General features: G+C 45.0%; 2 protein-coding genes across 2 annotated transcripts; both read left to right on the top strand.

The window, feature by feature from the left end:
- Positions 1-17,639: 17,639 nt before the first annotated feature.
- On the top strand, positions 17,640-34,667 carry NCF4 (neutrophil cytosolic factor 4). The gene is made up of 10 exons (XM_044441298.1): positions 17,640-17,836; positions 20,135-20,219; positions 20,832-20,985; positions 24,051-24,121; positions 26,024-26,151; positions 26,284-26,341; positions 28,391-28,489; positions 29,051-29,181; positions 30,271-30,336; positions 32,904-34,667. The coding sequence occupies exons 1-10, from the start codon at positions 17,805-17,807 to the stop codon at positions 33,112-33,114; spliced, it is 1,035 nt and encodes a 344-aa protein (XP_044297233.1). The 5' UTR covers positions 17,640-17,804; the 3' UTR covers positions 33,115-34,667.
- Positions 34,668-41,146: 6,479 nt separating this feature from the next.
- On the top strand, positions 41,147-67,445 carry CSF2RB (colony stimulating factor 2 receptor subunit beta). The gene is made up of 15 exons (XM_044441264.1): positions 41,147-41,351; positions 42,441-42,605; positions 43,465-43,645; positions 45,724-45,847; positions 49,811-49,983; positions 50,983-51,137; positions 51,876-52,047; positions 53,801-53,942; positions 54,039-54,202; positions 56,463-56,605; positions 57,187-57,349; positions 58,639-58,729; positions 60,060-60,129; positions 63,786-63,874; positions 65,955-67,445. The coding sequence occupies exons 3-15, from the start codon at positions 43,585-43,587 to the stop codon at positions 67,033-67,035; spliced, it is 2,628 nt and encodes an 875-aa protein (XP_044297199.1). The 5' UTR covers positions 41,147-41,351; positions 42,441-42,605; positions 43,465-43,584; the 3' UTR covers positions 67,036-67,445.
- The last annotated feature ends 4,129 nt before the right edge of the window (positions 67,446-71,574 follow it).

Below are 71,574 nucleotides of genomic sequence, written 5' to 3'. Positions count from 1 at the left end.
ACCCCTGGCTCCAGCTGGCTCCGCTCACAACATGCCCACCATGTGCATGTCCAGCCTATCTTTGAACACCCTCACTGATGGGGCCTCAACCACCTCCCGTGGAAGCCCATTCCACACCCTCGGGGTCCTGACTGTCAGGAAGTGCTTCCTGGCATCTAAATGGAACCTTGGCTCCCTGAGCTTTGCTCTGTTGGAGCGCGTCCTGCCCTCCACTGCAGGGGAGAACAGGTCTCTACCCATCTCCATGTGACATCCCCTCACATACCTGTATGTCGCCAACATATCCCTTCTGAGTCTCTTTTTCTCCAGGCTGAAGAGACCCAGTTCCCTCAGTCTCGCCTCATCCCCCATCCCCTGAAAACCGGACACCATGAGCAATGTCCATATTTTACGAAGGATCAGGTTCTGTTGCTCCACATGGCCAGGGCAGTCACAGGTTTCCCCATACTGGAGGTACTCAAGATGCAGCTGGATAGGAATGTTTTAACTTGAGGTCCTGTATTGAGCAGGGCTAGAACCTGATGACAATTGGCCCTTCCCAACTCTACTATTCTATGATTCTATGCTTACTACACTTCATCTTTCTGTCTGCTGTGGAATTATTTGTCAGGCTACACGTTCTTCTTTACAGAGGGCAATACTCTCTTTGAGGATGTCCCTTCATTCAAGGACATTTCAGTTTAAAAATAAAGAGCCATAAGAAGGGTGAGTCAGCAGGGGTCTTAGTATCTGGACTGCAGGATGAGCATGCACACATATCAGCTGGTCACAATCTTCCCCGATACACTGGAAAGCATTGCACTTTTTAAAAATCATAGTAAATCTTTCTAAATTTGTGACGACAGATCTAAATTCATAGGAGAGACTGGCTGTCTTTTGATACAGAAATATTTGGCCAAGTCAGTGGGTGAGAGTGACAGACATCAGTGTGGTGTAGTGGTTAAGAGCATGGAACTGGGACTCAGGTGATCTGGATTCTAGTCCCTGCTTAGCCATGCAGACAGCTGGGCCAGTCACCAACTCTCAGCCCAACCTACCTCACAGGGTTGTTGTGAGGATAGGAATGAGAGCAGGAGGAGGAGAATGATGTAAGAGAAAAGAAACCATGCTTGTTTGGTTATCTGCCAGAAAAACCCTGGGTAGGGGAACGAACTATGGGTTTAAAAAACAAGGGAGATTTAGTGCTTCCTAGACAAAGCCCTGAAATGAGCAGAAATGCTTGTTTCTGGAAGGAGGCCCATTGAAGGAACTCTCTTAGGTCAGTTCCACCAGACTGCTTCCTTCCAGAAGCTATTGTTTTATATGTTTCGAATTGTCCTGGGAACACTCAAGCTGTGTTGTGCAAGGCAATGGTGGGAGTGTAAAAGAGTCGGTGGTGGCATAAGCACCCTGTTGGATTTTGCTCAGAGAGCAAAGCCTGAGGGAGTTCCGTAGGGAAAAAAGACGTGTTTAAATAAACCTCAATGGCTTGTTTATCAAGCCTTTATGAGGTGCAATGCTGAAACAGCCCTGACCGTTATGAGCAGCACATGTGAAAAACTATTGACTGCAATAATTGCCGGTGTTGTGCAAGTCTCGGATAAAGCTAAGAGTAGGTTCCATGCATTAAACAAAGCCTGAGTGTAATCTGTCATAAAAATGCATAGTCGTCGTCACATGGGCGAGAAGAAGTAGTGGTGGTGGTGGAGGAGGAGGAGGAAGGAACTGTTAGTGTAATTGGGGGCAGAGGGAACCCTGTGATCTGAGCTGGAGGAAATTGAGGGGAAAAACCCAGTTGGTGTAATTGCCAGTGCGGCGTTATTCATACCAGGCTAGACAAACCCATGTAATTATTGCAGCAGGGGCTTCCGTATCAGGATAAGCAAGCCCAGCGGAAGTCAGTTACTCTGCTTAACTCCTTGCTCGCTCTAGCCAAGGTGAGGATTGTAAGGATTTTAGACTGGATAAAAGTTCTCTCCTGGGAGCCATGCCTCCCATTTTGAAAGTGCCACTTGGACAGGGGGCTATGAAGAACTGAGAAACCAAATGCTGGCAATCTGCATGACTGAAAGACCCCTCTGACCTGTTCAAGTGGCTGAGAGCCAGAGGCACTGCTAGCTTTGGAGGGACCCCATGCAAGTTCCTCCCTGGAAGAGCAACATGCTTCTCCTGCAGAAGCCTCAAGTCCTGGTGGCACCTCCATGGAAGCTGAAGGAATTCCTCCCAGCAGCCTTGGGGAGCTGCTGCCAGTCAGCGTGGGCAAGAAAGAGCTAGACACACTTGGTGTAAAGCAGCCACATAGGGCACAACTCTATGCATGTTTAAAGAATGAGCCCCAGCAAGCCAGTAGCTGCAGCAACTAGTATCAGGGGCTGAGTGGTTGTGAATGGAAGGGGGTATCTGGCAGGATTATTAGGGGTCTTGGTGGGGCCAGGTACATCAGCAGGCCCCACATTGCTGATCTCTGCATTACTGGTCTGCCCCAATGAGGTAGCCTTGCAAACGAGGAGAGAGAATGTGCACCAGCAACTGTAGCAGCCCTTCTTGGTACTGTCAAGATGTATTGAAACTGGCTTGGGATGTTGGGAAATGTAGTCTTGACACATCTCAACCACATCAAGCTGGGGAAGACTGGACTAAAGCTTCTCTCTGTTTTCCTTCATGGCCTATTCAAGTTTATTTGCTCAGTAACCACAAATGGTTCAAGACAAGGCAAGCCATTCTTGTCCTCTATTTTTGCTCCTTGCGTGCTCTGCAGGGAGAGAAGGGAAGGGCTGGAATCCGAAGCAAGCTCTACATGAAACTGCCAAGTGCAGTCACCTGGGATCTGCACAGATGCATGAGCGCACAGATGACATGCAGCTCTACTTCTTTTTAATCCCATCAGGTGACACTGTGGATATACTAAACTGGTGTTTGGCTGTGACAAAGGACAGATGAGGACTAACAAGCTGAAATGAATTCCAGCAAGACGGATACTGTTAGGGGATGGCTTTGGTTGCACTCCTCTTAAAGGACAGCTTCATGGCCCGGGGGTCCTCTTGGAGCTGTCCTTGTCGAGGTTCAGGTGGCCTCAGTGGCAAGGCCACCTTGGCTGGTGGTCCAGCTACTGGACAGGGATATCCCAGTTTCAGTAATGTATGTTCTGTTGCTCCCTAAAGGAGAAAATCACTCAGATTCGTCACGAGCTGGACTCCACAAGTGATTCAGATCCTTTAGGGGAGATGCCAATGACTCCGTCTGGTCAGGTACTAATGGATGAATTTCAGTTATTGCGGCCCGATGATGTGGAGAAGGTGCTTGGACAAGTACGTCCTACCACCTGCTTACTCGACCCTTGCCCTTCGTGGCTGCTGACCAAAGCCAAACACGGGATTGGTTCCTAGATCCTGGAGGTTATTAATGTCTCTCTGAGGGACGGCCAGGTGCCCGCCCCTTTAAAGGAGGCACTAATCAGGCCTGTCCTAAAGAAGGTGTCCCTGGATCCTCAGATGGCCGCCAATTATAGACTGGTGGCCAACATCCCGTTTTTGGGCAAGGTGTTGGAAAAGGTGGTGGCGGGACAACTCCAAGCACTCTTGGATGAAACTGATTATCTGGACTCATTTCAGTCCAGCTTCAGACCCAGTACTGAATCTGCCTTGGTCGCCCTGTATGATGACCTGTGCAGGGAGAGAAACAGGGGGAGTGTGTCCCTGTTGGTTCTCCTGGACCTCTCAGCAGCTTTTGATACCATCGACCACGGTATCCTCCTGGATAGGCTGGCGGGACTGGGAGTAGGAGGCACTGATTGGCAGTGGTTCTGCTCCTACCTGGACAGCCAAATCCAGAAGGTGGTGCTGGGGGACTTTGACTCTGCGCCATGGCAGCTATGCCATGGAGTATCGCAGGGGTCCATTTTGTCCCCCTTGCTATTCAATATCTACACGAAACCGCTGGGAGAGGTCATCAGGAGGTTTGGGCTGCAGGATCATCAGTATGCTGATGACACCCAGCTCTATCTCTCTTTTTCAACCGATCCAGGTGAGGCAGTGGCTGTGCTGAACTGGTGCCTGGCCAAGGTAATGGGGTGGATGAGGGCCAATAAACTGAAACTCAATCCAGACAAGACGGAGGTCCTGTTGGTGGGTGATTCGAGCTCCTGGGTACGTGACTTGGGCCTTGTCCTGGATGGAGTTGCACTCCCTCTAAAGGACAGGGTCCACAGTTTGGGAGTGCTCCTCGACCCGGAGCTGTCTTTGGAAGCTCAAGTGACTGCGGTGGGAAGGAGCACTTTCCTTTAGCTAATCCATCAGCTGCGCCCCTACCTGGAGGAAGATTGCCTAGCAACAGTGACACATGCGTTGGCTACTCTCCGGTTGGATTTCTGTAATGCACTTTATGTGGGACTGCCCTTGAAGACAGTTCGGATACTTCAGATGGTGCAGAACAGAGCTGCCAGGATGCTGACAGGGACTGGGCGTTATTCTCATATAACCCCAGTCCTCTATCAGCTCCATTGGCTTCCCATTGAAGACCGGGCTCAATTCAAGGTGCTGGTTATTACCTATAAAGCCCTAAATGGCTTGGGATCTGGATACCTAAAGGAACACCTTCTTCCCTATTTGCCCTCCCATCCCCTGAGATTGGCAGCAGAGGCCCTCCTCTGGGAACCCTCTGTGAAAGATATTAGGAGGCAGAGCACCCGGAAGAGGGCCTTCTCTGTGGTGGCGCCCCATCTATGGAATGTGCTCCCCGGAGAGCTCCGCCTGGCGCCGTCATATGTTTTTTGGCACCCGGTTAAGACCTTTTTATTTCATCAATATTTTAATAAGCTTTAATATTGTATTTTTAATATTATATTTTTAACTGCAGCCAGAGTGGGTAGATTTGTTTATGTTGATATTTTGTTATAATTTATGTATACTGATATTTGTATTTTATTTATGTAAGCCATCCTGAGGCTTTTGCAATAGGATGGCATGTAAACATCACAAATAAATAAATAAATAAATAAATTGGATCGCTGCAATGCACCTGTGTGCCGCTGCCCTTGAAGACTGTTCAAAAGGAGCAGTTTGTGCAAAGCACAGTTGCCAGATTAATGACCCAGCCCAGACCAATTCTAGCCCGCTTGCTCCGGCTGCACAGTCACTTCTAAGCTCAGTTCAAGGCGCTGGGTTTAATCTATTATGCCTTACGTTACCTGGGAACACAAAACCTGATGCAGTGCCTCTCCCAGTCTCCATCTACCCAGACGCCACGCCCAGCACCTGAGGCCTTCCTTCGAGTGCCCTCTTTGATGGAGGCTCAGAGGGCAGGAACGCACAAGAGGGCCTTCTCAGGGTCAGCCACTGATTGTGGAAACATCTCCTCACTGAAGCTTGCCTGGCACTGATTCCATCATCCTGTTCATGAGGGTGTCCAAGTCAGGTGTTTTAACTGGCCTGTTATATATGAAATGCCTTAGCTCTTACTTTTTAAAATTTAAAATTTTGCATTTTGAAATAATTTGTAGTGATTTATTATATTAATCTTATATTTGAAAAGCTGTTGTAACTGCCAAGAAAGCTTCGGCTACCAGGTGATATAGAGCGAATAAATAAATATCCAGTTTAACTTGGCTACCCTTAGTACAAGCTTGCATCACTCTGAAAGCCAAAACATCCTCAACAAAATAAGGCAGGTGCGTGTCACAATGTGCCTAGCTAATCATAATGATTCATAGAGATGCCTCCTTTTCATAAGTAAGCTGACATTTTACTAGCGAATAAATGCAAGCATTTGCAAAAAATGAAAGAGGGACATCTCACATATGATGAGATAAACCTATCCGTAAAGGGAAGGAACATCTCTTGGTGGTTGGGGGGGCGGGGGGGACATGATCTGCAAGCAGATGCTCTCAGCTAATAGGAAGCTCAATCAGGTCACAGGCCGTCAGGGAAGACACACTGGAGGCCTTGAAGAGTCAGGATTGGTGCCAGGCTTAAGCAAGGTCTTGACACTGTGCTTAGGATGGGTGAGAATTTGGTTTCAGTTTGGTTTTGATAAGGATTTACCAAAATGAGCAAAATTCTCCAAATTTGAAGCAGGAAGAAATGAAAACTGACATATTTGTCCATCCAGGCCTAGATGCTTTGCTGTTAAGGTCTGCATCTGAATCCCAGTGTAATTTCAGCCAGATGAGTGCTTCTCTTCTTCAACAGTGACATCAGGATCCACCGTGGCCCTCTCTATATGGGGAATGAGCATACTTATTGAATTTAGCTGCTGCAGAAAGGCATGAATTTTGTTCTGATCAACATTAATCCAAATTCCCCAAATTCCTCCTCGAGATTCCCAAGACTGTTTTTTGAAAACCAAAAGTAAGAGGAAACAACACTGAGGAATTCCCTCTGTCCTACACAGTGCTGCTGATGGGCTGCCTGGGGACCAGCCCCATCAAACCACCGCTGCCCCCTGAGCAATGGGACAACGGGGCTCCTACCTGGCAGAGTTCCCAGCCCACACCGGCTGCTGCCATTTGGTCCTTATGGCAGGACTGTGACTGGTGGGTTCTCACCCCAATTACCCAGTAATGGCTCAGCTTTTGGGTGGGAGGAGAGAGTGGCCACTCAGCCCTGACAGGTGCCAGGTGACAGTCCTCTTTTATTTCCCAAAATGCAAGGCATTCCCAAAATGTTAGGTGAGGGCTCAGGGGTGCTGTAGGTAGGTATTAGTGTGGTGGAGGCCTTCAGTAGGGATTTTTCCCTTAAACAAGTACAAGCATATGCAAATTATATGAAAATTTGTGTGTGCGTTTTGCAAGGGGGTCCTCCTTCTTCTTTTTTGGGCAATGCATAAGCAGCCACCCTAAAAAAATACTTCAGGTGATAGACAGTAGACTATTACCAAGAATTTACAGTAGCACTGGGATTCAAAAACTCTTGCTTCTGCTAGTTGCCCTTCTGTGTTAGCATATATTCTAGCTATAACATATAGGCTATTCTGTTCTCTTTTCTCCCTCAAGCCAAAAGGGTCTCTCTCTGGATTTCCTGGTCAGGGAGTTGAATTGTGCAGAAACAAGGGAGATGGTTTCCCAGGGGTGGCCTCTCCCGCTGGCATTCCCTGGTTACAGAAATAGTTTCTGCAGTCTGCTCGGCAGTTTTGTTTTAATTCCTCTTGTGATGCTGTTTCATTGCTTTGCTCCATTGGATATGTTGGCATCACATGCTAAGCAAGAAGCCAGAGTGGGTTGGTCGTTCGCTAAACAAATCACAGTCTGGCCAATGGATTCACAATGAGTGGGTACACAATGGGTTGTTTTTCTGCTCCTTTCTCTCCCCATCCTCTAGATCAGTGGTCCCCAAACTTTTTGGGGGTGTTCTTTCCTTGTGCAACAAGCCTAGCACCCTCATGCCTCTTTCTTTGTAATTAGGTCTATTGTTCTACTGCAATTTTAAACCAATTACTGCTCCCTTGGATCTTTCCATTGCCCCCATGGGAATCACTGATCTAGATGGTGTCCCAGGGGACTTGGGGGCTGAAGCCACCTTGTCTCTTTTGTCCTGCCCATCACAAACCCTTAGGCTTTTCTCCTTTAAACTTCCATATATTACACTATTGTCTTTTCAGCAGGGCAACATATAAAGATCCATAGCTACATATTCCTCCAAATACAAATACTACAAATACAAAAAATTAAAAATGGGGAGAGTAGCCAGAGACTTTAAGAAAGTGGGACCTTTCTTTTGACATTTGGGCACTCTAAAAATATTGAAGATTTTGCTGCATAGGTGCAAAAAAAGTCACTGCCCCCTTCCCTGGGCAAAGCTCCATCCTGGCTTTGCTTTCCTTTGACAGCTTGCCTCTTGAGGGATGTCAAGGGAATGCAAAGCAGCAAAATAACCAGTTTGCAGGCTCTAGCTCCATGTTTGTGGTTAGTAACTGATGCAAATTATTTTTGCTTTCCCTGCCCAGCTTCTTCCCAAAGCCAGCATTTGTGTGATGCTTGATGAAGGAAGGAGGCAGGTCAGTATCAGCACCTAGTTTCTTTCAGAACAGACAGGCTCCAGCACCCTGGCAGGGGCTGCTCCTGACACCTTCCACCTGGACTTTCCTCCAGCCTGCACTCCAAATCATGCTGGGAAGCTGGGACTGCGGGCTTAGCAGTGCTCTGGAAGGTGTGGCAAAGGAAATCTTTGAGTGCTGCCACCATACCCAAATAAGCCTCCCATGCTTAATATTTCTTCTGTTTTGACTGGATGCTTTAAAAATCCCCACCACCATCATCCCCTAGTTTCCATTAGGTGCCAAGCTCTGGGTCATCCTTTCAGAACTGCTGAGTAACCTTGACTTTCAGGAGCGTCTGCTCTTGCTGGGCAAATTACAGCAGAGTTGTTTGGAAACTGTGGCACAGTAATTAGCTGAACGTACAAAAGGGTTCAGTACATTAACCCTGGGATATTTCAGCTAGTTTGTAATCGCTCTGGTGTGCCTAGATAATGAAGAAACCTCCGTGGAGAAAGACATACCTCTTTGTGGACCAATTCTTACTGGCAACGTCGTGCAGGCAGCTTTGTGTGCATGTCTCCGTAAGTGACTGCACACTCACTGATAAGAAACGTGATCAATAAGAAGTCTCTCTTAGCCTAACTTGTGTCTCAGCTTGAAGATGGGACTTTTGCTGGTGAAGGACTCATTTCGAATGGGCTTCTGCTGTGATGCATGGGCCAGAGAGAGAACATTTTAAATGTGGGTTAAGGTGATCTCTCTAGCTCTGTTTCTCTCTCTGTCTCTCTCTCTCACACACTCATACTGTGGCCATGTCACAACAATCAAACACTAAAAAACCAAATAGTGGATAGCTTGGTTGTTCCATGATGCAGGATCATCCAGGCCAGACCACAGTTTGCCATACCTGAAGTGCAGGTGCAATGCACCAAGCAGGAACAAGCAGCTTCAGATGACTTTGGTCCAGGTGACTTTTTGTCCAGTTCCACATTTGACACAGACATTACATACGCTATCAAGTCACGTCAGCCAACTATCTCTCGTTAGCAAATGTCCTCATCAAGAAGCTGACACAACCAGCGTCTGTCCTGCCCTATTCCCCCATCCTGACACTCTGGAACTAGGATTTCCCTGCAGAAAGCAAGTCAGCCCTCTATGGCTTTCAGTCTCTGTCCCACCGCGAATGAACGTCCTGCTAAATACACAAGGGACAAAACCTTACTTGGCCCTTCCTATGTCTGGGAGAAGGAAAGCAAGATGAATCCTCTCTGGCCACATCTTCCGGGCCACCCAGCTCCCATTGAAACACCGCCCCCAGAACAGTGCAGGCTTGAGTCTTTTGAGGGCTTGGGCAAGGCACCCTCCATGGCCTTCTCCTTCAGGAGGGCAAGTGGCTCCACAGAGTAGCATGTCCGCTCCAGCTTTTAGAGCTATCCATGGTCCTGAACATTGCCCTCACCTGACCCACCATTCAAAGACCTCCCACACCGAACCCTTGAATGGGTGTCACTGCATTGCCTGCGTCCAGTCACAGTCAGGCATATGGGTGAGGGTGCAGAAAGGGAGAAAGGAGAGAGAAGGAAAACTGGACAGATGCTCCCCGGCTAGGTCAGAAGTCTTCTAAATATCTTGATGCCAGCGTAGACATTGAACTCACGTCTACTTCTCCCATTAACTCTCAAGCAGTGCGCGATGGTGGGCACTGTGCCCAGCTGGCAGGATACTTGGGGGAGTCTCAAATTACACAGAGTCAGAGCTCTGGGCATAAAATTAGCAGCACAGGTTTCTTTCTTTCTTTCAGGGAGGCACTGGGAGAAAATGTCACATTCCGCAGAAGGGGAAAAGAGGGAGACCTGGAACTGGAAAGATTATTTTTTCCACTGACCCTCCCTAGTTTTCCATACAGCCCTGTCTTTCCAGTTTCTGGGAGAATTCAGAGTTGATTAGCTTCTTGACACAAAGCATTTAAGGACTAATTAATTAGATGCTCTGGCCTCAAAAGCACCATCATGAATGACTTGAGTCCACATTCTGGTTCTCTCCTCCCCTTCTGTATGTTAACAGAACAGGAATTGACTCACTCGCCTTAGAAAATCCTCTATTTGCTCACAAGGAGGGGGTGCTGTAGGGTAGCCATGTGTCCTACTTTACAGAGGACAGTTCCCTATTTAAATGGCTGTTGGAAGATAGTCTTTTTGAAAAATGTCCTCTCCTTGAAGGGCTCTCCACTCTAATTTAATCAGCATAAGTGAATGTTATGCCAATTGGCCCTTTTTGGTGAGGCATAAATGTGCAGCCTATTGCTGTGGCTTAATTCCTGGGCAGCTGTTTAAAGTGGGGGACTGGAGGCACCATCATACTAGAGTGCAGAGCACAGACAAATAGGTTGTCAGTTTGTCAGGAATGTATTTTCAAATAAATTCTACCAGCAACCCAATCTGATTCAAGGGGAAGGGGATTTATCTGGAGAAAAGACAGTTATTGTTTTTGCATGACCCAGCAAACTCTCATGGTTTCCTAAAAATGCACTCCCATTCTCATTTGGGATTCTAAATGGGACCACCTTGGATGATTTGCAAACTGACATAAAATTCTCAGAGATTCCAATTTGAAGAGGGCCCTGGGGCCGCTGCTTCCTTCTTGGCTTTATCTGCAAGTTGTTTGATGCTTTCTCCTATTTCCTTTAAAGGGAAAAACCAGTGTGGCATAAAGGTTAAGAGTCCAAGTCTAGGACTCAGGAGATTGGAGTTCTGGTCCCCAGTCAGCCACAGAGCTCACTGGGTGTCTTTGATGGGCCAGTCACAGACTCTCAGTCCAACCTACCCCACAGTGTTGTTGCTGTGAGGATATGATTGAGAGGAGGAGGAGAATTATGTAAGCTGCCTTGGATTGCTTGGAAGGAAAAAAGGTGGGATATAAATATAATAAATAAATAAAAGTTTCCCCTAACCAGTGACCTACTAGTGCCTGGTTGTTGGAAGTGTTCTGTGACACCAACATCTTTCCACCTTTCTTCAGTAATGTTTTTGAGAAGCAGCCTAGTGACTAAAGCACAGTATCTATGAATCTCTTCCCTTGCGGTAACTTCATCTACTGCTCAGAGGGGAAAACCTTGAAGGAAGATCTGTATGCAGGGCAAAGCAGAGCTTGGGCAAAGCATGTCAAAGTGTAGACCTTACAGCTTGTGCACTCAACCAATATGCTACTTTGCACTAATCGGGGACAGAAGCCAAGCGCTGGGCTTGGGTGTGAGACTCCAGGCCTGAATCTTCCTTTAGCCATGAAGTCGACTGGGTCACTTCAGGCAATTTACTAATCACCATCCCAACCTATCTCACAAGGTTGATGTGAGGGGGGAAATCCTGTTCTCATTGAAAGAAAGGTGGGGTAATAATAAAAGGTGTGTAATAAATAAAACAGTCAAGTAATCTGAAAGACTGAGAGCACAACATAACAGTCAATGGGGCGAAAGAGCTATGAGGTGTACAATAGAGTCAGAGAATTATGTTGCTTCTAAGGCTTAAAACAATCCGTATTTTGATGATCCTTCATTAACCTGCATGGAAGTCAAAGCATAGAGTTGGTTCCTTAAACAGGCTTCAGCCAGCAGCTCAAGAAAACCAGCAGTTCACATGTAGAGAGGATACAGCAAATTGTGAAGAATTTGGCTGGTGACTCACACCACTGCCTGGACAAGTAGAAGAGACTGGATAAGCTGTGCCTGTGTTCACCCAAAGTGGGAAGGGAGAAAGGAACTTTAAGGAGACTTGACTATGCATGTTGTAAACATTGCTTAGTTTTTCAAATTAAGTCATTATTCACTGAATAAATATTGTACGTTATCTGAACTGGCTCTTGATGTAGCGTATTGTTTCAGTTTGTGAAAACCTTTTGTGCTCCAGTTCAAAGAAAGCTTAAATAATGCTGATCTGATTCAGAAATAAATACTATCTGATGAAAGTATGCATGAACAATGACCACAGATCCATGCAATATTATTTCTGCTAAGTATCTGGGCTGCCTCAGGAACAAAGCTCCTATCTTATCCAGCACTGGGGAGGAAGGGGCGGGGGAGAATAACCAGGAAAGTAAAATGATGGTGGAATCATATTGCTAAGTACTCCTAAATGCATTTAGGGTTGAAGATGCAATGTAACAATGGATAGAACCTTAGATCAATGGTGTGTGTTACATCAGTCCCCCTCCACAGATATCAGAGTTGGGGGGGGGGGGGATTGAAGTATAAGTGGTACTTGCTAATCACATCTAGACTTACTTTACTCCTCTGTGACCATGAACATTAAGTTATACATATTACATTTCATGAATTTATTTAGTTCAGAGATTTATAAGCCACCCTTTAAGATAAAGCTCCCCAGGCAGCATATAACAAAATGGAAAACCACAAAGGAACAATGATAAATCCAAAACTAATAGTCAAAATCCGATGACATACACGTAAGTGCTGACATTCTGGCTAACCACATATGAGCTGATGATCATATTCTCTTTCCAGTGAAGCTACAAAACACACCCAGTGGCACTTGCAAGCCTAGAAGCAGAGGGGAGGAAGAAGCAAAGAGATCTTGACTGGCATGCACTGAAAAGCAGGGGGTGCCTTCAAGTTGCTGGGGACCCCGTGGAGGAAATCTTGCCAGTTGTGTACCACCACTCTGAATATACCTATGAACGGTGGCCTCTGAGGATACATTTCCTTGGCTTTCAGGTGCCTGCCAAAACAGGAGGTTGCTGAGCATGTTGCACAAAATAGACCACTGAAAGCATTTGCCTTTGGGGCAACAAGCTGTGCTTGATGACCTTCAGGAAATTCAAAGGCTGAGTTACCAGCAGTGCAGTGAGGCAATTTTGGACTCCAGATTTACTGTTTTTACAAGCACCTCCCTCTTTAGATAGTGGCATGCATTTCCCCACTTATTTCACAATGTGGTAACCCACTCCTGTGGTGTTTGCTCCTTGCCACCGAGCTGCATATCCTGCTTCCGGGGCCCAGGGCATCACCCCCAAAGTCTTGCCCGACAGCCCCACTGGCAGGGGCTTAATGCCAGTGGTCTGAATGTTGGCACTAATGCTACTTCCGTGGAGAAGGAATGGGCTCTCTTCCTCACCCTTCATGTAGCAGCAGATGCAGTCCTGTGTGACCCCTCAAACTTTTTCCAGGTGTTGGCTCCACGGCATAAGCTGCCGGTGTCTGCAGCTGGAGTCCCAGGACTGATGGAGGGTTAGGAAGATGGAGTGGGGTGAGAGGCAGAGGCAGAACAGGCAGGGGCCAGATACTGGCAAGGAATAGTCAAGAGCAAGCAAAGATCAGAGAGCAAAAAGGCAGGGCACAACTAGGGGGGAAGGAAAGGTCACCAAAAGGCGAGGAACAGATACTGGGTGAAGGCAGATGCAGGAGCTGGCTGAGGTGGGTATGCACATCAAGGCCTTGCAGGACTGGAAGCAGGCTCAGGACACAAAATAGCCACCACAAAGGTTTGTGTTCCCATGACAAAGCTAGGTGGGCCTGAGAGGCCCTTTAAAGCCCTCTTGTGGCTTCCAGCTGGTTTCCATGATGGCAGTACGTCTAATTCCGGCAAGCACTTTCAAAGTGAGACCGGCTGAGTGCGCAATCTCACCACCAGGGGGTGCTGTGCTGCACTGCAGATCCTGGCAGGAGACTCAGAATATTTTTAGATCAGAACAAGCAAAATGTGCTTGTCCTTTCTGCCCCCATAACAGTCCTCAAGCATCCGTTCTTAAGAAAGACACACCTCTTACAATTCAGGAGATGGCTACGGTATTTGTTGGGTCAGAAGAAATTCTGGGCTAGTCTTCCTTTGTGTGCACATTTTAGCCTCTGCAGATATATTCAAACAAGGAAATGCCACAAACAGTGCCTGCACCTGCAATTGAAAAGGCAAATCTTTTTTAGAATATGCATATACAGTATCAGACTGTCTGTTCTAGTATCGAGGTTAAGCAGAGAGGTTTGTGGGTGGCTCTCTTCTGTTTTTTGCCCATGTTAACAACATTTATGCATGAAGGCACGGGGCATGCAAGAAACTTTGAGTGCCATGAGGGAAAATGCTGTCTCCTCCCTCTGTTCTCTTGTGAGCCAGAGGGAGAGTCGAGATTTTGTGCACAGTGCTGTGGCCTCTCATTTTCTCAGGAAGAAAGACGAAGTCTGTGGCTTGGAGGGAGACAAGGCAAAGGAAGGGTAGTGCTGGATCATTTCCCTCAGGCTGCAAGTGGGCTGCGAATTAGCACTGCTGGAAGACAAGGCAAATGAGTGATGCAACAAGCGAGCCTGTCGAGAAGCAGTGTGTCTGGCATCTCTCAGTCCAATGTGTCCATTTTTGCATTGGCGAAAAAGAAGTCAACCAGGCATGTATTTGCACGTGTCTATTTATATGTATAGATGCAGCTTTTGGAAATAATTACAATGGTTTTAATAGATATACACCTCACCAGAGTAGGGAAAACTCTAACAGGTAGGGTGGTGTTGCCAAAGAGGGGAATCACATCCCCCAAACCGAGGAGAAAAGGTAACTGATTTACAGAGTGTCAGCATCAAGCCGAGGCATCATCAGGCACCTGCAAGGGCCTGCACCCCAGCAGGGAACCTGCTGGCAAAGATCTCTGGAGTCACTCCACCTCAGCCAGCCTGCCTGTTGCTCTTTGAGAAGAGCAGTGGTGAGAAGGGGAGCTGCCCGTGCCATTGTCTGCTTGCTCACTGGCTCCCTACACGTCACCTAAGCACACGCCAGCAATTTTTAGGAAAAGGAGCAACAGCAACTGGTGGCAATGTTAGTCCAAAGGAAGGTGCACTGAGGGAGGGGGCCCACTGAATGGCCTCTTGCCTGTGGGAGTCAGCATTGGCTTTGCAACAATATTTGCTCAAAGTAATTCATGCAATGTAGAAAATGTACTACAATTTAGATAGAAGTGCAAGACATCTCACCATAGTGGCGAAGATGCCCATTCCAGTCTCTGTTCGGGTGTAAACTATTGGCGGGTGGTTTCAGTGCTCCTGCTCTTTGTTCCTGTGGTTCTTTATACTGAAACAATGCATGAACTGGACATTCCTTCATCAGAGTATGCAATAAAATACAGGACTGACAGCCCTTTGAAAAGTAGACAGCCCAACTGCTGTGGTGAAATGGGCAGGAGCTAGAAGCTGGAAGGCTCTCATTCAGCTCCCCACACAGGTATGAATCAAGGTCTGGAAGGATGGGGCTTTGCCAGGAAACTCTACATACAGCACATGCAGTTCTTTCTTGAAGGAAGGAAGGGAGGAAGGAAGGAAGGATCAGCTGATATGCATATGGACACAATCAAATCAAAAGATTTATATTTATTGTAGAAGACAGAGTCTTCAGCTGGTCTCAAGCTAAGCAGACCTGGATCTGGTCAAGGCCTGGGAGGATAGGACATTGCTTGGGAATCCTATATATACCATGTGCAGAAAGGAGTGGTATTCTGCAAGTTATGAAACAGGAAGAAAGTATCTGTGGATAATATTGAATAAGCAAACAGATATTCAAGGGAAGCGAGCCATCAGGCACAGATATGAAGAAGCTGGGAGAGGCGGCAGTCATTTGCAGAGGAAGGTAGAGGCCACATGATGCTGTAATTGCCCACAGCATTGGCAAAGGACAGCTTGCCCAGTGCTTCCTTCTCTTTTCTTCTCAATATTTATTGCCCAGCAGCTGAAGCAAGAGAAGAGAGATGGGACAGTCTCTGACCTGGTTCACACAATGTTACCCTGGCAACACATCGTGTCAATCTGTGTCATCTGGACTCAACCTGCTCTTCTCTCCAGAACTGGCTTCAGCAGGGCAGGTCTTTCTCTTTGCCCTAGGACCTGCAGCTTGCCTAATCCTTCCTGCATCTTGCTGTGTATCCTGCCTTGCCACATTGCCTCAGCATCTCAGGTCCTGTGTTTGCAGTTGTCCCTGACCCTTGCCTGACCTGTATCCTGCCTTACTGTACATACCTGTCTTGCCGTGTCCTGTCTTGCTGTGCCTTCTCCCTTGCCATGTATCCTGCCTTCCCCTGTTGCCTTAGCAATGCAAGCCTTCCTGTTAGCTCTGGTCCAGCTGCTGCACCTTGCCTGACCTTTCCTGCAGTTGGTTCAAGACTTCTCCTGCCTCGCTGTGCCTCCTGCATCGTGCCCTGTATCTTGCTTTGCCCTGTATTCTGCCCTGTTATCCTGCCCCAGTAGCAGTGGGTGTTGTTTGATGGTGACACATGATTCTGCTGCTAAAAAGAGACACCATCCCCACTTTAAATATGAGCAGAGTGTGAACACCTGCTCCACTGCGCCTGGAGTCTTCCTATACCAAGGATTTTCCCCTTCTTGATCACCTGAATTACTTTTGCAGCAGTCAACAGGCCAGTAACCTGTTTCTATAGCATTTTCTTTAGTGTTTTGCTCTAGAATTTCCTCGATTCTTTTCTAACAATCCCTCCCTTCTTGCAGATTATGCACTAATGTGCTTGCTTGCACTGCCATTGCCTGTGTGCCCCAAAGGTAGCCAAAACGTGGGAGAAGCAAAGCTTATCTGTTCAGCATTCAGGTGCGGCTCCACTTTTTTTAACCTGCATTGCTAACTGACAGTTGACAAGGGTCTTTTTGGGGGAAAGCTTCCCATTTTATGTTATGAGTACTCTCTGCCCAGCTCTGCAAAAGAAATAGTTACCTGAGGAGAAAGAAGGAAATTAATGACTATAACTGGCATCGCTGTAAGACATTGCATCATGCTAGCGGTTTCTGTTGTTGTGGAGGACACAAACCACACCGAATCCATGACTACGGTGTTTCTTTGCCCCTGTCCTGTGCAGGTGCACACGAACAAGTAACTTTAGGAAAAATAAGAATCCTGCAATTGAGATGAACCAGCGGTCTGCTTGGCAAGGCAAAACACATAGCCTACTAGGGAACTGCAGTCATCTTCAAGCTCACAACACCAGTGCCTGGTGCTCGGAATGGTAGCAGTAACGTGATGAAACCAAGAAGCAAGAGGTCTTGCTATGTGTGCTATGAGAACATAGAATGTGAGTAAAGCAATGCAGTGATGACGCCATGATGACAGGAGGGTGGGTTTGGATCCCCCCCTTGCTTCCTTGTGGTGAATACAGGACAACTAGAAGCTGCTCAGAGACAGTCCTCTCCTTGAGCAATGTCTCTGCATAACAAAGGCCCTTTCATATTTAATAGCTTTGTATTAATGGGCGGATTGAAGAAAATACACAGCAGAAGGGTTAAGGGCAGTGATAATTGATGTGATCAGTGCAGGTAATGTAATCCTTTCCTCTCCTGCTGCAGTCCTGAGAGAAAACCCCTTTCAAATGCTAAGAAGTGTTCAACATTGAGTGTAATCTGGCTTGGAATTTATTCACTTCCTGCCACATATGAGCCATTTACTTCAGAGTGGAATGGACAAAAGCTGCTCTGTGTGTGTGTGTGTGTGTGTGTGTGTGTGTGTTTAAGCCTCTCTGTAGCCTCCATCTCATAATATAGTATTTCTCAGGAATTCATCTTTGTGTTGGGTTTTACTTTTCTTCATAAGGGAGAGCATTTGTGACACAGGGTTAACTCACACCAGAAGGGCTTTCGCTTGCACTTCCTCAATCAGATGAGGGAGGGGAAGGGAAGGCCAAGAAAGGACGTCAGGAAATAGAGAAGCATCAAAAGGGCGGAGGGTGCCGAAGCCTTGCCAAGGGTTCACTGCTGCAGGCCAAGGCAGAGACGGGAGCTCAGGCGCTCTCCTCAGCACTCCTGGCCCAGCTGCTGGAGGTGAAGAGAAGACAGGAAAGGAGGAGTAACCCCTTTGGCTCTTGCACTGTGAGAGATGTTGCTTCCCACGCAGCTGCGGAGTGAGAGGTAAGTCTCTGAGATGCATTCCTCTGGGTGCTTCAATACTGGCCTTCGTCTCAAAGGAGCTGCTGGGTATATCGATGGGATGCAGCTCTGGTTGCTGTGAGAGTAGGCATTTGTGTGTGGGGCCTGCGGTTCAAGGGGATTATATCATCTCTCCACCCCCCCCCCCACACCATGCACACTGTCGGCCAAAGTCATTTCCCCACCTGAGTTGTGGCAAATGGCACCCTTTCCCCAGAAGTCATTCTACCAAGGCCATCCCCCGGCCCTCCAGCAGTGGAAAGGCCATAACTAACCATTTGCTTCCTTCTCGTGGCACTAAAAAACTGCTGCCCGGGGCAGCCGCCTCATTCTGCCTGCAGGAGGGCCAGCCCTGCACTCATTCAGGCCACGCACATGCATGCATTCAGGAAAGAAGCGTGCTGGCAGGAGCAACTGCCAAGAGAGCTTCAGCTACAGGGTGGAATAGGGTTACGATCATGATAAAAACATGGTCCTTGCAGGCACCAATGATCCACAGACTTCTGTCTTGATGCTGGTCAAGGTACCTTGTCCTCCCCCTGATTTTTTTAATTAACAACTTTTCTTACGGGCATCTGGAATTTTTGTGAAGAACTGGGTTCAACAGAGCTGTGTAGTGCACTTGAACTTCACCTCTGATTTGCATTCAGCCTTTTCAACATGCTGCTTATCTTTTCCCATGACTCCCATGGCAATCAGTTGAGGGTGGTACCCAGGAAACTTTCTCAAATTGCCAAATGTGTCCAGAGGCCCAAAAGACTGCAAACCCCAGCTCTGTGATGACCAGATACAAAGGTGGTACCCTAATAGTCTAGAAGAGGTTAGCAAATATTTGTATTTATTAATACACCCGCACTCTCCAACTTCGCAATAAGAAAATACAATAATATATGATTACAGAATTCAAATACATCAACAACAAAAACCCTCTCCTATTTCACCAGAACTAATTCAGGAAGCAGAAGGGATGACACAATTGCATGCACACAATTACGCACAAAGAGCATACGATTACAGAGTTTAAAATATAGTTTTATATCTACGCAGATTCTCGTACACTCATCCCCCTCCCGCCCCCATCAATTAAAATCTCTGAGGGAATAAAAATTGCTTAACCCACCATTGCAAGAGCACGAACAAGTGTTTCTTAACCTGTCATTGCAAAGAGCAGGAGTCATGGCCACTTAGGCAGAGTAAAGCAATCAGACAGCTGATTTGGGGGGCACGAACAGGCAGCAAATTGTTAGCCTTTCCATGGATTATGGTTGCTTCTTTACTGCCAGGGAGGTGGAGAGGGAAGCCTGCAATTTTGGCACCAAGTACCATTTGCTGATTGGGCTCAAGCAGAAAAATGCCTTGGGCGGGCCCTGGGAGGAGCCTGGCATCTGCCCAGCCTCAGGAGTTCAGCGTGTCATTCGAACCTTGCCAGTAGGGACAGCTGGGTTTTAAGATGTAAAGAAAAGTGAGTGGGGGGTATAATGTGGTTTTGAGGACCAGTATAGTTAATATCGACGATGCCACAGTGCTAGACTGGCACCTCTATTCAGTGCTGGCTCCAGGTTTCTCGAGGCCACTGGGCAGGGCGCCCTGAACTGGCCCACTGGCTCAGGCAGCCTGCTCTCTTGCACTCTGCTGCTCTTGCTCCTCATCCTCTTTGGCATCACTGCTCCCAAGGACTTGCTTAACTGGCAGAGAGCCAGCAAGCAAGTGGGCAGGGCAAGCGCACCTGCTGTTTTTCCTGTTCTTCTGCACAGTTGCCTTGGTCAGGCAGAGATCCATGGAAACCAGTTTCTAAACCATTGCCCCAATCTTGTGGAACTGTTTTTTTGAAGCTCATCAGAATATGACAATGTTAGAGCAAAGGCCATGCAAGTTTTGATGAAAACCCTAACGGCCTACTTTGCCCAGCGTACTTTTTTTCTGTCTAAAACTGCCTTTTTGTGCCTAACTCACATAAGATCATGTCATTATTCTACAGGGAAGCCAAACACTGTGAGTCTATGTGCAAGCTTTTGTGTGAAAATTAGAGCTGTTTTATCATGCAGTCCTATCCATGACTGCTCAGTATGATGGTCTGTCCATTTCCATGAGGCCTACTCTCAGACATGGGGGTTTAGATCTGCAGTCATAATTCTTTGAACAAGCCCAGTTTTTATAGTCTATTATCCATATATCAGTTCTTATGACTTTATTAGATTTTTAATTCAGATGTAGGTGGAATAAAGATCTATTGCACCATGATCATCTCCAAAATAACCATCTCTTCATTTTGTCTTTCAGTGATTTTGACCAACTTCCAGACGATGTACCTGTTTCTGCTAATATTGCAGATATTGAAGAAAAGAGAGGTTTCTCTAGTTACTTTGTAAGAGAAGGAGTTTTCTCTTGGATATTGATATATGCTATTGGAGGGATAGGAAAGGTGGAACTAGAGGAAAAGTTGGCATTACAGAAAATGGCATAGCTGTTTCACAAATCTGACATTTGTCATTGGAAATAAAATTATTTCCTAGCAGTAGTTTTCATAGTAAACACTGAATTTGTGCTGACTGACTTGCAGCAGTCTATCTGTAGACATTTTGGAACACACGCGAAATGCTCTTCAATCTTCAGCTGGAAACCAGAGATGGCAAGCGGGGGTGGGGGGTGAGTACATGAGCACTGCGTCTGAATCCGGGCTACACATTTTTATTATATCATCAGCACTGAATATCCACTTTTACTATATCATCGTGAAGAAAGTAACAGGAAGAGGGCAACAGCGTACATATTTGCATTTCCCTGTATTCCATTGCCCCTGCTGAAGGTTGATGGAGCTTATATTATGCCAGACTGCCTGTGCTTTTAACCCACCCATGTTTACTCTGGCCACAACTCCTCTGGGTAACAGGCAGAGATCTTACTTTGTCATGCTTTCGGAGATGTTTGACTGGAGGATTCCTGCCAGAAACTCAGTTTGTGCCTTCTTCTCTTTCAGGTATTTGTGATTGAAGTGAAAACAAAAGGTGGGGCCAGGTATATGATCTTCCGCCGTTACCGTCAGTTCTATAACTTGCACAATAAGTTAGAGGAAAATTATGGAGCAGAAAACAAAAACAGCCGCTTTAATTGCACACTTCCCATCCTGCCAGGTAAGCCACAAAGACCTTCTGGTCTAGCACCTGAGTTTCCCCCCAGCTTCATCTTGTAATTAATCATTCTAAGTGGATCAATAATAATGGAATTAAGGTTACAAGCACAGCTCCATGTACGCCTTATCTAAAAGTAGGTAATAACATATGAAAACAGAGAGGGAGCTACATCGAGTCACTCCATCCCTGATATCAGGTGTGCCACATGGCTCGGCCTGTCCATGTTCCTGCATATAATGCAAAGGCTTCTCCTGCAGACATCTGTGTGGGTGCTTAGGGTGACGCTGCATTACATGCGCCATCTCGGGGGCCAGTCTGCATGGCACACTTCTGCCCTTGCTCCTATGCTGCATCACTTGCCTTTAGATAATGAGGTCACAGGGCTTGTGCAGAAGCTCAAATGGTCATAACTCTCCGATGCTCTTAATGGTGTTGGGCCAAGACACCACAGTCCCTCAGCTGAATTTTGTTATGTATTTATTTTGAAGCAAACAAACAAATAAAATTAATAACTTTTAATGTAATCTCCCCACCCCTTTGTTACTTTTATAAGTTCTGATGCTTACTGTGTGTAGCTGCTTTGAACTTCTCTGCTCTTGTGTCTTCAAGGCTGATGCGAGTCATTGTAAACCAAGGGTGTAGACAGAGGATCCTAATTTTGAGGATCCTAATTTTGGGGATCATTTCTGTGCAGGATCAGTGCTTCCTACCCAGAAGTGTGCAATGCTTCGTTCCAAGCTCATCTTCCACAATATGGTCATGGGCTGCAGTGCCCAAACAGAAGAAAAGGGTGCTATGCTCTGGGTGCAAGGGACTTTACTCCTCTTCTTCCCTGCCCAGGTCCTAGATAGGCAGCTGCATAAGAAGAATCAGAACTGGCCCGAAAAGCACACTTCAGTGCATACAGGACCAAAAACAAAGCAAGGACTCAGTAGCAAGTCCTTACTGGCTCCCAACAGAACCTTCCTCAAGGCAGCTTCCACGCTCCAAAATGATCCTCAGCTTGCTTGCCTGGTTCATATGTTCTCAGACCCACTTTTCCCTATGGTGAACAAATGCTAACCCAATTTAAATACGAAGTGCAGATACATACGATCTAGGACACTGACATCAGCAAATGTGCTTTTATAAGTCCTGCCCTGAGATATTTTGCAGCCTGAAACAGGCCAAAGATTTCCCCCTCCTCTACTATAAAAAGCTTCACTGTATCATGCAGGCACCAGTTCCCATCTTGATTATGCCCACACATACCTGGGCACCACCTGAAACAGGTGGCTTTACCTTGTAGCATAGCTGGGCCAAGCGAAGATGCTACGTCACAAGGTTCTGATGCTTTCATGTGGTGATGCTGCCTTCCAAGCCTTTCTTCTCCTCATTAGTTGGGCCTCCTCTGGAATACGGCATCCAGTTCTGGGCACTGAGATTGAAGAAAGATGCATAAATAAATAAATAAAATTGAAAGAGTCCAGAGGAGGGCAACAAAAATGATCCAGGGTTTGGAAACACTGCCCTGTGAGGAGAGACTGAGAAAACTGGGCATGTTCAGCCTTGAGAAGAGAAGACTGACGGGGGACATAATATCCCTCAAAGGCTGTCACAAAGAGGAAGGTCAAGATCTCTTCTCTCTAATACCAGAGTGTAGGACATGGAATAATCAATTCAAGCTGTGACAACTTAAATTCAGGCTAGATATCAGGAAAAATTTCCTCACTGTCAAAGCAATACAGCAGTGGAACCAGTTGCCTAGGGAGGTGGTGGGCTCTCCCACACTGGAGACATTCAAAAAGAAACTGGACAGCCATCTGAGTGGGATGGTGTAAACTGGTATCCTGCAACAGCAGGGGGTTGGACCCAGTGGTCTTCATGGCCCCTTCCAACTCTACTATTTTGTGATTCTATGATCTCTTAGGGCAATCCAGTGCCCCCTGAACTTAGAGGCTTCTGCGTATCTGATGGTCAGAGTGAGGCAAAGGAGTGGACATCTCCACCACTGCTGCACCTTGCCCTGTACATTTTATCTGGACAGCGGCTTTTGGCCATCTAGGTAAACACCAGAACGGAGGAGGAAGAAGGCTGGGGCACCAATAGGCAGCCTCAGCTTCCCCCATCCCTGCTTCCTGGAATGTCCCTTTCCCCAATCCTATTTCCACTCTCAGTGAGACAGCTGGTGTGGCTCTGTGTGCTGGGTGTGAGTGGGATGGAGTTGGGGCTTGGTCATCAGATTCTAATGACAAAGGACCTTGTCCTAGGGTTCCAGGGAATCCTATGCCCCCCATGATGTCATTCAAATATAATAATAAACCATAGGTGGTTGTTGTTACCTGCGAACCAGGGGTTGTTCATGGATTTTTTCACTAGGCTATAAAGGTGGTAGCCAAGAATAGTAACTGCCTTCTATCAGCTTCTGTATGTGCCGATCCTGAAGAACCACAAAAGCATTTGAGATGCAAGGAGGAAAAAGATGAAAGAGGAGGGAAAGAAGCAACCTGGGGATTGAGAAAAGAAACCTCAGTTTGTTCAATCACCTGCCAGGCAGGCCTCCAGTAGGGCAGAAAACTGTGGGTTAAATAAACCACCAGTTAGTATTATGGATGATCAAAGCCCATAAGACATTCCTGGCTGACTTCACTGAATTAGACATGTCTATAGTAAACTCCCCATTCTTTCAAAGTCTGCCATCAAACAAAGATCCACAGCTACCTACATATCACCATTTCATTTGTCTGTAGGAAATCTGATTTCTCTCTGATTTCTTTTATTTGAAGATACTTGTATGTGAGTATGCAGGTGCATGTACAGAGTCGACCTCTGTTTTTAAAGAGTACCTACACTGCAAACATTCCATAGCAAAGAATGGTAAGGACTGCCATCAAACTAGAGTTCTGATGATTCCTTGGAAGAAGCTGTGAGAGCTGAATTAGTGCAATAGCAGTAGAATTTATATTTAACATATAGTTCTGAAATAAAAAGTCCCTTAGCAGTCTAACTTGCTGTATCTTTTTCTTCTGCTTTCTTTCCATGGCAACACACCTTCAATTCTCTTGGTTTATTTTGGTGCTTTCCAGGAAAAGTTTATGTTGGTGCAAAGAGAGAGATTGCAGAAAGCAGGATCCCTCTACTTAACATGTACATGAAGGTAAGAATAATTTTGATGTTGTAAATGTGTAGTCACTGCCACTATTATCATGGACTCATTCCGTGCCAATCCATTCACATCGGTGCAAGCTAAGGACACTTTCACACATCCAAATTGTGGCCAAGGATGCGTACACAAAAGTCAGTAACCCAGCTGTGCATAGCTCTGCTACTTGTGATTTGTTGGTGCTTCATTCAGCCCAAGATGAGAAGCTTCCTAACTGCAGAGGTGTGCACAAGAGCACCGATGCATTCAGTGAACATATGAGGAGGAAGCAGAACCTCATCTCTTAGCCCCTCCCCTAATGCTGATGCATCTGTTGCCCAGCCATGGACCTCGAAGCAGCCACAATCACAGTATTAAGAAGAACGGAGCTACTCATGTATGGCTTTATGTGCACAGGGCCTTTCTCATTAACACTGAGCATGAGCCGCTGTTTGAGTGGCAGTGGGGTGGCCACCTTGTGAATCTCCTAAAGAGAACATTCATCATCTAAAACAAGGACAAAAGAAGTTACTGATGTGCATAAAATGTGAATATGCTAGCTTGTGTGCATAGATTAATAATCAGAAACATTTATTATAATTTAAAGTAAATACAGTATCTTTCACCATAGTGTGGGAGACTGTGAGCCCAGGTGACTTGTATGTCTTACTCAGCTGGCTGTCTGAGCACTGTTGACGGGCATCTTTAAGGTCTAACTCTTCTTTCAGATGGTTCTTTATCCTTAAACCTGACATAGGCTGGAGAGTCCTCTGGCAACTCTTCAAATAGAGGTCTATAAAATAGAGCATCTTGCCATCCAAAGCATGACCAGCAGGCCTATTTCCCTCTCACAAGTGTCATGAGCTGGTGTCTCTTCCTCACATCCTCTCTCCTTTTCCCTTCCCAGCAGATTAAGATGAGATATTTCTAATTACAGCCTTTTAATATGTTAAAGCTAGTCAACCAGAACTGGCTTTGTGATACAAAAAAGGTAATGTAATAGGGATGCAGGTGGCGCAGTGGTTTAAACTGCTGTGCTGCTGGGCTGGTTGATCGAAAGGTTGCCAGTTCGAATCTCCACAACGGGGTGAGTTTCCGTTGCTCCGTCCCAGCTCCTGTGCAGTTTGAAAGCATGCAAATGCAAATAGATAAAAAGGTACCACTTTGGTGGGAAGGTAACAGCGTTCCGTGCACCTCAGTGTTTAGTGATGCCGGCCACATGACCACAGGGACTATCTGCGGATAAACGCTGGCTCCCTCGGCTAGGAAACAGAGATGAGCACTGCCCCCTAGAGTCAGGCATGACTGGACTTTAATGTCAAGGGGAAACCTTTACCTTTTTAAAGCTCTTTAGCAAGAAGCACCCATCAAGTTAATGAGCCAACTAATTGCAGATTAAGTTCTGCCCTTGTCAGAAGTTGATCCTGAACTGAATCCCCATCCTCACTTCTCCACCAAATGGAGTTAGCTTCACCTTCATAGAAGTCCCTGCTACTTGTGGGCCAGAAGACAGGAACAGTGGATATTACTTAATTGACTTGCTCTCTTGATTTGTTATTAGACAACTGGACTTATTAGGTTAAATCCCTCCTCATCTGATCTTCCTTGTTCCACTATGTTTCCTCCAAACCAGAAGTGGTCTGGTTCTCACTAGCCACTTAGCTTATCTTGAAGTTTGCTGGCTTTAGCATTTCAGCTAAGAATTCCAACCTGCTTCTTTTCCAGCTCATATTCAGAGTCTCAGGCATCCACTCTGGAATGCTGAAGTTTGGGAGAAGTGGGCCCAGACCCTACACATTGTATATATGGGCTGGAGAGGGGATGTCTGAAGAGCCCCTGATGAATCTACTTGAATAGAATGTAATGAGAGAGACATTCTCCTATTTATATCCTGCTCACTTTTTTCTTTGGACACAGAAACTGCTTAGTCTACCAGCTTGGGTGCTGCTAGATGAAGATGTCCGACTGTTTTTCCATCAGTCAGACTTTGACAGTGAGCAGATACCTCAAGGGCTGCGAAGGCTTCGCCCACGCACTCGCCGTGTGTAAGTATTTCTTTCCCAGACTTTGCCAAATATATAGTGTAGTCTTACTTGCCTGTAATTTTAATACCTTTGTTTCTTAATGTATCCTTAGTGAAGCTTATGAAATATTGCTCTCCCTCTTCTTTGTGACAGCAAGAGCATTTCTCCCCAAGAACCTGGCTTTGACAGACTGGCAGCTCCACGGGCTGAGGTGGGTATCTTATTCAGCATGTCACTTGCTATACAAAAGACTGCATGGTCAGGAAAACAATTTTTTGAACATGCAGTCATATATTTGTAAAGAAATTGTTTGTCAGAACACTGTCTGGGTTAGGGATGTTGGAGAAATCCACATCAGGCTCAAATGAGTTCAAGTTTCTAAGACTCTGGCCTGAAAATTTCATATTGGATTGACTTTTCCCCAGTCTGTGAACTTGTGGACTGTTTTTCAAAGAATCTTAGAATAGTAGAGTTGGAAGGGGCCATAAGGTCAGTGGGTCCAACCCCCTGCTGTTGCAGGGCACCAATTTACACCATCCCACTCAGATGGCTGTCCCATTTCACCTTGAATATCTCTAGTGTGGGAAAGCCCATAACCTCTCTAGGCAACTGGTTCCACTGCTGTATTGCTCTGACAGTGAAGAAACTCTTTCTTATATCTAGCCTGAACCTGTGTGTAATTTTACACACAGATAACTAAAGTGGACCTACATGAACATTTTTTCCATATGCTAAAGCATGAAAATATGCATTTTGGGGGGATTTGTGAAGTTTGTGTGAATTTGCACATTTGCAGAAATGCAAATTTGCACAATTCCAAATTTGCATTAAGGCATATGAATAGATTTTCACAAAGTCAGATTCTGCCAGTGTGTGGATAGCAACATGAAAGGCACTTGACAATCCATGAAATGCAGACAGAACAGTTTGTACAGCATCTGTGCATCCTTACTCTGGGTCAGCCAGCCTGGGCAAATGACAATCTGCTTCTCCTTCATTTCTGAGAGCATATTAGAAATGGAGGGGAGGTAAAGAAGCACAATGAAGGGATTTATCCCTCTTGGCAGGGATGAGCAATGTTGACGAAGTATCTAATAACTATTAAGGAAGAGCAGATCAGTCTATTTCTGGTGCATGTTGTATTCACATATGTTCATTTTAAGTCTGTTCTGCTTGGTTTCCTTTCCACATTAATCTCTTGTTACTTGCAAGAACATGAACAATGAAAAAGTATGTGAATACACATTTTCAAATGCATTTTTCATAGAATACACCCCTTTTGAACACATTTTATCTCAAACTGAAACCATTTCAGATGTATATGTTAAGCAGGTCAGAATTTGTAGGGAATGAATTCCTCAAGTATCCCTAATAGCCAAGGAACTTCCTAGGAAGACCTGTCCCCTCTAAAACACTCTGTTTTCGCAATATGTATGCATAAACAGAAGGAAGATCTGCCATATGTGTTACTTAAACCCATACAAAAATTAAAACTTTCAGTCTTGAAATTACTGATGCTTAGGGCTAGTGCCTTCACGTTTAAAATCATGATATACTGCCTTGTGTGCTAGTCTCAGATGGAGTTGGTGGGGGGGTCAACTCGAAGGTGGACTGACTGATCATATTCTTTCAGAATCATATTACAGTTGCCATTAGTGTTTCAGGAGTAGATAGTTTTGCAGTGGGGAAACACTCCCCTGTAGCTGCATGGGCCTTTGCTAGGGACAATGGCCACTTCCACACTGAAAAAAGGACAGAAGAAAACACACGTTTGTGTAGGCTAAATGTTGTAAATGTGTATTGGCATAAGCTCTGAAATAACTCCTATAATTTAAATAACAACCTCGTCATCCCCCTCTAGTGGGGAAGGCTGTGAACTGTGTGCTTGCTCAATCTGCTATGGAGGTGCTGTCCACCTCCAACTGTCCCACTTCAAGAGAAGTTGCTGTCTCTTGATGGGCAACTTCAAGGTCTTTGCTCTACCTCCTATGGTTCTCCATATTGGGCCTGGACTGGAGAGCCCTTAAATGGAGTACATTTGGCCAACCTCGTCTTTGTAGTGGGATGGACGCCAGCTACAGGCAGATATAATGGATTCAGGTATTGGATAATCAAATGTTGGCATTGATAATCTAAATTATTGGACATTTGTACTACACCTTCAAAGAATGGGAATTATAGGTATGCAGCTGAAGCCTAGCTAGGATCCAGTTTTTCAGCTCTGCCACTTTGTTTTCCACTGTTGGGTTGTTTCTGATAGGCGCTGTTCGATTTTACTGCATCCACTAAACTGGAACTGAGCTTCAAGAAGGGAGACTTGATCTATTTACTCAGCAGGATCAACAAGGACTGGCTTGAGGTAAATATAAAGGCCTTATCTGGTCATATACATCACAAGTCTGAGTTGTGATATCTGTCCAGCTTGTTTAGAGCTCCCTTTTAATCAGGTGGTGTTTTAATTTCATTACCATTACTGCATGGATAGAAATAGCACCAGATTCTGAGTGATAAGCTGGTCTGGAAGCACTCCTGAAATTGTTCCAACTCATCCAAACGGTTGTTCCTGGGTCTGAAACCATAGCAGTGATGAAAGTAGCTAGGGGTTTCACTTGAGGGCAGGGGCTGTTACTTGATTGCAAATTATCCTCCACCTAGCAATGTAGATGATACTATTGGTCTAATGTTACTGACAGCTTCCTTGTTCTGCATAGTTAGCCTCTGCGTGCCAGGATTTACCTGGTTGCTACCTTGTTCTTCTGAGGCTCATTTCATAGCACAATAGACTCTCTCACAGAAATCTTCTTTGCACTGCATGTGTAACGAGAATTCATGTCCCAGATCTGCAGATAGTGACATTTTGCCATGCTGATCTTGTTGTGGGCCATCCCTTTTTAAATTGGGTGTTCTGTTCTTGTGCCAGGGAACTGTCCGAGATGCCACCGGCATTTTCCCATGTGCTTTTGTGACTATCATCAGAGACCTCCCCCAGGAAGAAGACCCTATCAACTGGTTGCGCTGCTATTACCATGACGACAACGTCAGCACCATCAGGTGAGCCTGCTTGACGTTTGGCATCCTTTCTCTTCCTTGCTGCCAAAGCTCTGAATCCAGGCAGACCCCAGGAGAACTCTTTTGTCCTACTTCTGAGCATACTAGTACCAGTGAGGGATGGATTATTGTGGATCAGTTTAATATTTATGTAGCCCTATCAGCATGCATGTTGCTTTAGAATGTACACAGTGACACGTCTGTGCGCCAGAGAGCTTACAGTCTAAAATTCGCTAGAGGGGAAGCACCAGGGGATGTGGAAGGAAGTAGAGGGAGGGGTAGGTAAGAATATGAATGGAGATTCCTTGGGAGCTATTGCAGTGCATCGGCCGCACTAGGGACCAAGCCTTCCATGGTTTAAGTCTTGCCTTTGCCATGAATGTAGTTGGTGGTTTTAGTTGCTTAATCTCATCATTTGCAATATGAGGGCTAATAAGACTCACCTACCCTGGCCAGTGATTGTCCCAGTTCAACTGCCACCATGAGCCAAAGAGCCAGAAGAGCCCTGGCTTGTCATTTATGTATAACATACTTGTTCACACTCGTAGCAGAGACCACTGAACAAACCATACACCTTCTGTCTAAAGTTTGTTTAGTGTCCTGTGTAAAGTAGGAACTTTGGCTTGTCAAGAGAAAGACAAGACAGAGTTCTCCATTTCCATGGAACACCAAACAAACCATGGATATCTCCTGATTATAAAATGATGACAAAAAGAAAGGATGTGAGCCCTGCGACTTTCTGCATGTCCACATCAGCCCAGGTGATGACACTTAGCCTGTTTGCTGCTGCTGTATTTGGCTGGTACTCTTTGGGAGAGCTGGGCTGGGCTGCAAGGCCCTGAACATCAGCCCTAATGCTAAGCCTAAGCTGCACCGTTGAGTGAAGTGATGCACATTACTACCTAAAGAGAGGGGTTGAGGATCACTAAGCCCAGTGTTTAAACTCACTTAATTCACACTTTAGTCATGTAAAATGTTTTGCACCAGAATTCAAAAAGTGAAGGGTGAATTTGCTGCTGTTAGTGTCCTGATTTCCTTCATAGCATTTTTGCCAAGCTAATTTTGTTAATTTCTCATTCATGTTTCTTTCAGGGACATATCAGTAGAAGAGGACTTAAGCAGTACCCCATTATTCCAAGACTTAATGGAATTAGTCAGGTAAAAGCACACACTGATGAACTCCTAGTTAAAATAAACCGAAGGCATTTGCTTTCATGTCCATTTTGCTAAGATCCCAAATTATCTCTGTAACTGTTCCTGAAAAGGTTTGCTTCTGCTAGGAACTGAAATGTTTCCAAGACTGTTTTAACAAAAATGACTGAAAGAGCACCTGCATTCTTTCCCCCCTTCTAACAAGTGTTCTGTTCTCTGAAGCAGGTTATGCTATTCTTCTGTAGAACTTTTAACAGAGCTTGGATGTCTTTAGTTTGCCATTTCAGTGAAGTCTCAGGTGTAGGATACACTCAATCTGCCAGCTCAAATACTTCTTCTGACCTAACCCCACGTGCTGTCCTGATTTGCACTCCACCCCGCCTTTTAGTGCCAAATTTAGCACCTCATTAAACAGATAAATTGATATGTGTGTCCGTTAGTGCTGGTTTTAGTGTAACAGCTTGCCTTCTGCTCAGTTGTCTTGCCCTTCCTCCTATGTCTTCATCAGGATGTTGTAGACTACCGTGCAAATGTGTGTGTGTGTTACTAGCTTGATTATACATATGTGTACCTACTCCTCAAATGTCATGAAGCAAATCTGCTTGCAATGTTTAGTCTTTTGATTTTAAATGTTTATAAACTGGCCACCACTTCCAAACACCATTCCCTCCCCTTCTCTTTAGCTCAGGAGTGGGAAGGTTTTTGGTCCCAAGAGCCTCAAGTGGCACAGGGTGGCAGATTGGGAGTTGTGAACATCTGTGCATACCAGAGAATACACTCAGATTTGCATACATTCATATACATACGTGCAGAAATGGGACCACTGGGAGAAACGGAAGCTAAATCCTCTTTTCTTCCTTCATTCCACAACAGCAGTCCTGAATGCTTTGGGGTCACTCTGCAAACAGGAGGCTAAAGAATACGACCACTATCAAATGCTAAGTGCCAGGAGGATATAATGAAAGAGGTGTTAGGCTTCGACTTAGGAAGTTTGGGTTGGAGCTTCTGCTCAGCCATGAAGTTCACTGGATGGCCTTGGGCTAGTTCTCATCTCTCAGCCTAACTGACCTCATGTGGTTTTGGGGATGAAGGAGGATACTATGGATATCACCCTGAGTGCAAGCAGCCGGGGTGGAGGGAGCAGGATAAAATGCAGTAAATACATGTTTTAAAAAGGAAATGAAGCAGGAGTTCAGTAATCAGGAGAAGATGAAGATGCACAAGCTGCAGACCAGTCACAGTGTGCAGAAATTGAGAAAGGTGTGTGGTCCATGGACAAGAAGGCGACTGGTGGTAACTGACTCAGAAGTAGCCCAACAGCTGCTGCAGGCATGCCAGTTTTAATGTAGCCATAGTTCATGTGTGGAGCCATTCAACCCCTCCTATCTGCAGACAGAGCAAGCAGAAATGCCTTTCTACTGCCAGTCGGATGATCTGATCGATCCGATGGACATAAGGCAGTCTCCAGCACTGCTGTCTTCCGGTGTGAAAACCTAACTGCTGGGCCATTCATTCCATTGTGGGCGGCGGGGGGGGGGGCACACATGCAGCAGGGAATATCTGGTCATCCTACCATATCTTCTTGACTGCTTCCCCAGTTCAGGAAGGCCTTGCAACACAGAAGGAGCTGATGCTTTCAGCCACAGTGCACTCCAAATGGAGACCTCTTATAGGAGCTCAGGCAGGTGCTGATCTAGATGTACAACTCACGTGCATGTAGACCCAAGTGCAGCTGGCTGGTATTTTGCCATGGTGCTGAAACTCCTGTTGCTGCAGTTATGGGGAATGTGGAAGGGAGAGTATTTGACCCAGGCAGTTACCTGGACCCTAGTTCTGTCAGGTTTGGATCTGAAGGCTTGTTGGAGTTGTGGGATCCTGCTGGGGGCCCTGCTCTTCCTTTTCAAATCCAAAGGAGAACTCAGATGCCTGGACAAGGCAAAGCTGGACCTTGACATTCTTCTATGTCAAAGACTGAAGCCTCCAGCTCTCCCTCAGGTTGTTCCTTTCAGGAACTGGCAGAGCTGGAACCAGGATCCTTTTGCGTTATGTCTGGCTGCCCCATGTGGTAAGCTCATGGGACTGCAGTTTGGAACATCTTCCAGGGACTGAAGCATTCACAGGGGCGGCCATCCAGGCTGGCCCAGGAAGGGCTAGAAAAAGCTTCCAGTCTGGGAAAAGAAGATGCCTGAGCAACCCAACTTGCATCCCAGGAAGGGGCCTCTGCATGGGGGGCAGGGGAACTTGAGCAATCACACAGTTGCATCCTCCTGCTCCTTTGGTTTGGCTTTTAACATTAAACTGGGAGTATAAAGAGCATCTCCTGATAGATCGTATTTCTTGAGGAAGATTATAATAGCTGTCCTGCCAATTGTTCCTTTGTTGCAAATGCTGAACTGAAGTCATTTCTGGTATGGACATCAAAGGAGATACTCTAACCTCTTTGTGTGTGTGTGTGTGTGTGTGTGTGTGTGTGTAAAAAAAAAAAAAACAAAGCACACACCCTGGATATGTGCTGGCCCATTCTTCTTGACAAGAATCTGGGCATAGCATAAATATCTTTCTTATTTTACTAGGCGAGAATTTAAACGGGATGATATTGCCCTGAATTACCGTGATGCTGAGGGAGATCTGATCCGTCTACTTTCGGATGAAGATATTGTGCTCATGGTGATGCAGGGCAGGAGCTGGCCTTTTGAGAAGAACATCTTTCCATGGAAACTGCATGTTACCCAGCAAGATGATTACAGTGTCTACAACCCAGCAGGACCTGCTGTCTCAACATGAATAATACGACTGTGATCTTTATGGCCCATGCTGCTTCAGCAGGAAGTAATAGTAATACAACAATGGAACAATGAGGAATTCACCTGCTATATAGATTAAGAGAATGCATTAAATAAATGAAGATTGGTGGCTAGGATTCCTCAGGAATATACAGGCTCTGTTCTTGGATTAGACCACAGGTGGACAACACATGGTCCACAGGTTCCATGCAGCCTATGGAGGCTGCCAGTGCTGCCCCCCATGGGTGCTCTGCCTTCCCAGTTTCCCCTCCCTACAGCTGCAAACAACCCCCTAACTCAGGGGATGCAAGGAGCTAACACCCATGGCTGTATGTAGCAGCAGAACTGGGCCAATGTCAACCCATCATGCAGCTGTTTGGTGGGCAGGTGGGAGTCCAGTTCTTCTGGGGAAAAGGTGTGCAGGGAGGCTGTTGTTCACATGTTCATTTCCCAGCAGAACTGGATCATCCACCAGCCTGCCCAACAACTGACTGTCAGGCTGGCAGCAAAACCCTACTTTTGCTTCCATGGGCTGGTTGCAGTGGAACATGGTAGCTTGGAGAAGTGGGAAGTTAAATCTTCCTTCTCCCAATGGTCAAGATCCAGGATGTTTAACTGTGTGTCAAGACATCCTCCTCCATTCCAGCAACCTGGATCATGATCTCTGGGAGGAGGAAGAGACTTCAAGAGAGCCACTATGCTGCAATGGTCAGAGTGTTGGGCTGCGGAATCTCAGAAATCCGGGTTCTAGTCCTCACTCAGCTATAGGATCCTCATGAGGTGACTTTCAGCCTGTCATCAGCTCTCAGCCCAACCTACATCAGAGGATTGTTGTTGTGAAGATAAAATAGAACTATGAAGCCACCTTGGATTGCCCAAAAGAGGAAAAATGGTGCCATAAGAATAATTTAACCTCTCCTTCACCCTACCAATCATAATTGAAGGTGCTGGGGAATATAGGTGGGAGGGCGGAGGAGTAAATGTGTGGCTGTGTGTGGGTGGGTGGGTGCATGCATGCATGGTGACAGGAGGAGCGCAGCTCCTGGTGGTGGTGGGCCGCCAGGAAGCTGGAATTGGCTTTGAGGATGCTCACCCTGGATTATAGCTAGTCATCTGCTCTGATAATTGGCTCTTTGGATACTAAGCTCTTGTTTTGATTGAAGTTTATAATGTTATTTTGGTATTTATTAATTGATTCTTATGGTATCATAACATTTTATCATGCCATTATATAACACTGTAGTAACAAGATGCTACAAGAACATTCAAACACCTGTGAATCACTTTGAATTTCCCACAATCTAATTTTAGTATTGTGTTTTTGTTATTAGCAATGAGGAATGTCCTTTTGTTCATTTTAAACATGCTGCTTAGTAGCTTCCTCAGGTGGCCTTTTTACTGTTATGCAAGCCTGTAACACATATCTTTATTCAGCTAGCTATCTTTGAAATTCAGAAAGACCAAGCAACCTGGAGTTTAAAATGCAAGGAAATCACTTAAATGCACACAAAACTGTATATAATAGGATATAAAAAGGTATACATTATGTCTGGATATGTGTGCTTTCGTGCTCATTTTGTAATCAAAGAACTGTATTGCAAAATTCCAAGAAGAACAAGAAGTGAAGGAAAACTGCATTCTAGTTCATGTATTAATTCTGGAAGTTCAAGTTAGGCCATTTTAATTACAGTGCAAACCAAATCTCCCAACTTACATTTCTTGTGCTAAACTTTTGCAAATTGTGGAATAAATAGCTTTCCTTTTAGGAATTTGGAACACTGATATGGCACTATGGTTTCTAGTTACTGGATCTTCAATCTCCTAACCTTGTTTTCTGGGATGCAGCCTCCTCTACAATTGAACATAGCTGCCATATGGCTATGCACTTTAATTTAATCTGTACATCTAAATCTGTTATTCACCTTTATTCTCTCCTCCTCCTTTCCCGCACCACCCTGGACACATGGCCTATGAGGTTTCCCATTATCTGCCTTACAGAAGATGGTAGAAAGTCAGTGACAAAGAAAACTTGGAAATACAGTCTGGGTATTTGGACAAGGATTTCTAAATCATTCATTGCATCTAATTCTCTAACATTTCACAGATGAAAATATGAATGTGCTTTTCTCCATGCCTGAGAGTTGCACCCTGTCCCCACATCTTGGCAATTTCTGACTACTCTGCTCTGCCTCTTGACTGCTATATTCATTTACCAATGTTAGTTGTGTACTCCTTTAAAGCAAGAGGGTATGGGTTCATTTAGTTAAAAGACTGTTAGGAAAAAAATATAGACAGAAGGATATCTGGACAGGATGAGAAAAAAGGTGGAGTGTGTGACTGTCCTAGTACTTTACTAAGTTAGCAAATATCAATAACCACCACCCTAATATCCTACTTCAGGATGCTACAGTTTTAGAGGAACCAGTGCACACGGAGGGGCTTCACTCTCTCACGCCAGATGCATCATGATCTCCTACAGGAGCAGAAGTGGCCATGTGTCCAAGCAGACAAGCAACATTAGAAATGCAGGCTCATCTGGCAGCCTGAATCTGACCAGTCTAGCCAAAGTTGAAGTCGTCTGATTATGTCCTGAAGTGCTCCCAGTAATCCTTTGCTGAATATCTCCACTGCTCTTCTATGTATCTTGATCCTTATCCAGCCCGTGAGCTCCTTGACAGTGCAGAATTCTGAGCTACACACCAAGGGTGGCAGGATGGCTAGAGACAAAAGGCATGCCTTCCCATGCAGAGATTTAATTCCTAGAGATTCCAAAGATGAACCTCAAAGAACAACAGTGCTAGCAAATCATGCAAAGAAGACACCAACCTGAAATGCAAAAATATGACTAGTGATTTACTGTACATGGGGACCTGAAAAGGGGGACGTTCCCAGGTGAATACAGACAATTGAAGTGTATGTCATTGGCGTTGGTGTAGTGAACAGGGAGGCAAACATATTGCCCTCCAGATGTCACTGGACCACAGTTTGCACCATCCTTGTCCAGTGTGATGCTGACTTGGGCTGTTAAGAGAAGGCGTCAAGCTGGGCTATATGGCGAAGTGCAGCAGAAGTCAACCTTCAGGGAAAAGGGAAGTTGTTGTTTACTGGAAGAAGCAAAACTACCAGGCATTTCTGGGTGATGCAAAAATTGCTGAGGCATGACTGTAAGTTGTGGTCAGGAAGTGAAACAAGACTGTGCAGGCACTGTAGCTATTGGTCCAGACTCCTGCTGGATTTTGATCTCTGTCTTTCAGAGCTTGCAGCCCCCTGTTTACAATCACGGCATTCAGGACTCCATACGCTCAGCGAGCATCTAGAACCAGGCAGCTGGAAGAACTGGACAGGGCTATCAGATACATTTGATATTTTGGATCGAAATAATTCCCCATCTCTGTGCATCCATCCTGTGGGACCCACAGAGGCCTTTCAGAGTTGTGTTGATTCCATGGACCTGCAAACTATTCTGAAAGCTTTCTGGAATGGTACTGTCAGGACTAAATGGGCTGAAAGCCTGAAACTAATGAGAACAGTTTTGACTGTTAAGATGGGAACCTGCTCTGACCAGGAAACTAAGTTGTTAGCCTTGTTCCTCACCCTTTGCTCTGAAACTTCTCTCTTACTCAGCCCAGTCAATCATTTTGTTTCTGTTCTCATGCGCCTCTTGCAAACTGCCTCTCGGATCCCCCACCCTCCTCAAACTGCCTATGTAATAAATAGATTACAAAAGAATCCTGTACAGAAACCATCTTTGTAGTCTTTCTGGGCTAAATATATGCTGCAAGTATTTCCTGTATGTCTGAACAAATTGTAGTGTTCTTTTGATTGTACAGTCCCAGCATACTTTCATTTACTGTTTCTTGTATACACCCTTGCTCATACAAAACTAAACAAAAATTTCTTTAGTTACAAAACTAACTACAAAAGAAATTAGTTTTGTTTAGAGATGGACTGTGTATGTGTGTTTAACAAAAATAAACATTTAATGTTTTACCAATTTTTAGCCAGTGCTTAATAGAGCAGAGAAAACTCTGATTTCTCTTCAACCTCCGTAGTGCAGCCATGTACAGGGTCCCCCTGCCCCTTGCTCTGCTCTTTGCTTTTACTGTAACAAATGTGCGCTGTTATGGACCAGTGAAAGGTCCATACATTCTGAGAAATTATTTAGTGTACTTTTCCAGGGGAAAGATAAAATTCTCATCCATCAATCAGCAAAGGACAGAGTGCAAGGCACCTGACAATCCACAAAACAGAGTGAGCTGTTCACTTTGCCTGTCATCTTGAGCCATGGTTAAGGAATGCCACCTCCGTCTCCTCCCATCCAGTTCTGGAATGCCTCCTTGCTTTGCCAAGGTGGACTGGTCCTCATACTCTTTCTGAGACATTTCACTATGCAACTTTGAAGCTGCCAAGTCACCTGCCCAACTCGGCACCTCCGTGTCCTCAGCATCTGAGCAGACAGTAACGTGCAAGAACTGGGCTCCCTTGCTGGAGGAAAGGCCAGCTTGCAAAATATTCTGTGGTCTTTCCAGTCCTCTTTCCAGCCAGTCAGACAGATTTTGCTGCTTCGGCACGTTTAATGCAGGAGAGAGATGAAATTGCTTTGTTCCCCCTCCTACCCTGCCAAGCTCATGCCAGCGGGCACAGACGAGCCAAGGGCTCCTAACGCAGAGCCTTGTCTATGGGAGCACAACCCATAAGATCAATGGCATTAATGGCATGGCAAATTTCGTAGGAACAACGATGCCAGGGGGCAGGAACATTTTTTGTTTTCCAGATATTTCACAAGCAATGCCAAAGTCCACTTCAAGTGCTTAGCATTCCATTCTGTTAAAAAACAACAACAGAACAAAGAACTTTTATGCAGAATACCATAATAGGCCATCTTTCTACCAATAAATGTTTCCTTCACGTTTTCTGGATAGGAATGTGGGCACTTCTCCCATGATGGGCTTATTTATTAATTCACAGCGCCATCCAGTGTGCTAGGCACTCTGGAGAGAGTCCAGGTGTAGAGAACAGATCTTTTTTCCAGCATTTGAAGTGATTAAAAAAACCTGGATTTTTATTTTTGTTTTGCTTTCCTTTTTGCTGCTTGAATAATCTTTGGCCAACACCCTAGTCAGAATGCATGTACTGAAAGCTTCCCTCTCCTAATTGCAAACCCCCCAGTACTTATAATCCATGCAAATTTAATTCTACAAGCAATTAGCATTTCTGGATGGCCTGGACATGGATGATGCTTTCTATTTTGCACTGACTCAAACCTTGAGAGAGTGGATGCTTTCTTTTCAGGCTAAATATAATCATGAGAAAAACATGTTTCTCTCGCAAAACAGGAGAAAAATGAGGAAGCTGGCAACAGTAAGCACTAGTTTGGTGATACTAAGTTTTTGGATTCACTCTCATAACCAGGTCTGTGATCTGCACAGAACATTTGTGTCAGGACAGTGGTCCATTTAACCCAGTTCTGCTGACATGAACTGGCAGCAATGCCTCTCTGGTGTTCCAAGTGTGGGTTTTTCCATTGCCTGCTACTCAAGGCTCTGTAAGTGGAGATTCCAGAGATTAAACCCAGGAGCTTTTGCATGCAAAGCAGGCAGGCTGCTATGAGCCCACGGGCCCCCTCCAGACCGCTGGCATGCATGGCAAGTTTGGAAAGCCCAAGCCTTTTACTACAGGGAAATGGCCTAGTGGCACAGTAGCAAAATCTAATGCGTGTCTGCTCAGATGTCCTGTTCAGTTTAGTGGACCTACTCCCATAAGTGTGGAAACAATCTTAAAGGAGGGGAAATGAACTTCCAGAAGTGGGGACCCTTTTTTGGCTCAAGCAAAAAAGCAGGAAGGAAGGGATGCTGAAAGTTGAAGTGGGAGGAGCCATAACCAAGCAGGTGGCTGTGGTAGCCCTGCTCTCCTCCTCTCTCGAGGATCCACTGTGTGAGGCACTGAAGCTCGCCCGCCCCCTCGCTGTACAAGGCTGCTTCTCCCATTTCCTTTGCAGGAGGAAAAGTGCGTCCTTTACCTGTTCCTTCTGGCCACGGTCGGGTCTGTCGTCCTCTGCCTTTCTATCCACTCTGCGATTCAACAGTCAGGTGTCACAATGGTATGGTGGCAGGATACAGGAACTGCAGTGATGCCTGAGACATTCGTTCCGGTTTGTTCTGCATTAGAAAATGGAAAACTGGCTTTCTTCACTCATTTGCAAAGGAGTAATTTGCAATGGAAATGGCTGCAAGCCATGGGAGAGGCCCTGATGGACTTGAAAACTTAGGTGAGCGAGGATCATGAGGGCACAGTAAATGCCTTATGTAGCAAAGCCTGCACGTGAATACCCTTCACAAACACTGCATATCCCTTTCATACCATGAGCCGCATGTGTGCACTCATGTGCATACACAAATATGCACACGCACAAACTTTCTGCACACATTGTATAGGCAAGGATGAAGGTCTGCCACATCCCCAGCAATCTTACACAGAAGCATAGGGCCATTTCCTTAGGGTGAAAACCTATGCTTTTATAGACAGGGGAAATTGTAGACAAGTCCTACAATTCCCATAGTTCCCTGGGAAATGTTGGGAGTCATGGGACATTTTCTGTCTGAGCATCTCCAGGACTGCAGAAGTAATTGTTTTATTGAATGGATTCAGACAACATGATAAACTACACTCAAGGGCTGAATGTGGGCTGTCATTGAACCAGGGGTTGTTATTGAAATGTTGGTTATTGTGCTATCTGAACCCATCTCAGGTAACAAACCATGGTGAACATGCCACAATTCACAAGCCCAAATCAAACCATTGGTTCTCAACATGGGTGGTTTGTGGTTAACAAGCCATGGGGTGTTAGTGCAAGATTCAGATGACAAAATAACATATTTCAGCAACAACCCACAGTTAAATAACAACCCATACCGGACCCTTGAGTTTGGCTTATCATGCTGTTTCAGCTAAGGCAATGATGGGTTTATTGTTGTTTTTACTTTTGCAGAACAGAGCAGTGTGTTTTGCTCATCACAATTGAAACTAGGATCTGCCATTTTCAAGAGGAAGGGCTCTGCTCATGGAAGATCCCTCAACATGGTTTTGGAGATCCCCACTCTCTCCCAACAATGTTCAGTCAGGTCTTTCATCTCTCTGTGTTGTATTTTCAGGAGTCTGGAGGTGCTGGGCTGGGATCAAGTGGGTGGGGAAATCCACTTTCACCGGAACAGCTGATTCAACTGTATCAGTTGATCATCTGATCAACCCCATTTCTCCATTATTCACTTTGGTTGATACATATGCTCAACATTCCAAAGATCAGTCGAAAACTCATTAATGCTGGAGAACTACCTTTTAAATTTATAACATACAATTTATAACTGGGCAAGCGAAACATGAATCATGATGGGGTCAGCTGATCTATCACTAGATTCACGTTTCTACTTGCAGGTGCCAGGACTATCGGACATAATATGGCTGCAGAAAACCTGAAATGGACACAAATGGACATCCTGATCTGATCAGGAAATTATGTTGTCAGCCTGTTCCTCATGCACACTTGCATACATACGCTGATGTATGCCTGTTGTGAAACTTTTAGCTCCCAATCTAATCCATTCAGCCATTTTGCTTCTACGGTCATGTGCCTCTTGTAAATGGCATGCGGGATCCTCCACCCTCCTCAACATAGCTAATACTTTATAAAATCTTGCTGTAACAGAATCCATTTTTGTAGTCCCTTCCGGGGCCTACCTACATGCGCCATGTATTTCCTCTATGTCTGAATAAACTGCAATGCTCTTTTGACTGCACTCCCAGCAAACTTTCATTCACTGTTTCTTGACACAGGGAAGACATACGTCTATGCGATCTTTCGCCTTCTGTCTCCTCTTTGAGCAGGAAATTATAGGCAACAAGAGACGCAAGCATTCCCTTTTGCCAGCCTAAGACTATTTCAGTTCTCTTAGGAGGTAGGAAACAGCTCTTGTGAAATAGATGCTATCATGAAAAAGAAACTTCCTTTTTCTGAAATGAAGAAATTGAAAATAGAAACAGACAAAAGGAAACTCGAAACAGAGTCAGTGCTTGCTCCATGAAAATCCTGTCTCTTGGCTCCGAATGTCTGATTTTTATACCAGTGCTGGTATCTGGAGAATGAAGAATGAAGAACGGAGGGATTCCTGAATCACTGCTTGGCCTCAAAGGAAGTCTGAGAGGCAGAACCTTCTAGTGGTTCTAGAGGTGTCCATCACCCAGGTAAAGAAACTCATCACAGAATGGAAGGGCATTGTGGTTATTTGTTTGGGATTACCTCCAGATATTTTGGGCTTAAGATAACATAACCCTTGACTGGCCAGACTGGCTGGTGATGATGGGAATTGCAGTTTAAGACATTTGGATGTCACTACATTTCCTATTCCTGCATTAATTAATTAATTAATTAATTTAAAGCTTTTATATTCTGCCCTTCACAATGTCTTGGGCAAGAGCAGAACATACCTAAGCTGATGAGAGATCAGGTTGATGCAGGGAGGTGGAAGAGGCTTTCTTCAAGCCCTAAACTGGGAGACCCTGATCTTATCTCCTGTCAGTGATGAGAGTGATTTAAAGATGTTTAAACTGCAAGTAACCTGCTCTTTAAATGCCTCTACAATTTAAAGATATTTAAAGAGCAGGTTATTTAAAACAATAATCCAAGTAGAAAATAGAGGCCTGAATTTTAAAAATCCCCCCCTATTCTATTCTGTGGCTTACTTCTAAGTAGACAAGCCTAGAATTGAGCTGTGTGTTGCATGCTTGAAAGCTGTAACATGGGGGCTTACATCTCAGTAGATATGAATAAAATTGAACAGTGCTTTGCTTGCTTAGCAGAATAATGTCCAAACTAGTAAAAATTCCATGTGCATAAGTGTGTGGAGACTTATGGGTCCCCAGCAGACCCCAGATGGAGCCCTCAAGCCAGAAAACACTGCGCACTCCTGCCTTAAATGTATCTTGTGCTACAGGAGTTAGCCCTGTTTGTGTGATCCATCAATGGCCAACAAAGGAAAAAAGTGGCAGATCATAAGGGTAAGGTCTGCTTGCACATGAATGCACGTCCATAGGCCTCATCTGCACTAAGTGAAGTGCAGGAATGGGACATGTGCCCTTCTGGGTTTATGATGCATATCTGGGTACCAGCCTTAAGATGTGCCAGCAAGGATCTGTGATGGAATCGGAGTGTTCCTTGTATGTGGCAGGTGAGACCTCCACTGTGAGTGGCAGATCAGATGGGGTGGTGGTCCATGGACTACTATCCGCCATTGGGAGGACCATTGACTACCACTGCCATCATTTCCTTTTCAGGCAGTGTCGGCTGTGTCCCCTTTCTGCTGCAGAATGGGCCTTTCCGAGGAATGGTGGGAGAGGTGGCCCTGAAGACTGCCTGTATTGTGACAGCATCTGGCACGCTCCTTCTCCTCAAGTGGTAGAATATGGATGGGCTCGCCTGACATCTTTAAAAATGAAAACGTAAATTAAAGCAACCTCACAAACTGGGGGACTAGTTTCAGTTGGGGCTGTGGGGTTGAAATTCAGGATTCTTTGAAAAAAAGAAGAGCAGCTTTGTGCCAGGGTACTCTCCTACTTTAGCTTTATTAGCCCCAGATGCTGGACAAAATAATCACCTGGGTCCTCCCTCCTGTCCTTCTGTAGCTGCTAGGATCTTCAACAGGAGGGGGATGGAAAATGGGGTGGGTGGAATGGCTAAGTTCATTCATCATGGCGCCAGTCTACCCACGGAGCTGCTTATAAGGACAGAATGACATTAGAACAGCTGCATGAGGTGGCTCACCCGTGACATGTCTAGTTATGTTCTGAGAGTCTGTGGAATTCTGTCTGCTGGGCTTCATATAGGGAAGTTCCTTGGTGAGGAGATGTGGTGAGACTGGGAGTCTGATCTAATGCAATGGAGTTTTCTCTCGAGTCTCGATAAAAATGAAAGTTCTTTGTCTGTTTGAAGAGACCCCAGAGCCGTTCTCTCTGGAGGGAGCAGCAACCGGGACAGAGAGTCTGGCTTTCAGTGCCAGCTTCAGGATTTTGCAGGCCCTTGGGCGAGGCACCCGCAGTGTGGCTCCTGTCCCAGTGAGCCTTCTTCTCACCATAGTCAGTGGTTGCTATTGCTCTGCTCCTCATCTTCCTTCTGATCATCGCCACTCTGACAGCAGCCAGAGAACATGTTGATAGAGGGCAACTAGAGCACCTTTTCTCACCACCACAGTTGTGTGTGTCAGAGTGAGAGGCAGGTGAACAGGCAAGATGATGAGGAGCAACTCCGAGAAGGGGTTTGATTGCCATTTTTTATTATGAATACTGTTATTCCAATGTTCAGCAGGTGCCTCAGAAACAGTTGCTAATTTTACAAAGACACCAGGAAGGTGGACGGTCATCAGCTGCACTCAGCAGAATTAACACAAGAAATTAATCAGACAAGAAGACAGACTAGAATAACATGAAGCTCTACAGAGTTGTCCTGACCTTGAGTTGCCTTGCTTACGTCATGGAAGCTCAGCGTGAGTTTCAATTAAATGCCCCACTCTTTCTTCTTTTCTTCCTTTTCTTCCTCTCTTTCCCCTTTGCTTTACTGTGTTCTGGTGCACATGTTGCCTGGTTTCTTATCCGAATAGATTGGTCAACACACAGTTGAGCACCATTGATAAGAGCCATGTGGGTCACACCAAGAAGTAGAAATGTGGGAGGCTTTCAGAAAATGAAGTTCTATGGAATACAGTAGGCTGCAATTTGGGACAGACCAAAGAGGAGGAAAAATCCAACCATTATACTAGACAAGGGGTGATTGCAATAATCAGTCAGTTTTTCTGTCAAATACAATTCTGGAGAGGCTCTTAAGGACTGTATTCCCGTGGAGAGCTGGAAGAAAGGGTAAAAAAGGACAGATCCAAAATAGCAAAAATACCCACATAGTTTCACTGAAAGTTCTTAAATTTAGTAACTTAGGAAGGCATTTTAGCTTTTTAGGATGGAAAAAGTCCCTGTGATCATTTGGAAAGCCCCAAGCTATACGTGGTCAGCAGGAATGCAGTTTGGCTATCTGGGAACCCTGGAGAGCTGGACTGAGACCCCAAAACAGCCGGATTTGAACCATGGACCCAAGGCACTGAAGTAACCCAGGGAAGATTTGGCCTGTACCCATCTGGTGGCCTGAAATGCACCTTTTACTGTTCCCTATGTATGCAGGTGGCTGGCATTTGCTCCAAAGTGGAAATATAAAACACTGTACTTTGAAATAAGGCAGAGCGTTTGATGCACATGGAAATGCACTCCATCTGTTCCCTGAAGGGACCTGCCATAGGCAAGTGCTCACTCTACCCCCACTGTGTCTGGGATAAGCCCTGATCATACAACACTGCCCATGCACTGGCCCTGTAGAGCAGAGTAGGGTAAGTAGGAGTAAGCCCCCTGTCCCTGACCCAGCCGTCACATGCTCAGGCACTTCCCTGAGCAGATCTGATGTGCATGCAACTTACATGTGTGCAGGATCTGTACAATGGATCAGGAACCCTGGTTCTCAGCTGGGCAGAGAGCCTCTGTGCATACTCTTGCCGTTGTACATATGGAGGTTCTATTCAAAGATTCCTCTGAATACTTGGCGGCTGGAAGCTTGGAAATCATGTTTCCTATGAAAGCATGATGGCCCTGGATGACCATGTGGTCATCTCACAGTCCCACTCTTCTCCTCCCACAAAGCTCAGAGATTGGAGATGCTGCTAAGGTGTGTCCCAGGGATAGAAGGTGGATTGGTTGGTCACTCAGCTGCACATTTTCCCCAGTCCCCTGCAGCATTTAGAGAAACAAAGTCAAAAGACACCACCTGGACACTTAAAATGTGTGAGTATGGGTTGTATAGGAAACATGGATTGGGAGCAAAGTCTTGTTCTGGAGAAGCCCTGATCCTTTTGGTTCTGAAGGCCTATTTTGCCTCTTCCCCAACAGAACTAGACTGAAGTGACCTGATTTTGTTTGGCTTTGGACTTGGTGTATATCCACAAAATAAACCATGTGAAAGGGAGAAATTTAAACCATTACCCTAAACACTAGAAAGTATGTCTCACTGAAAACACAGAGTTTGCTTCTGAATAAAGATGCATGGGATTGTATCCTAAGCCTATAACCTCATGAATACTGACTTGGGAATAAGCCACAATGAACTTAGCAATGCTTTCTTCCTGCTGAACTTATGCTCAGATGGGCTACTGGTATCTTGGTGGACAGGGAGTTAACCTGAAGATAATGGGATAGTGAATAGTCATATTTTTCAGCCTTGAGTTCACAGTCATGATGATGGGCTGTCCAAGGCAGGACAGTTGGAACGGCCGTCATTCCTAGGGTAGCTGTAAGTCAGAGATGACTTGACTGCACAGAACAACCATGCCTGGAGAAAATGCCCCCACACACTTCGCTCCTGCCACCTCAAAACTGTGACTGTCAGAAAGAGGAAAATTGGTATTCCTTCATTTCATGAACGACAAGCAAGGGATTCACTGGTCATTTACTCCCGACTTATCCCTTGTTCGTTCTTCCCTGACAAGGTGCTGTTCACATCCTCAGAGGCATCTCCTTTCCTTTTCAGAGAGCCAACTGATGCAAAGCCTCCGCTGCTCCACAGACTACCAGTCCTACACCTCCTGCACATGGCAGGAAGAACAGGAGGCCCGGGACATGGTCAAGATGAGCCTTTTCCACACGGACAACCTGTGAGTGCTTAGGGCTGAGCCAGGGTCGAGTAATGTGGACGCTTGCTGGACAGGGCAGGCCTGAGACACTCCCTAAACTTGCTCCCAGAGAACGGGCTTCTCCCGTAGGGCTACTCAAGGTGCTTCTGCTGGCTAGCGATTTGGGCTCATATTTTAAGGTGAACTTATGCAAGTTTGTGCTTTTGGACTCATATGCAAATGAAAAAGCAGTTATCCTCTGAAAATGACACTTTTCTGAATGTTGCTGTGGAGTTCTCAAACAAAGGAAATGTATAACATTCATATGTTAGGAAAAAACATGCACAGCAATGCTTATATTAGAGTAAATAGCATTTAAGATTCAATTAGCAAGGAAACCTGCTTGTAAAAATGAATATATTGAACGAAATGCAAGCAAAAATGTATGTGGAAGGAGAAATGCACACAAAAATGCCACTGAATTTTTACACAGACTGTAAAAAGAAAATGCCAAATTCAGGTAGAAACAGGGAAAATCTGATTTAAGATTGGGGAGATGGGAAGAGGAAAGAAACTGTAACTGAGAGATTCCTTCATCCCTACTGTTAATGTTGCAGTAATGCTACTCAAGATCCCTGTCCCTGCATGAGGAAAGCGAGTGGAATTAAACAGAAGCCCCCAAGATGCTGCCTCCTGTGCAGGGCATACCCGCACCACAAGCTTATGTATCCATTCTGTACCAGTTTCACTGTCTTCAGTTTGGCTTCAGTCTGATGATTATAACTTGATGGGAGAGCAGATAATGCTGTGTTGCTGTTTCCACCCTGTTTAGCAGCTTTCACACAACTACACTGTGGTTGATTGCATGATGAGTTATCGATAGCTTAATGGAAGAGTGTGTGCCTTGCCTACCAGAGGTTCTAGGCTCTAGGCTCAGTTCCTAATTTCTGCAATTAAAAAGGAGCATGTGGTATGTGAAGGCCTGCCTGAGATACTGGGGAGGTGTTGCTAGTCAGAAGAGATACTGCTGGGCTTGGGGAATAAATATTGTTTTTAAGGTATTAGGTAAGTTCCCCTGACATGACTATGAGATGCAGTGCAGAGATGCCATCAGGCTTCTGTTCTCTGTTTCTCACTGGGACTGTAGAAAAACAGCTAAAAAGAGAGGGAGTGGGGGAAATCCCTCCCTGGAAGAAAGATGAAAGAAGGATTTCCCCTCCAGTGCATCTTCACACAGACCTGCTGAACATGAATCTGTTGTAGTTTGGGATGGAAGAATCTATCAGCTTTGCCTTCTCCAAGACTGAATTGTATAAATCTCAAGTTCTTTCTATCCTGTTTTTGAAGATATCTGAACCATGTGCTAGATCCTTATCAGCAAAGAGCTAAAATGAAGTTTCACCCATCTGTTCTGTCCAAAGTCAGTAGTTAGAGCTGTTCCTAGCATGGAGAGGACCTTGATGGCCTGACCTGCCACCTAGCTGTGAAAGATGAAAGGCCTGTCAGAGGGGAGGGAGAGAGAGAGAGATGATCCAGCACCAAAACCAAGGATGAATGTACAGGGATTCAAATCCGGACTGTTAGGAACTAAGCCCTCAAAGCCCTCAGCAGGAAAGGATGAATCTGTCAGTTTGGGTTTCTCCCACATTTTATTTTTCTTTAATCTTAAGTTAGTTCCATTTCATTTATATGGAAATTAGAGAAAGCTGATAAATTCTTATAAAAAACCAAAGCAAACAAAATTCCTACCTATCCCAAGTTGTTATTGGACATATGTATGATCAGTAAATAAATGCATAGAGTGCTGGGAAGTGGGATCAACAGAAAGCCCATGTGCATACAAGGAAGCCAGTGTGGTGTAGTGCATGCACATGGGACTGGGACTCAGGAGGTCTGGGTTCGAGTCCCCGCTCAGCGATGGAATCAACTGGGTGACTTTAGGCCAGTCACAGACTCGCAGCCCAACCTAACTTGCAAGGTTGTTGTTGTGGGGATAAGATTGAGAAGAGGAGAAGGAGACACCCTGAGTTCTTTGTAAGGAAAAAGGTGGGATATCAAATGAATGAATGAATAAATAAATAGCTTTCCCTGTAGGTTTGGAAGCCCTGGTATATAGCATAGCCTGGATCAGGGAAGGAAGTCCTATACATGCACAGCTGTGTGTGTTCCGGCTGTATTCTAGTTGTGTAGTGGATGCATATAATGAGAATGCATGCAATCATGTCACCTCTTGCACACACGAATACTGGTGATGCATGAGAAAAAGGGACAAGTTTGCTAGCAATCTTCTTGCTCTCCTCCAGAAGATGATCTTGTAGTGTTTCGTTCTGCCTTCCTCTTGCATGTTCCTTTGAAAGAGGAACTGCATGTGGGCTCAACAGGAAGCAAGGAAAAATGGTGGTGATGGTGGAAAAGGAGGAAGTGCCATGATCAAGAAAAGACTGAGACTGAGATGTGGCGATAACCCTCCAGCGCACTAGCCTGAACTCACTTTCCCCGTTTTTGTGATCTTCCCCTTTTCTGAAATTATACAAACAAACAAACATAGATACATATGCTCTCTGTTCAGGCACAATGCGCAGAGTGCTTCTGGCTCACCATTACGCCTGTGTTCACAATGCCTCTCAGCTGATCTTTTCCTCCATCTTGTGCCTTCCAAGCAAAGCATACCCGAGTGCAGTTATTCCGTACAGCAGCCACCCCCAAGCTGGCACTCTTTAGACATGTTCGAGGTCAATGCTCAGAATTCCCCAGAAAGCTATGCTGACTGGAGGATTCTGGGATTTGTAGTCCAACACATCAGGACTACACCAGCTTGGGGAAGGCTAATCCATATATTTTCTCTTCCTCCAAGTATCTAATCCATCATATTAGTTTCTGCAGGTTCCATTTAGGTGTGATAGCAAGATAATATACTTTAATAACTACTTATATACCTTTGCTCTAATCTCCTTTGAAAACTGACTAGACTAGCAGCCAATGTGGCCATACATCTGTCTTGCCATACTCACCTGGGGATAGGATAGCAGGTGCAAATCAGTGGCACCTAACTTGCATTGAAGTTTATTAATAGGTCCATCTTTCTGTCTTGCTCTCCTTTTCTGCTTTCCTCCCTAACATAATAACCTAAAGGCTGAAAACTTGTCAGCCAGACCAGAATGGCTCGTTAATGTTTCATTCATGCAAGTTAATATAGGTGGGAAGACTCACTGCATTTGAATATGGCTCTGATTCTCTCCCTGCCACCTACTCACCTATCTACCCACCGAGAATTTTGTCTTGCCATCCAAAATGCAGGAGAAATAAAATAGCTTATTTCAACCATGGGGGAAAAATGGAATGGTCCTAGCCTCAGTCTTGCTGGAAATGATTTACATGCCAAATTTGGGGGTGATAGGATGCTATGGAAAGTATACAACAGAGTGCCAGTAAAGTTGCTTATACCCTTCATGGTGGAGTGGTCTTTGTAAACAGAGCTAAGCTGCCCTTTGGATGTGTGTAAGCTCTGATCTGGTTATGTACTCAGATTGGTTTCCATGATAACCCACAGTGAAGGGTTGTGTGTTATCATGTAATCTGAACCCAACTGTGCTAACAAGCCATGAAATATCCATGAAGAGAACCCATAGTTTGTCATTGGGTTGTGAACTGTGGTTTCACCATGGCTTGTTATCTCAGCTAGGATCAGACAGCAGAATGACCCACTTTTTAACAACAACCCCTGGTTCAACAATCCATACTCAGCCTATGTTCAATCACCAAGTATGGATTATCATGTTGTCTGAACCTAGTCACGTTCCAAAGTGATATATGATCCAGGGAGCTCTCAGAACCACTCTTTAGCTTCTAGACTGGAGCCACATCATGTATCCACCATCAGACCACCATTCCCTGGGACTTTGGCCCCAAAGTGTTATTAGATCTGTTCTGCTTTTAAGAAAGGCTTGGAACAGGCCTAGTTGTTAAAAACCTTGCTAGTTAGTAAATAAAACCATGTTCTTTCAGTGGTCGTAGGAACCTCACCAGTATGATGTGCAATTCCCAGAAAGAAGGCTCTCAGATACATTGGAATTGCCGTATAAACCAGAACATTTTCATCGTGCATTTGGAAAATACGTTTGTTTTCAAACCAGAATCAGAGCTGGAAGTCCAACTGAATGTCAGCCTCTTCGACAATTGTATGTATTTATGTCACCCAGGAATATGGCAGTGTCCCCCATGTGCTATCATCCTCTCCAGTCCAGTAAGGAAAAACCAGTCCTAGTATTTGTTGAGTCAGAGATAATTTGACATGTTGGTCATGAAGTCCCTGGCCACACTGTTGGACAGGAGGGTGAACAGTACGAAAGCAGATACCTAGTCCTGTCACAAATCCCTAATAACTGATAGTTGGACAGATTATCTTACCAGGACTGTGGAACTGTCATAGACCAGAGGTGGCCAACTTAACTTCCAGATGTTTTTTGGCCTACAACTCCCCTCCTTCCTCATCACTGGCTCTTCTCGCTAGGCCTGATGGAAGTTGTCCACCACAACATCTGGAGGACTGCAAATTACCTGCCCATGCTACAGACCAAAATTATCTTTACCCCACAACACATGTCAGGCTTAGTGCTGTACAAGATACTTTGGTGGAGAAGTGTTGGAGATGTATGTCTCCCCCTTCACCCAGCTGGGTCCTAGTGACACATATGCTAATTTGCATGGAGATTTACAAATTTAGAATTTACTATAATCTAAATAGAAATGCATTACATCTCACCATATTGAGAAATACCAATTTACCCAGTACCTGCGGTCTGGGTGCTAATTGTTGGTGGACAATCTCAAGGTGCCTGAAGGCTCTGCTTTCTTATGGCTCTTTATCCTTAAAGTGGACTTGGACCAGGCTGCCCTTCAAATAGGCAACTGTCCTTATTAAAGAAGGATGCATGGCTACACTAGCCAGATGCCCAGAGCTTCTGTACTGTTCATAACAGGCAGAAAATGGAATGTTGGCAAATGCAAGTTAGGAGATAGAAAGGTATGGAAACCCATTTCTGCCAACATTTGGTTTTGCATACAATTCTCAAAGCACAACAGTGCTGCTCTCTTTAATTGCTGGCCACCACAGGCAAAGCTAGGCCTTTCCATATAAGCAGAGGTTAACTTGTGTTTTTCTTTGTTCACTCTCTCAGTCCAGCCTCCTTCACCCCAGAAACTAGGCATTCATGATACATCAGGCAAGGTTCTATTGGCATGGGAAGCAGGTGATGGAACAAGTAGAAGCCATTGGCTTGATGGGGTCTTGGACTTTCAAGTAACCTACAAAAAGGATTGGGAATACTGGAAGGTATCTATCACCATTTTGTACAGTGATGGCAACATTTTTCTTTGCATTTATTTATTTTGAATATGTATTATTATCTGCATATCCTGCCATTTCTCCTCTTGCAAGGAAGACCAGGTGGCAAATATTCTCCTCCTTCATTTTACCCTCACAACAACCCTGTGAGGTAGTTGGCCTATAAGTCAGTGACTGGCCAAAAGTCAGCCAGAGTTGGCTTAAGTAGAATGGAATTCTGGTTTAAAAAACTCCTCTGATTCTGCCAATGAGCTGACAGCTGAATGAAATAGACATGACAAAACCCAGGTGGAGTAGATTTGGTAAAATCAGTACATCTGTACAGATTCAGTCCCTGGTACCTCTGGGTAGTGCTGGGAAAGACTCTGCCTGATGTCTTGGGGAGCCCCTGCCAGTCAGTACAGACTAGTCTTTCTCAGTCTCATGTCCTTCAGCTCCCAGCATTCCTGAACATTGGTCATGCTGGCAGGGACTGGTGGAAGCTGAGATCCAAATTATGTAGAGGGCACGCAACCAAGGAAGGCTGGTGTAGACAGTGCTGAGCTAAATGGACCATCCCACTTGGTATAAGGCAATGTCCCATGTTCCTTTACAATTACTGCACAACAGACAGAAAAATAAATAATTGTCATCTAAGAACAGGTTTCTGCTTTGGGTGGCTATGGAAATGTTTTCATTATTTCCTGTGTTTCCCTCTCCATGCCCACTATTTCCCTCTGTCGACAGAATTCTTCCTTCCTGTGGGTCTCAAATGCCACCAGTTGCTTTCTTCCCCATGAGAAACTTGATCCTGGCAGCACCTACGTCGCTCGTGTCCGAAGCAAACTGCGGCAAGGCAGCCGTCTTGTTGGCCAGTACAGTGACTGGAGCTCTGAAGTTACTTGGAAAACACCAAAAGGTAATTCTGCAAAGTCCTAGCTGTTTGTTTGAAATCAAACTGACAGAAGTGAGGGAAATCCTGGAGTACAGGTGTCAGTTTTGTTTTGGCTTGGTTTCTAAGTTTTCCAGTTGTACATTTGGTTCATTCCAAACCTTGCATGTGAATATTCATGCACATTTTGTGCACATTTCCCCCAAACACATGCCTACAAAACTGAGTGTACTAGATGAATATTTGCAAAAATGCTTTGGAACACTTCTATGACCTTTTAAAACCAAAATTTCAAAATTTGGGATGAACTGAATTCAAAACTGGAGACATCCCCTAAGTTCCAGACAAGCTGAACTTAAAAGTGGAAAAATGGGAAGCTGAGAGAAGCAGAAACAAAGAGATCCATCCATTCGCACCCACACCTTGCTTCTGTGTTAGCACGCCATGAAACTTTATCAAGACTGAAATCATCCTAGAATGAGGGCTGGGCAGGATTGTGAGAAGGAAACAGGTTGTTGTTTGCATGTAAAACCTTCAGGGGAAGGAACTGATGTCACAACATGCAATAAGCTTTGACACAAACATATTTTGACACATGCCCTAACCCTAACCCTCAGAAAGTGGTTTAAGGGCGCAGTCTTATCATCCTCCCCCTAGATGCATGTAAGCCTTCTAACTCAGAGGCTTACAGTACATCCAGGGTCCAAAGGTGAGGTGTGCTTGTGGCATCTCTGCTACCACTGGACCTCTCCTGGTGCCTTTTTATCTAGGCAATCATTTCCAGCAATTTAGGTAAAGTGCTGGGGAGGGGAGTAAAAGAGGGTAGGGTACCAGTAGGAACTGGGTAGGTATAAAGCTTCAGGTAAACAGGTTACAGTCAGAGAACCTTGGGGCAGGGACTTAGCAGAATCCTAAGCCCCCCCCCTCCCCAGTTGATGCTTGGAGGTCATAGGATTGCCCCATAAGTATGTTTGCTGTTCCATGTCTCATTTTATTTATTTATTTAGAAAATGTGTAGGCCGTCCATCGCTGTTGTCTCTGGACTGCTTACAACAGACAGCTTTTACCCCGTTTCTTTTACAAAAACATCAACTCGATGCCAAAGTGGGGAGGTTAGCAAAGCAACAGCCAAAGTGACTGAAGTCCTTCTCCCATTTGGAAAGGCTGGATATAGGCACTTCACGGGGCAACAGAATTGGCTTTTTACTCACTCAAGTGCCTCGGGCAGACAGACAGAAGAAGCAGAAATGGTGGATGTTAAAGAACTTGCAAATATTTATTGAAAAAATATACTACATGAATATGTAATCTTATTAACCAAGTCAATTAACACAACAACCCCACCATCACCTTTCTGTTTTAACCTGATGTGTTAAGGACCAGGAAAATACAGTTTTAGGGGCCTTAACCTTAACAGTTGTATTCCTTAGCCAATAAACATATGAATCTGTGAATAAATTCTCAGACTGGAAATAGCAGGGGCATGCCTTACCTTTGTGCTGTTCCCATGAGTGGTGCATGAAGGAGCCAAGCAACTCAGTAGCCACTCGCTGACTTTGGAGGTGCTGGCATCACCTGCAGGGCCAATCTCAACTTCTGTCATGGACTTTGTTGTGTCCATTGGCTTCGTCTTCTTCAGCTGCTAGTCTGACACTTGATAGATCTTCTCCAGTTGCAGCAGCACTCATTTTCAAATCCGCCTCATCCTTTCTCTCTGGGTTTCCTTTTGTCGAACTCTCATGGCTCCAAGCAAGGCTGATTTCTGATTTCTCTTTATTAGATGGTAAAGTTGAAGCTCAGCCCAAGAACCTCCAGTGTCATTTTAATGGCATTGATCAACTAAAATGCAGCTGGGAGACAAGGAAAGAGGTCACCAGCTCTCTCTTGTTTACACTCTTTTACAAGGAAAATCCAGGATCAGTGTAAGTAATCTTCTTTCGAGTAAGACATCTCCAACCTGTTTGCCCTGTTTCTGTTTTATTTAACTTTTCTCTGTGGTTGCATTGATTAATCCTCAGGGAGAAGGAATGTGCCCCAGTCCATACAGAGAATGTGTCTGTCACCCCTCATTACATATTGCAAAGCTGTAAGATCCACATCACCAACCCCAACAGGCAAAGCCAATACCAAGTAACCGTACGGCCAAAAGAAGAGAAAAAAGTGATGGAAGCTAAAAAGCACAGTAAGTAACCCTTAGAAAGCTACATGTCTTGATTCACAGGGGCATATGAACGCATTCAAACTCTTGACTGAATGTCTTTCCTAGCTTATTCCACTAGTGTGCTAATGTACCAAAGAAACTAATGTTAAGGTAAGACAGATAACAGGGCTGCACCCAACAGAGGCTCAACTAAAAGGCAGATGAAACAGATTTCCAAGAATCTGCAGTCACACAGGGCAGCAATGGATGAAGCTAAACAGTTTGGATCTGGTCAGTCAATGGAAGAGCTGAAGCGCACTTTACACCTGCTGCTTTGAATCACACGGTGGAAGGAAGGTGGGACTTAATTTTATTTAAGAAAATTCTTACCCACTTTTCATTGTAAAATAATCCTAAGGTGGTATAAAGACAATAAAATGCAGTAAAACAGCACAACTTTTAAAAAAAGTTTAATCAGGCAAAGATAAACAATGGCAGATGAATAACAATTTATACCACACAGCAAAGAGGAAAATTTGATCTAAAGCCTGAGTAAGCAGCAAGGTCTTTGGTTGATGACTGAAGCTTTTGTGATTTAGCAGAACCTGTAGTATAATAAATTATGTTTATTAGTGCAATAAAATGAATAAGCTGCCACCTGGGCATTTACCCTGATGAAAGAAGCTGTTGTGAGCTGTGCTTCTCCCTCCCAGTAGCAAGTCTCAGCACTGCTTTGCCAAATGTCTTTATTTTACACGCAAATCTCTGAGCATACACAAAGCGAAAAGTTGAACCCTCTCTGGCATTCTTTGCCCAAAGCTTTCCTTAGGAATCTTTTTGCATCTGGAACCAGGCATGCCTGCAGGCCACCCTATGACTGTGAAGGTGGACTATCAGGTCCAACTTCTCAGGAGGCTGGAGTTCCCCATCCGATAGACTCCCCATCTCTAAATCCCCTCCCTCAAGATGCTGTTGCTCTTTCCCATTCCCATGGGTGGGTTGACTGGGCCCCACTGCTGCCCTTGACCTAATCTCTCCCATAGCAGGCACAAGCAGGGATGCAGGGCCTTGCTCTGTGGCTGGACCCAGGTTCAGTGCAACCATCATCACATTCTCAGTCTGAGCTGTAGTCCTGCCCAAACAGGCAATCTCCCCTGTACAAATCTCATCCTTGGATTCTGAGCTGTCAGTCCCAGCAAAAGAGTTAGCCTCTCATGCACACCCCTGCTGTTTGCCAGAGTGCATGCACCCAAGAAAAGCGCACGAGTCCTGGCTCAGAGGATGCTTCTGGCAGAGCCCCTTTGCCATATGGAGTCACCGGGGGATCTGTGGCACACACTTATGTTGCTTGGGCTTACTCTAACACTACCATGATAAGTTTACTTGCTCTTCGAAGGAGTCACTGTTCATAGCCTCTTGCACCAAAGATGCTGCAGTCCAGCATCAGACAGGAACGAGCAAAAAGCCCTATTCTGGTTTTCTCTTCATTTAGGAGCTGTACAGGTGAGAAGCAAGAGTGGAAATGAGTAGACTAGTATCACTCACCCCCTGCACATCTTACCTCTTTCTGCACCTGGGAGGAAATTTCCTGCAGTGGGGGAGCCTCCTTTCTGTGTGGCAGCTCTCCTGGGAATTTCAGTGTCCTAAATATCGAAAGCCTCAGCGAGCGAGGTCTTCACCACAGAAAGTCACCCTCCCTGTGTAGGGAATGACAGCAACAGTGAAGGCGGGTAGAGCTAGTGCCTTAGCCACACTTCCCCATTCCTCTCCATGTGCATAGTAGAACTTACAGACACAAAGAACACTTGAATGGGACTGAAGGGCCACAGCCCACATTCTTTGCATGCAGAAGGTCTTAGGTTTGATCTCCAGCATCTGCAGGTGTGACAGGAAAAATTCCTACCTGAAACTCCAGAGGGCCACAGCCAGCCAGTGACTAGGGTCAGACAGCACAATAGGCCACACTCAAGGTTTAAGTTTGGGTTGAGTGTGGGTTGCCACACTGTGGCTGGGTTGTGAAATGTGAGTGTGTCATCTGAACCCAACCAAGATAACAAACCATGAGTAACAACCCAGAGTTCACAACTCTGTGGATTGTTCGTGGATAACAAGTCATGACTTGTTAGTGCAGCTGGTTTCAGAGTATATGACAACCCATGTTTCAAAAACAACTCTCACTTGTGGTGTGTGACCCAGTCAGTGCCAATACTATTGGGATAGAAGGACCATTGGTCTGACTCCATATAAGGTACCTGTCTGTGTTCCAGCACTTCTGTACTCTTGATGTATCCTTTGTCTTTAGTCAAGCTAGACCCACCTTATAACCTGACTGTGAAAGTGCTGAACAGCCAGGGGTACAGACTGCAGTGGGAAGCCAGGCGCAGAACCGTAAACATGGGAATGACATGGGAAATCTCATACTGGAAGACAGGAAAACCTGACAAGGTAAGCAGCACTCAACCACTTCACAGTAGGTGAATGCAGCGTATTAGGACAGCTAGTGTGGCACAGTGGTAAGAGTGTTGGACAGGCACACAGAAGTTACTTAAGTAACACAGAAGGTCTTAAGTTACAGGAAGTCAGATTCTGGCTGGACATCGGGAAAAACTTCTTGATTGTTAGGGCAGTACAGTCCAATTACCCTGGGAGGTTGTGGGGTCTCCACACTGGAGGCATTCAAGAGGCAGCTGGACAACCTTCTTTCAGAGATGCTTGCAGGGGATCCTGCACTAGCAGCTGCTTGGGCTTGATGGTCTTATAGGCCCCTTCCAACTCTACTATTCTATGATACCATGACTCAGGAGATCCAGATTCTAGTTACCCCTCAGCTATGAAGTTCACTGGGTGACTTTGGGCTGATCACCAACTCTCAGCCTAGCCAATCTCATGTTGATGTGAGGATAAAATGAGGACAAGGAGAACCTTGTAAGCTGCCTTGGTTCTTCCAAGAGGAATAAAGGAGGACATAAATGCAATATAGCAGCAGAAGCTTGTTTTCTTTCACATTTTCCTTTTTCTCTTCTCAGCCCCAATCTATCAATAATAGTGACCAGAGCTTCACTTTCTTCCCCGGGCTTCTGGAACCAAACACGCACTACACAGCAAAAGTGCGCACAAAAGTGACTCCACCTTCCTACAATGGCCCATGGAGCCAGTGGAGTCAGGAAACTGAGTGGACAACAGAAAGTGGTAAGTTGCTTTTCAAATGAGGGCACCAGCTTTCTTTTGGTCTCCAGCAGTAGTATCGTTTCTTCAGAAGGAGAAATGCTTGAAAGATTTCTGATTCTCTTTCCTCTTGTCTCAGCAGGTTTTGGGCTGCTGTGTTTAATGTTTCAGACTATTATGTAGTGAATATTAATTATTATCAAGCTAGCCCAGGATGTTTTACAGTCTCGGTGGAAACAGAAAATGGTGCCATGGTACCTGAGAGTTGTTGACATCTAAATATCCCACAAAAATCTGCCCACAGACATCCCCTTTGGCACCTGTGAGGTGCCCTTCCCTTCCTGAATTTCATAGTTTTACCTGGGCACATCACAGGCTTGCAGCAAAGTGAAGGGCTCTCTTCCAACTCCACCTGGTACAGAGCAACAGTATGTTTTGCCCATGTTGCGCTTGTGTTCTGTCTGGCCATTTCATTCTGGTATGGTGTGGTGTTTGTTAGTGTTATTGGAGCATCTCCAGCTTGCCTTCTCTAAAAAAGGCATTTTGGAGCAGAAAATTGGCATTTCAAAAGCAGGTTTTTGAGTTTTGGCGTGCAGGCTCCTCTGCCTCACACTTAGGTCATGTGGGAGCTTACTTTGCTTTCTGATGCACCAGCATGCCTCTGAGGAAAGGATGGTTTGTCGCTGGTTATGCCCACCAGGGGAGACATTTTGTGAATGGGTACCTCCTCCTCCATGACAGCCATTTTGTAAAAGCACCCATGACATGCTCCCACGCTCCAGTGTGCCCACTGGCAAAACATTCCGTAGTGAAAGAAGTTTTGGGCTTTCATGTGGTCTTGTCCCACTCTACTTCTGTGGAGAGGGTTCTGAAGGTCAAAAAAAGCACTTTGGAGTGAGTCCAGAGCCATACCAGAAGCAGGAAATTCAGTTGTTTCAGTATTCTGCATTCTTTTTGCCAGGTTCCCATTAGCAGTCCAGCTGCACAGTTTTCTGTCTTCAAAGGCACACCCTTTTAGGGTAAAATCCTGTGCATGTTTAGGCAGAAGGTTGTACATGTTGCTGGAAGCCATGTGGCTTTTTCTGTCTAAACAGTCAAGGATTGTGCACTTAGAGTGCATTGCAGTCATACCATCCAAAAGTCTTTGCTAAGCACCCACATTTTTTCTGGGCATCTTTCCTTAATAACATCTGGAGCAAAAGTCTTGCTGCTATGATTTTAATTAAAATTTTCATTTCCAGGTAAAGCTGTTCCTAACATTCCTATTACTTGATCTTTCTTCATTTTCTTTCCATGATTTCCTTCTGTTTCAGTTTTTCCTCCCTGGGTTATTCTACTGGCTGCAGCAACCTCCATCATTCTGATGATGGCAGGTACTTGGTATGGCCTGAAATATCTTTACAGGTAAGTTGGAGTTGCAAGTGGGATAGATATCTGGATAAATTTCTCCCCCTGTCTCAATGGCAGACTTAGGTTCTATAGCTACATTATACTTACCATGAACCTTTCTACATGAGGGATGTACTGTGAATTCTGATCCCTTACTCAGAGTAGTATATGGGTGCTTTGCACAGCATTGTCACCATCCAGGGCCTCTCTGATTCTTTGCAACCATTTTTACTGCTTTTTAATTTTTTGCTAGATCCAGGAAAATGTGGTATAAATAAATGAATAAATGACCCCTGTATTTAGACAATTCCATGTTGTGTAATATTATACGATATTGTGGTAGTGTAATGGAACATATAGAAAGGCAAAGAAAGAAACCTGTGGAGAAAAAAATCCCTGATTTCCTGCCCCTTCCAAAACTGAGAAGAGCAAAATGAAACCATTCATTAAGTTCCACTTACGATGATGAGCCTGAGTGGAGACAATTCAGGGGAAGGAAGAGACAGATGGAGCTGTTCTCCCAGCTGAGCTGATGAAATGGACCTTGCTCCCTCATCTTCTCTGGGCGCTGCTAGATAGACTGGAGGGTTCTAGAACCTCAATTCTACAGGCCAGAATGTCATAACTCCCCATTCTGCAACTGGTTTGCCACAATTTCTTCCTGATGACTCTGATTATCTTGGCCTGCCCCTAGTCCCCTTCCAAGCCCATCTATAGGATTATGGCCAGGATCTAACCCAAAGGAGTTTCCTAAGAAAAGAAGCACGGAAGCCAAAGGCGAAAGAAGCTGCTAGTCATATCTCAGAGGCAGAGCATGAATGTTTGCCTGATTACTCAGCTGCTGGCAGGAAAACCTCAGATATTATTGTGCACCATTCTAAGCATCCAAAATGAGGGCCAAGTTACATGGTGGATATGATTGGAGGAAATCACCCCACAAAACCTCACTGGGCAACCACTGGTCACTGTATTGTGTGATGAGTCTCCACACCAGTTTCAGCTCCTGCTAGAACCATTTAGCAGTATTGTGGAGAGTCCTAATGGGATGGAGGTGTTTAAGTGATGATTAACCAGATGTCATTGGATTACAGCTCCCATTATCCCAGGCACAGAGGGTGTTGGCTGAGGTTGATGGGAGTTGCCATCTGACAACACCCAGAGCACTTGATAGGGGAAGGCTGCTCCTTATATAAGAGGCAACTTCCTGTTGGAATCATTTCCACACAGTTTGCATGGCTTTGTCCAAGCAGGGATGGACTCTTGCTACTGACAGGACAGAGGGACAGAGGGAGGAATTCCACTTGGCCTGGTTGTATTAAAGTTGCTCTTATGTTTGTCATGGCAGCAAGAAAACAAAATGGGAAGCAACCATCCCAAGTCCTCCAAGGACATTTCTACACGCGGGGTTTTTTCAGGTAAGAGAGAGTTCCTTCAGACTGGACTTTGCATCTTTGAATCTGTCTGGCACACCTGACTGGGGTCCCTTGTTTGAAGAGGCGGCTTTGGATATTTTCCTTGTACAACAGTTACATTCAAGGGGAAGCAGCCCAGAATAAGTGAGTTCTGAAGCCTTCCTTAAAAATGATCCGGGTTAATGTTTTATGCATCTCAGTGAGCAAGGAGCTCCAGACACTGATGGTCACTTCTGAAAAAGTCCTGCCAGTCAGATGGATCTTTTAGGGACACCTCGAAGCAGGACAACTATATACAATTTCTGTATCCAGGTCATGGTGCCTGGATAGGTTTGTATGGGTGCTAGTGACTTTTCATATCAATTGGTTCCAAACTATTTGGAACTCACCTATAAGGCTGATCCATCCTGTTTTGGCAGGAACCTGTAATCTGTATTTAAATACCAATTTTAAAATGTGCCTTCTTTCAAACTAGGCATTATTGAGCATATTTTGGTGTTTTTTGATCTTAGAACTGCACCATAGCATTCCCAAAATGCAAAAGCTGACAGACATGTAGCTTTGAGGTGCCTGCACATATGTTTCATATGCAAATCCTATCAGCCAGATTCCTCAAGGATCCTGACTGTTGGCTGGTTATAGCTTTTCACTGCAGTTGTCAGATACCAGCTATCTTCTTGTCTTCCAAGAGGTATTTCTTGCTCTAGATCAGAGCATCTGATAAAATGGGAGGTCTCACTTTCCCTTTCAGTGTGTTCTCCTCAGCTATAAAGCATGAGGAGAACCTCCGCATCTTTCAGTCATAGTTTTTCTTCCATTTATAGCACATCCTTGCTTCTATGAGCTCACTTGGCATGCTTTGCTCTCCCCACTCCTTCCCCCCTCCTCACAACAATGCTATGAGGTAGATTAAGTTAAGAACTGGGGACTGGCCCCAGATGACCCACTGAGTTTCATGGATAGGTGGCGATTTGAAGCAGGCCAAGAAGCCAGAAGGCCCCAAGTGGTCCAAATGCCTGCACTTTCTAACTTGGTCTTTCCAAGCTTGGGCCCCCACATGTTGTTGACCTATCATTCCTATTGTTTGTAGTCATCATAGCCAATTGTCAATGCTGACGGGAGTTGTAGTCTGACTATATTTGCAGACCCAAGTTTGGCAAATGTTTCAAGTGAAAAAGGGGCCCATGTGTGATGCATGAACAGGAAACCTTTTCTGTACATGGAGCGCCACCAGCCCATCCCCAGAAGAATTGCATGAAGTGCTTAAGGGACACAGAGGTCCCACATGGGGACCCTGAGAAAGGCACTGGCATTGCAGGACTGAGGACAACTTTTGCCACTGGGAGGACCTGGGTCTTCATGCCAGTGGGGGAAGAGGCATTTTTCCTGGAACCCTTCATGCCATGGCTGGGGAACTTATGCCCCTCTGGATGTTGTTGGACTCCCAGCAGTAATAAGAATAATACTGTATCCCAAACAAATTGTGGTACAATATATAAAGTAAAAATAGTAAAAGCTAAATGCTGTGATATTACAAAATTGGGACATGAATAAGAAAATATATATATTTTTAAAAGCTGGAAAAAATATGAATGAGCCAAACACATTTTGACTTTTCATCATTGTCTCTGGCCAGAGCTAGCCAGTACTATGGACTTAGCTCTAATTTTTAAAAATCCTTGGATGAACACATGTGCATTGATATATCTTTGGCAGACATTCATCCTAGATCCATTGGCAATTAGCAAACATAAATAAAGGTATTTTTTTGCCATGTAGACATTGCCCCATCTTCAAATTATTGCAAATCTTACCTTTCAGAGAGTTTTAAAAATATGTTCAGTAGTATACAAATCTCTGTGGGCACTAGGCTCACTTATCCCAAAATGCAGCATTCTCAGACTCTGAATCTGAACTGGGAAAAAAGGCAGGGTCAGAACGCTTGGCTGAAATTCCAAAGCCAACAGATCAGAGATAAGCCAATGGGCTGCTGAAAAGTGGGCCACCTCTAGTTCAGAAGGAAACACTTTTAAATAGGTAGGGCCCGAGCAGGAGGGATGCAACATAATCAGTTTGACGTGGGGTCAAGAGAGCAGACCGACTGAGTAGCATCTTGTGTTCCCGCTGTCTGAATGACAAGCAGTGGGAACCTCCCTGAGGGTGGCACTAATTCCATTTGGTGGGGAAGAGATGAAGAATTCAGTTTAGAATTTAATTCTTGGCATGAGCTGCAATCTCCTTAATTAGCTGGCTTCCTAGCCTGGCAGATGTGTTTTGCAAATGACCTCTGGAATACTTTTATATCACAAAGCTAGTCTGGCTGGCCTACTTTAACATAAAAAGGATGCAATTAGAAATGTCTTGTCCTGATCTGCTTGGAAGAGAAAAGAGGAGACTGCATTCCGACAAACTAGCAAAAATTAGTAAATAATAGAGTTACTAAAATAGTTAAATGGATTGCAAACACAACCATATCCTTCTCCTCTGTTAGCCTGCAGTAGTTTCAAGGCCATGTGACTGCAACTCCCATCAGCCCTAGCCAGCATGGCTAATAATTTGGGATGGTGGAAATTATTGTTCAGCATCATCTGATGGGCCACAGATTCCCCACCTGTGTGGACACATTCCCACATAGCAATGGTTAAACTCACAGTCTTCATAGCACATGGCAAGAAATCTAATCAAGAGATTTAAAACAAACAACACCAAATCAACACAGTTAACTACTTGTGTCAATATGGAAAGGTAAAAATATATTCATATATCCAAGGTTGCATCACTTTGTTACCACCTGTTTACAGTCCCTTATCATGACCTCCCTCTGCAGAGTTCCTGACACATAACCTGAAACAGCAAATACCACTAGAGAAGCAGTGGAGAACTTCAGGTTCACGGGCCTAACTGGAGTTCTTCTACTATGCCTCCATCTGCTTCCTTTCAGATCCCTCTTAATTAGTTCTTCTAAACTGAGATTTGCCCATAGCCCCAGATAATTGAGAATCAAGTAGGTATGGTGTCCTCTAAATTCTAATTTTCTCCAGATTTTGCATGTCACACTTGCCTGCAGCTGCCCTCTCTTTTCTCCATCAGTTTCACCACACCACTCAATTCTCAGCATGCTTCCACTGTACAATAGAAAAGAATAAACCTTTGTACAGATTATCCCTGGGAAACTTGGGAGGTGAAAGTAGGCCCAGACATGCTCAGCCAGAGGTAGTACAAGAGTTCATTTTTTGAGCCTCCCCCAGAGCTGGAAGCAAGGAGATGCTTCCTGCTTTCATGACTTCCAAAAAAGCCTATTCTAATTTAAAAGATAGAATGTATCTCTGGGTGAATACCCTTGCATATAGGTGCCAAGAAAACACTTGACCACCCTTGAGAAAGCAGCAACACAAGACATGCTCTGAATGAATACCAAATATTATTTGGTATTATTGTATCTATTGTGAGCCACACAGAGAGCCCAGATATGGGCTATTGTATTGGTACGCAAATCAAAATAATAATAAATATGAAAAGCATTTTGGGCTAGGCATGGAAACATGCAACACACAGGCCAACTAAATTTGAATTACACATGCTGGCACTTTTGTTCCAGCCCCAAACCCCATTCATTTAGGGGTGGCTGCCATCTGCCCATGTTTTTTTTTCCTTTTCAGGAAGTGCAGTTGCCTGATGTCTCACAGGACTTCCGTAGCCAGTGCTTTTTAGAGGACGAAGGAACTGACTATGCCAACCTATCTGAGATGTGAGTGTATATAGCTGTGACCTGCTGTTTGGTCTAGTTCAAGGCATTCTTGGAACACAGAAAGGTGTCAGAGGACAATTTGAGGCTACAGTCCTGTTTACACTCATGGTGGTTGTTGAGCTCAAGGGTTAAGTATGGGTCGAGTGTGGTTGTTGAACTGTTGCTGAAATGGGGCTTATGTTGCCTGAAACCAGCTGCACTAACAAGCCATGGATTGTTAACAGTGAATAGCCCATGAAGAGGCACCATGGTTTGTTGTTGGGTTGTGAACTGTGGTTTGTTCACAATGGTTATTATTTCAGCTGAGCTCAGACCACTTAATAACCCACTTTTCAAAAACAACTCACAGTTCAGTGACAACCCACACACAACCCCTGAATGTAGGTGATAGCTTTGTCTGTCCCCAGTCACTCAATTTGATTTTGGTACAATGGTTGCCATGCAAGCTGGAGTAATGCTTATTTCTTTTCCAAACAGAACCCGTGGGTTGTAGTTTTGCATGACACTATGAAAAATAGCTAATTAGTCACTTCTCAGCCCCCATGCAATGTAAGATTCCCAGGGTTCTGTGGGAAGTCACAGCAGTTAAACTTATATAAACCAAGAGATATTTGCAGCAACGTGGTGGGCCTTTAGCCTGAGTTGCTGAATGGGTTTCCCTATCAGTGAATTACAAGGTGGACTCTTACAAATTGCCAAGGAAGAGAATTTCGACATTCGGAGGCTTCATGCAACTACATGAATGATGCACATTAGAAACCATTGATATTATAGAAAGGCAGTGCAGGGAAGACTGTGATCAGGACACCTGCGTACCTGCTCAGTCACCTGCGTACCTCACTTTTGATGAACATTTACATTCAGGAAGTGGACATGGAAAGAATAGCCTATCCGGATCCTCTGCCCCCTTTTCAAAATAATCCTGTTGGATTAAAAATCAGCTTAACAAAGCCAGCAATCCTAACCGCACATCTCCTGCTTTGTGCATGGTTTGGAGCTAATATTCTCCACAGGGAAGCAACAAGAGGAGGAGGAGGAGGAAGAGGAAACAGATGTGAATTGAAATATGGAATGATTGTGTGTTCAGTTAAGTTACTCTCCGTTAGGTTTAATTGCAATAAGTCATCAATGGGCAAGTTTTGATCCTCCAGATATTTTGGTCAGCATCTCCCATGTGCTCCAGCCCCATCACCCAGATCATGGGGTTGCAAGCTGAAACATCTGGAAGACCACAAGCTGTTCACCACTGCAATATATGATGAAGATTAAAGGGCTGTGCCTACAGTTGATGAGATACAATGGCCAAAGATTTATGAAAGTGGTCCAGAAGTTGAGGAGAAACAGATTTGTGAAATGGCTCCCTCCTGTCACTAACTGTTTTGCTGATTTTTCAGCATGTTTATTTGGGAGGCATCCACACTGAATTCAGTGGAACTTTATTTATTTATTTATTTATTTATTTTCCGATTTATATCCTGCCTTTTTCCTACAAAGGGCTCAAGGCAGCTTACATCATTCTCCTTCTCCAGCTCATCCCCACAACAACAACCCTGTGAGGTAGGTTGGGCTGAGAGTCTGTGACTGGCCCAAAGTCACCCAGCTGGCTCCATGGCTGAGCGGGGACTAGAACCCAGATCGTCTGAGTCCCAGTCCCAGGCTCTTAACCACTGCACCACACTGGCTCTCGTATGATTTCGTATACATAGTATAGCACTGTTAATCTTTGATTTCACCTTTCTCCCTTCCCCCATGTGAAATCTAATAATTCTGTTAGGTTTTAATTTTGAAGAAATTATTTATTCCCCACCTTTCAATGAACTTGCACCGTCAGTCCATATGCTGCTCACCAACCATGTATAGCATCCCACAGGGGCCTACCTATATCCTTGCCCATGCCTGCACAGGAGTGCTAGAACAGAGGATACCATCTGACCCTCTGTCTCAAGGGAGGGTGTCTCGTATTCTAAGGTATACCCTTCAGCATGGGGACTCTCATGGTCTTGGGAGCCTATTCTTATTTCTCTCATCTCATGATCTCCCTTTACTGACAGATATTCTTCATTTGTTTTCTCTGCTGCAGTCAAATGCTGGTAGGCCACTTGGAATGTCTTCAGGTTGGATCAGGGAAAATAATACCACATCCCATTGCCTCTCAGGATATGGAGAAAACAGAACTTCCTTGTATAGCCAAAGCTAACCAATTTTTGACTCGGGCAAATATGGGAGAGCAACCTGTTTGTACTCATCATGCCCAGATCTTTGATTTTGATGGTCCATACATAAGCTGTGGATCAGAGCCCTCTCTACCTGAGGTTCAGCAGGATTTGGATGTTGCCCATCTGGATATGAAGGAGACAGCAGGGTTTCTACAATATGTGGAGCTGCCCAAATGCTTACAATTCCAGAAACTTCCTGTGGGGCATGAGAAAGGAGAAACACACTCATTCTCTTTTGTCAGTGATCAGGTGCAGGAGGAAAAGAAGCAACTACTGTCTAAAAGGCAACAAATATCTCAAAGCCAAGCGGCAAGTGGCAAATTGGAGAAAGAAGAAAACAAGCCACCAAGTCTTCCCCATACAAATAGGTCCTGCCAAACCAGGCCTCTGGACTATATTGCTGTTGAAGACCTATCCATAAGCAAAGAGAGGGATTCTTCACTTTCACTCCCTGCAGGGGCCTCGAAGGAAGGGATGCCACTTATCCGTACTAAGGCAGCAGAGTTGCCCCGACCCACTGAAGTTTTTTCAAGCTCAGGGTCATGCCAGGAGAAATCAGAGCCTGTGGTCCAAGCTACAGGCCATTCGTTGGCTGCTCCTTCAGGATCTTCCCAAGAAGCCTTTGATGACAATGTTTTGGCCCTTCCTGGTAAAGCAGAATCTGTGCCAAAGGAAAAAATTTCTCTTTCTGTAGAGGAGCCAAAGCAGGACAAGGGCTTTCTTATATTTAACCCTGATGGCAAGAAGCCAGTCTTCTTACATCAGGTGGGTGATTACTGCTTCCTCCCTGGCTCTAAGGCCATCAGGGAAGCCTCAAAGAAACCAGGGGAAACTGTGAGAAGCCAAATGCTGGAAATCAATCAAAAGCAAGCTACAGAGCCCCTCTCAGATCTGCCAAGATGGGAGAGTGTCAGCACTTCCATAAATCCCTCACCTGGCCCATGAGTTTTCCCATTTTTTTTTCTTTTACACTAGTGTCACTGGCATGAATAGAAACAAACAAACAAACAAACTGCTTGGACTGATAGACTGCAGAAATGTGCTTCACTGTGATGAACTCCTCATGTGAGGGTACAGAAATGTTAAAAGCTTTCAGCTTATGTTAACACATCACTTTCATGCCAGCATCGTCCATGCTAGACAACTGTAATTGTACACTTGGATCAGTTTACAAAGAATGGTGCCTTATAGCATGATCTTCTTCTACTATAGTCTTTACCAGTCTGGAGAAGGACCAATGTTGTCCCTGTCTTCAAAAAGGACAAAAAGGAGGATCCTGGGAACCTCACACCAGTTGGTGTGGCATCATTCCCTGGGAAAATTCTGGAGCAGATAATAAAGAAGTCAGTCTGTAAGCACCTTGAAGACAATGGAGTCATTACAAGACTCCAGCATGGATTTATCAAGCACATGTCTTGCCAGACTAATCTGATCTCATTTTTTAATCAGGTAACCTCCCTTATGGAGTGTAGGAATGCTATGGACATAATCTATCTTGACGTCAGCAAAGCTTTTGACAAAGTGTCCCATGGCAATCTGATCAGATAATCTTATGTATTATAAATATGTTTTTACTGCTTTCAGATATACATTTAGCACAGGTTACAGACAGAATAAAACAACTAAAGTGTAAAAGCAGAAAAAATAGATGCCTACAGAACGTTAAAAGCAGCATAAAACAGCCAGCAAGAGTAAAGAAAGCATTTGAAACGCTCAGTACACACATGCTTGGGACACAAAAGTCCTATTGTGAAGGGGAGGAACAGAGGCTGGGGAATGAGGTGGGGTTTAAACTGAGACATTGGCAGGGGCACAAAGGTACGAAGGTCCTCTTCCCCCACGCCATAATCCTGACCCCCATCAGTCTGGCTCTCCCTTGTTGGTTGCAGTTGATCCTCTGAAGAAAGCAAGGCCTCTTTGGAAAAAGACTTCACTGGAAATTCAGGCCTCTCTACTTCATTTCCTTTTTCTGGTAAAAATGATTTTGGGCTGGATGCATAGTTTGTCATATTCAAGAGTAGACTCATTGAAATCAGTGGGACGACGAAAGCAGATAAATACGAATCCAACCCACTCTCTTTTATTTGAAACCAGAATTTATACATCTAAATCTGTTCTGAGAGTCATTACTAGTATCAACTAGTATCTGGGAGGCTTTGACAAAAGCAACGCAGGATTGTATTCAATCCAAGAACAAATCAACATTAAAATGGCCACACCTTTCAGTCTAGCTCTAAAACATTTTTTTGCATGCCTTGCAAATGTTGGGACTGGCCAGGATAGAAGATAGAGGAAAAAGATATTTGCACAATTCTACGAGATTCGGCCACTGCAATGTACTTTAACTTGCAGCCAGCTTGGAGATGAGCCAAAAATCAGCAGCTGGTCAAAATGCTGTGGGAAAGCCGACCAGAGATATTTGCACCATGACTGAAAAAGCTGCACTGGCTTCTAGTGGCTACGGAGTCCAGTTCATGATGCTAGGGCTGACCTATAAAGCCCTATATGACTTGGGGCCTGGAAACCTGAAGAAGTGCCTTCTCCCTTATGAACCTCCCCAGACAGTAAGATTGAATGGGGAGCCCTTCTTGACCTTGCCACATTTTCTGGATTCAGCATGCAGCGAACCAAGCAGCAAGGGATGCAGGTGGCGCAGTGATTTAAACCGCTGTGCTGCTGGGCTGGTTGATTGAAAGGTCGCCTATTTGAATTTGCACAACAGGGTGAGTTCCCATTGCTCCATCCCAGCTCCTGCTAACCTTGCAGTTTGAAAGCAAGCAAATGCAAGTAGGTAAAAAGGTACCACTTTGGTGGGCAGGTAACAGCGTTCCATGCACTTCGGTGTTTAGTCATGCCTGCCACATGACCACGGAGACTGTCTGCGGACAAACGCTGGCTCCCTCGGCTAGGAAATGGAGATGAGCACCACCCCCTAGAGTCAGGCATGACTGGACTTCACGTCAAGGGAAAACCTTTACCTTTACTTTTTAACCAAGCAGCATTCCCATTGCAGCTATCCCACCTATGTCACCACCAGCTCAGGTATGTTACGTGCCAACTAAGATCTATTTGTTCATCCAGACTTTTGATGATGTTGCTGCATTTCTTATAAATATCTGTGCTTCTTGTCTCCTACTCTTCTACCAGTCTGTGTTTTTGTGATTTTATGGTGTTTTATGGTATTTGTATCCCCCCCTGGGGGGGGGGGGATAAATGGGTGATTTTTTTTATAAATAACACACACACACACACACACACACACACACACACAAGCTAGTACTATAGCCAGTGTATGTGTGTGTGTGATTTTGGTGTGTTTTATTAGTTTTTGTACACTTCTCTGGATAAAGCAGAAAATTTTTATAAATAAAATATATAAGCTACTATTGCAGTCATTACTGCAAAAAATCCAACAGTGGCATTCAATAAGAAATACTGTACAGTAAGTCTTTGACATTCCTTGTCTTCTAAGAATTAACTTGTGTCAGTAAAGTCTGTAAAAAAATCAAGGTGCTGTAACTATCTTAGTTTTCTTTTTAGGTTCTTTTTAATCATTGCTAGCAGCCAGAGTCTACAAAACTAAGAAATTTCAGTTTGAACTCTTCTAGTGTGAACTGGACCCTGTGCAGCGGGGGCAGAAGACCAGCCCTGCCAAATTGGCCTAAAAAGTCCACATCTGACACAGCTTGCTGGCAAGCAATACTTGCCCTTGGTAAAGAAACTTCTGAGACCTGATTCTCTGTTCTGCACTTTGTTCCCGTTTTATTGGCAGAAACTCCTCAGCAGGAAGCAGGGGATTAAAAACCATCTTTCAGTGTTGTCGCATGGAAACAGGGCTGGCATTTAGCACCAGCAGGGCTGGGCTTCTGCCAAGGTCCCACTCTACAGAAGGGGGCCTGCTGACAAAAGCCCCCTGGAGCTGCTTCTCTTCATTCTCACAACCTGCTTTCACCATTCTCTGATTCTAGCACAGACCATGGTGGTGTGAAGAGAGGAGGAACAGTCGATGTTGCTACCTGTCTGTTCCTGCCTGGCAAGCAATAGGTGGTAGCAGTTATAAGAAAGCAGAGAACTTGGCAACCACATTGGTGAGACAGGAGACCTCTCAGGGAGGCATGGCCCATTGGGAGTATTTTGCTCAAGGGCCCTCCAGAACCTGGAGCGAATGCCACGTGCAAATCCAGCCTCTTTCTGCAGTGCCGTTGCTTGATTGGTCCAAGAAACCCAGCACTGGCATTCACTCAGTTTTGGTCAAATTGTATTCAAGAGGTATGTGTGATTAGGAGTTAAACAATGAGACCTGCAATGATTGCCTACTGCTCACAGGATGTTTTCTGCTCTGTGCAGTTGCAGAGGTTCAGAATGTCTTAGGACAGTGATGGCAAACCTTTAGAGGTTTTAGTTTAGAAAAAAACAACTCACAGCCAGTACAAGGAAATATATATATATATATATATATATATCCTTGGCAGTGCACTGACCGGCCATGCGAAAGCTTGGATGAGTCGTGGCTAATGAATCACTGCTCATGACGTCATCGCCTGGTGCCACTACTCCTTTCTGAGCATGCGCATGGCCCCTATGTATGCTGTTATCCAATGCTCAGCTGCTGGGGCAATGCTGGGCGACTTGGCTCACATGCCAACAGAGGGCTCTGTTTGCCCGCTGTGGCACGCGTGCTGTAGGTTTGCCACCATTGGCCTAACTCTACCCTGGTGCACTTCCATTTCCCTAATATAGGGGTAAAATACCATGGAAAAGCGGGTGATTTTGAAAAAGCCTTCTTTTTGAGTTTTTTCTGCACAGCTCATCATTTCTGCCCATTCCAAACACATTCCAGCCATCAAAATCATGCCAGGACACCTCATTTTTCTAAGCCTAACCCAATGATGGTGAACCTTTTAGAGACTGAATGCCCAAACTGCAACCCAAAACCAACTTATTTTTCAAAAATTGCCAACACTACAATAGAACCTGAAAACTGAGGTTTTAGTTTAGAAAAAACACCTCACAGCCAGTCCAAGCATCTCTCTCTCTCTCTCTCTCTCTCTCTCTCTCTCTCTCTCTCTCTCTCTCTCTCTCTCTCTCTCCTTGGCAGCACACTGACCAGCCATGCGAAAGCTCAGACAAGTCGCGACTAATGAGTCGCGGCTTGTGACATCATTGCCTGGCGCCACTACTCCTTTCCGAGCATGCGCATGGCCCCTATGTGCGCTGTTATCTGATGCTCGGCTGCTGGGGCGATGCTGGGTGACTTGGCTTGCATGCCGACAGAGAGGGCTCTGCATGCCTGCTGTGGCACACATGCCATAGGTTCGCCACCGCTGTCTTAGGGTATATATTTTATTCATTCAGGGTAAGAGATGAGGATGGTCCAAATACCTCCACATTTCCCCTGGCCTGATAGCATGCCCCAAACATGCTTCTGTGTTCTGTGCAATGCATAGAGGTTCATACAAGTGTTGGGCAGATACCTCCTTGTGA

The sequence above is a fragment of the Varanus komodoensis genome, unplaced genomic scaffold (genome assembly GCF_004798865.1).
Source record: "Varanus komodoensis strain SLA01 unplaced genomic scaffold, ASM479886v1 scaffold39, whole genome shotgun sequence".
NCBI classification, from domain to species: domain Eukaryota; kingdom Metazoa; phylum Chordata; class Lepidosauria; order Squamata; family Varanidae; genus Varanus; species Varanus komodoensis.
Note: the sequence above shows the minus strand (reverse complement) of the source record. Positions and strands in the feature narration are given on the sequence as shown.

Bases quoted from the DNA above. Each gene is read 5' to 3' on its own strand.
- NCF4 (XM_044441298.1), top strand. From the start codon at position 17,805: ATGTTGCTTCCCACGCAGCTGCGGAGTGAGAG. The intron at 29,182-30,270 runs GTGAGCCTGCTT...TGTTTCTTTCAG, and splicing joins GACAACGTCAGCACCATCAG to GGACATATCAGTAGAAGAGG. The intron at 30,337-32,903 runs GTAAAAGCACAC...TTATTTTACTAG, and splicing joins GACTTAATGGAATTAGTCAG to GCGAGAATTTAAACGGGATG.
- CSF2RB (XM_044441264.1), top strand. From the start codon at position 43,585: ATGAAGCTCTACAGAGTTGTCCTGACCTTGAGTTGCCTTGCTTACGTC. The intron at 45,848-49,810 runs GTGAGTGCTTAG...ATGTTCTTTCAG, and splicing joins CTTTTCCACACGGACAACCT to TGGTCGTAGGAACCTCACCA. The intron at 56,606-57,186 runs GTAAGCAGCACT...TTCTCTTCTCAG, and splicing joins AGACAGGAAAACCTGACAAG to CCCCAATCTATCAATAATAG.